The sequence below is a fragment of the Liolophura sinensis genome, chromosome 3, assembly GCF_032854445.1.
Source record: "Liolophura sinensis isolate JHLJ2023 chromosome 3, CUHK_Ljap_v2, whole genome shotgun sequence".
In the NCBI taxonomy this organism is placed as follows: Eukaryota; Metazoa; Mollusca; class Polyplacophora; order Chitonida; family Chitonidae; genus Liolophura; species Liolophura sinensis.
The window spans coordinates 3548779-3620867 of record NC_088297.1 but is presented as its reverse complement, the minus strand read 5'-3'; the positions used below and the strand labels follow the sequence as shown (position 1 = coordinate 3620867).

General features: G+C 40.3%; 4 protein-coding genes across 4 annotated transcripts in view; 1 reads left to right on the top strand and 3 right to left on the bottom strand.

Moving 5' to 3' along the window:
- Positions 1-23980: 23980 nt before the first annotated feature.
- Positions 23981-27922, bottom strand: LOC135463988 (uncharacterized). The gene is made up of 2 exons (XM_064741460.1): positions 27788-27922; positions 23981-25072 (listed from the first exon to the last, which is right to left on the bottom strand). Exons 1-2 carry the CDS (start codon positions 27920-27922, stop codon positions 23981-23983), a joined length of 1227 nt encoding a protein of 408 aa, XP_064597530.1.
- Positions 27923-38182: 10260 nt separating this feature from the next.
- Positions 38183-39239, bottom strand: LOC135463987 (collagen alpha chain-like). The gene is made up of 2 exons (XM_064741459.1): positions 39104-39239; positions 38183-38703 (listed from the first exon to the last, which is right to left on the bottom strand). Exons 1-2 carry the CDS (start codon positions 39237-39239, stop codon positions 38183-38185), a joined length of 657 nt encoding a protein of 218 aa, XP_064597529.1.
- Positions 39240-43084: 3845 nt separating this feature from the next.
- Positions 43085-51856, top strand: LOC135463986 (somatostatin receptor type 5-like). Its single transcript, XM_064741458.1, has 4 exons — positions 43085-43117; positions 44063-45229; positions 49127-49208; positions 51750-51856. The coding sequence occupies exons 1-3, from the start codon at positions 43085-43087 to the stop codon at positions 49196-49198; spliced, it is 1272 nt and encodes a 423-aa protein (XP_064597528.1). The 3' UTR covers positions 49199-49208; positions 51750-51856.
- Positions 51857-71063: 19207 nt separating this feature from the next.
- LOC135463985 (uncharacterized) overlaps positions 71064-72089 on the bottom strand; it is an 8268-nt gene continuing 7242 nt past the window's right edge. Inside the window, exons 5-6 of the mRNA XM_064741457.1 lie at positions 71628-71649; positions 71064-71162 (exon numbers count right to left, since the gene is read on the bottom strand). Of these exons, the coding sequence (XP_064597527.1) occupies positions 71091-71162; positions 71628-71649 (94 nt within the window). The 3' untranslated portion in view covers positions 71064-71090. The remainder of the gene's footprint in view (positions 71163-71627; positions 71650-72089) is intronic.

Below are 72089 nucleotides of genomic sequence, written 5' to 3'. Positions count from 1 at the left end.
ACTTCGTCGATAGTGGGATATATTTATTAATACCTGTTGACAACTGACATTGTTTCTAATATTGTCAATAGACAAACTGAATACTTTTTTCCAACGATTCCCATGGATTTATGTTCTTACCACTGTTGCATAATAGTTCACAGATTCGTTTAGTTCAATAATATCTTTTGCAAGAGCCATTTGTGGCAAAAAACAAACCGCGATCTGTTTCATTTCTGCGGCAAAAACGAGCTGCCGTTTTATGGAAATATTGCGTAATTTCTTTTGAATTTATTATCCATTTTCCGCAACAATAATGCCCTAGGCGAACTGAAACATCTTTAAAAAATGAAACTAATAGGTTTAGCAGTATGAGTAATGGCGTCATGTACCTTAATGACGGGAGGCAGGGCGACCTTGTAAAGTCTCTACAGACGCCTATCTGGTCGTCTTTGCCCGGTTATTGCGCACAAAAAGCCACCATTATCACAGATTTATAGTCGGAAAAGAGACACAGACAACGTTATCTCGGTAATGATGTTGCGGATTCTTTCTTTTCCGCGGATGAATTTGGCTTAGAGTGAAGCTGTTTATCGTATAACCATTTAACAATGAAGCCTCGTCGCAGGGCTTGGCGGGCAGAGTTTTGCTTGGAGTTCTAACCACAGCGGTTTTATACGTTTATACGACAACTGTTTGAGGATGACTACAGTGTGTTCTAACTGACGTATATATTTTTACTTTTCGTTTGACAACAATTTGTGTGTAAGCTGAACGATAACCGGGAGGGGCTGAAAAATAATTATCGTGATCGTCATCATCACCATCAAGATTAGCGTCATCACAATGAATATCATTGCCATTATCTTTACAGGACATATGTTCATAACCACTGTTATCACCAGTAGATCTGGACATTACCTGATTCGTTTGTGCTATCGTGCACATACCTGAAAACCTGCACTAAGCCTGGAAACTGTGTGTCCATTGTACGGGAATGGCTGGCTTTAAAGTGTGAATACAGTGTATGTGTTGTATAGCATTGACTGCTTATGTGAAGTCTGAATACTGTGTGTGCTTGGTATGGCATTGACTTGTTTTGTGACGTTTGGATACTGTGTGTGCATTGTACGGCATTGACTGCTTTTGTGAAGCCTGGGTTCGGCCTGCATAAGATGTGTCATTGACGGGTTTTGTGAAGTCTGGGTTCAGTGTGCAAAAGGTGCGTCATTGACTGGTTTTGTGAAGTCTGGGTTTAGAGTATGCAAAGCGAGGCTTCTGTAAAGTTTGATTTCTGCGTTTGCAAACTGCGACATTGACTGGATTCCCATTCTGTAACTACAGATGTATTTAGTGACTCGTGCCGAAAACACGATGATAACCACAGCCAAAAACGCCCTTCCAAATATCAATGTACTATGTAATAAACCTTTGGAAAGGACAGAAATCTAATCCCCTTCCGGCAATTGCCGATGTGAATCGCCTGAGTAAAGCGTTTTAAGTGCAATTAATATAACTGTTGTGCCGATCAAAGCACTTCATCAGCCAATCAGAGAAGGCCTTTTGTTGACGACAATTTCCGGTAAATGGAAAGGCTTGATGTTGGCATCGCTGGGACCCATGCCCAGTGCCACGTGCTGAAGGAATAGATGCGGGGTTTTACGTGTAAAGTGTTGAGTACAGACACTGTGGCTGTGTTTACTCATCTGAGAATCAATGATGCCAGAAACTGAGGTTTTATTTCGTGTCAATGTAGGGGCAAATGTTTACATAATCAAAACGATTAATGGGTCTCAGATGACAAGCACATTAGAGGACTTAAAAAGCAAATCCAGATTATCGCATTATTCAACGTTATCTTGAAAATCAACTGATTTGATAGCCGATTGCAGGAGAGGATTTGCAGCAGGTTTCTGTCTGATATTCATGAAGTCCTTTCCGTTTATTTGTGTGATTTTATTCTGCGTTTGTGGATGAAAACAACATGCTTAAAGCTTAGTGAAAAAAAATTACCAATTTATTCTGAATCCAGCCTTTAACGTTTAAAAAAGCAATTCAGTATGGGACAATGGTTCACACTTCACCTGTACATTGTTTACTTGCTGTTTATTTATTTATCTGTTTCCTTATTTATGGGCCTCGTGACCGAAGGGAGGAGGGGGTAGCACGCCAGCACAGCGCAATGAACCTTGAGCTTCCCACCAGTGCGGTCGGTGTTAGTTCAAGTCCAGTTTATGCTGAGCTAGACTTATTATATTAAATAAGAAAAGAAATAAATAAATAAATAAATAAGTAATAAATAAATAAATAAATAACCAGAGGATATACAATGAGTGACCCATTATATAAATAAACGAGTGGAATAATTTTTATTCTGGGGAGCTTCCGTGGCTCAGTTGATTAGCGCGCTAGCGCAGCGTTATGACCCAGGAGCCTCTTGCCAATGCGGTCGCTGTGAGTTCAAGCCCACCGCATGCTGGCTTCCTCTCCGGTCGTACGTGGGAAGGTCTGACATTAACCTCCGGACGGTCATGGGTTTTCTCTGGGCTCTGCCAGGTTTCCACTCGCCATAATACTGGCGTATAAATGAAATATTCTCGAGTACGGCGTAAAACACCAATCAAATAAATCAAATAATCAAATAAAAAAATAAAAAAGGGCTTGATTTAGCTTGTGTTTTTGGCTCTCCATATAATGAAAGATATGATATTGAATCAAGGGTCACAGTGAGACCAATTATCGTGTTCGATGTGACAAATAGAATGGACCAGATCTAAGAGTAATTCTGAGGTACATCACTTGCCCACCAGTTCATACACACGAAACAACTCTCTGGTGCTCTACAAAGTAGTAAGGTAATTTCGTAGGTTTTTGATTTCGTGAAAAGCTGATACCGAGGTATGCTGCTCTCGTTGATGGTTGAACATAAGTTTACTATTTGTGTGTACCTTGTTTAGGCTTACAGCGTCAAGCGCTTCATTTCCCTTCATCAGGCTATGGTATTTTTCACATTTCATGCAGATAAATTTTATGCCTATCCAGGGTTCACCGTTTGGTACCAAGAAACCGTTGTCCCGGTGGAGTAAGTGATCGCTAGCCTGTTTTTTTCCCCACGGCAACAAACAATAGAAGCAGTCCGGTATACATTTGTATTTGTTCCCTTGTCAATGAAAGCTCAGGTGAACAATCAACAGTTAGGGTTATTTATATGACGCATGGCGTATTGAAAATTTACATCACTGTTTTTATATCACTGACACGGGCAAATTATAGGATAAATAAATTTATTTATTGATTTATTGAAAGGCCAGTAGCTAGCTTGCAAAAGCGGCACACTTACGCTGGAACCTCTCACCAATATGGTTGCAGTGATTTAGTCCAGCTTGTGAGGTTCCCCCGGGCTAAGCCCGCTTTCTTTCCCTGATAATTCTATCCGCTGTCGTCATATAAAGTGAAATATTATTGAGTACGCGTAAAACAACAATCAATGTATGGATGAAGATTGATTTATTGACGTGAACATGCCACCTTATGAGATAACATAATCATGGAAACCATTTTCGTAAAAGGTAAGTGACCGGCATACATTTTAAGTTTTATTTGTTGTGATGGATAAAATTTAGGTGCAATTTATGTTAGAAGACATTTGGAGCTAACGTTTCGTCGAGTTCTGTGCCGTGTACCTCAGGTGGCTGTCTAACTTCGTGGATAACTCTTCCCAGTATCGTGGGTGTTGTGACTACGATGCTCAACGCTTACTCACTCAGAAATGTCAGGTGCTTTTACTTTCTCCACGACGCGTGGGAATAAAAAAAATGTCAAGTGTCGCTTTGTTCCAATTACTTTACGTAAAGACTAGACGATTCTTGCCAATCATAAGTCAAGGCTGCAGGGAAAGCGACATTAGACGTGGACGCAAATTCGGACAAGTAATGTCCCATTAAGTGAAAAGCCCTAGAAGATTTCTCCGTAAATGCGGACTGTGCCATTGCTCCACACAGTCGTCTCCGTCAATGACGACTGTTTTAACTACGTCTATACCTTTGCCCCACACACACGTCTCCGTCAACGACGACTACGTTAACCACGTCTATACCTTTGCCCCCCACACACGTCTCCGTCAACGACGACTACGTTAACCACGTCAATACATTTGCTCCACACACACGTCTCCGTAAATAATGAATGTGTTAACCACGTTTATACCTTTACTCCACACACACATCTCCGTCAACGACATCTATGTTAACCACGTCTATACCTTCGCTCCGCACACCCGTCTCCGTCACCGACGACTATGTTAACCACGTCTATGCTTTGCTCCACACACACGTCTCCGTCAACGACGACTATGCTAACCACGTCTATGCTTTGCTCCACACACACGTCTCCGTCAACGACGACTATGCTAACCACGTCTATACATCTGCTCCACACACACGTTTCCGTCAACGACAACTACGTTAACCACGTCTATGCTTTCCTCCACACACACGTCTCCGTCATTCAATGACGATGCTCTATAAACAATCGTTGGATATTGACGTTTACTTACGTCTTTATTGCCAGTTTCATTGGTGCCTTACAGACTATATGATTCAAAATATAGCAATATAGCGTAGAACACCGCACAATGAATATAACTGAAATTTGCTTAAAACAAAGTCTCTGGTAAATTCAGATCTTTTCGCGGACAATATTATATGTTCGTTTCGCTCAAAATCACCCCTCAATTACTGATAAAGTTTTAACCCGCGTTGAAGAGGGTAATTTAATCACTGGTGTATTTTATAACGCCTGAGGACACAATCTATTTAAAAATAACAGAGAGGCGCTACGCACTAGCTCGTCTTCTCCTGTAACAGGCAGTGCGAGTGAAGCCGGCCAAGATGGGAATAAATGCTTCTTAACATCGCTACAACCCACAATTCTTTACCGGCCTTGACCTTACTGTGTCGATGTTGACTTGCTAATGACACCCTCCCGCCTCGTTCAACTCGGTACTAATTACGAGCAGCAAGGGGACGGGACTTAATGGCTGAAGTTCCTTACCACGAGGAAGTCGACCCTTATATTACGGCCATTGTCCTAGGGAGGGAGCTTAGCTCGTATATGAAGTGTTACATGAACCAGAAATTACCAGCGGTGCGGTAATATGGTGATACGTCAAGTCCACAGTGGCACCCAGAGGACGATTTCAGAAATCTCGCCCTGTAGAGATCGATACATTCACCCCAATCAATCAATTTATTCGTAATTCGGTCATCCCTTCCTCCGTTCGTTCATTTATTCATTCTCTTATTCACTTATTCACTTATTCATTCATTCATTTGCTACCCCTTTGTTCACTCATTCATGCATTCATTCATTCATTTGCTACCCCTTTGTTCACTCATTCATTCATTCATTTGCTACCCCTTTGTTCACTCATTCATGCATTCATTCATTCATTTGCTACCCCTTTGTTCACTCATTCATGCATTCATTCATTCATTTGCTACCCCTTTGTTCACTCATTCATGCATTCATTCATTCATTTGCTACCCCTTTATTCACTCATTCCTCCATTCATTCATTCATTTGCTACCCCTTTGTTCACTCATTCATGCATGCATTCATTCATTTGCTACCCCTTTGTTCACTCATTCATGCATTCATTCATTCATTTGCTTCGTTCACTCATTACCCCATTTAAGCAGCCAGCCATTCAACTAGTTCCCCAATCACACAGTCGGGCAGTCAGTCAACTAGACAGCGTGTCAATAATTTAATCAACCATTCATTCATTCATTCACCCATTTATTCAGTCAACCACTTACAGTGAAATCAATCTATCATTTAAAAGCTTTTAAAGATATTTCTAAGACTTTTCAAACTTAATCTTTTACAGAATATAGGAAAAGGGATTCGATTGCAATTAACATTAGTTCATTTTTTCACCTAATTCTGTTTAAGCCATTGTGCTATGGAGGGCAGAAAATATTACTATTTTCTGAGCATATTCAGTGGGAATAAAGTCCTGAGTGAGGTAAACTGACAAGAGGCTGTATTTTCACCGGGTGAGAGTGTCTCTTTGTTCAATATTAAATTGGAACGTGTCAAACACGCAGCAGCAGGACCTTGACGTCATTTTGTTCACGTCATACGTTCGTTTCCTGGCTCATCATTATGACGTCACAATAAAGACAGTACGACGTTATAGTAGAAACTGATACATTGCAAATGTGCAACAGTCACAACAGTAGCAGTAACAGTAGATCAAGGTTCTGCTTGTCACTAGTGCCGACTTACGGTATTAAACATATGCTTTGGTTTACTCTCTATGCTGTAGTGTTGTATTTCCATATGCAGGAAGTTTTCTCGGTGTGAAATTCCAGACGACTGCCCTCGTGACTCATTATTTTATCCAAACTATGTGTGCTTGATTTTGCTGCCATAAGTACAAACGAATTTATCATAGAACTGGGTTATGATGACAGACCACGGAAAAGTCCTTTTGTTCTGGTAACCTTGACACCACAGGACAAGTTAACGTGGGCGATGGTAATAGTGTACATTTCATACACTTCATATAGTGGGTGGCGGGGAATTTGTTCTGACTATACGGTGGTGGAAGCGTGGACAAATTGCTAATTGCTACTTCCTATACGTTCTTCAGTACTAGCTGTGGTCTTCATCATACAGACTTGCACTATGTCGAAAAACCTTCAGCAAGTTGTTCAAAACCGCCAGATTTAATTTCAAACCAAGTCTTCAGTTTTGTACTTGGCTCAAAAATAATTGTACAAGAGTATGCTAAATATGAAGAAATTGTGCTTTTGTGCCATTTGATCTCAGTACACCCGTACTGGTTGCTGGGATTTGTTGAAATCGTAAATATATAATATATCTTAATACTGGTATCAGCGAATGAACTTTCGAAGGACTGAGTCTAGAGTTTACTCAGGTGATTGTTGTCCTGCTATGGTGGTATAATATCAGTTGCCATGGCAATGAGCAGTGATTTAATCTCTTCATTTCACTGCAAAAGCTTTCATATTTTTCAATGGACAACCCAAACAATCATCAAGAGGAAGAAAAATCTTAAAATAGCGGCCTTCATATTCTCGAATTTTTTACCAAATAAAATGCATTTATGATACATGAATTGGACACCCATTCTTGCTACTTCGGAATTCATCCTCTCCTCTCCGGGTCTACGTGGGAAGGTCTTTCAGCAACCTGCGGATGGCCGTGGGTTTCCCCCGGGCTCTGCCCGGTTTCCACCCACCATAATGCTGGCCGCCGTCGTATAAGTGAAATATTCTTGAGTACGGCGTAAAACACCAATCAAATAAATAAATAAATACCCGTTTTCCTCCCACCATAATGTACGGCGTAAAACATCAATCAAGTAAATAAATTAATAACTAAATTAATACATAAATAATTAAATAAATAAATAAATTGTGTGGGCACAGTTAACACTGGGTCAGGAGGACGTCAGTATGAAGACAAATAGGAGAAGGTGAACATATACGATTATGAATTAGTGTCTAACTGTCTATACTTCTGGCATCACTAAGACAACAGACTTTCCGTTAAAATAACAGATTAATTTTTTGAGTGTCTGTGTTTTTTTACACAACATTTGACAGTGTTAAGAACGATGACGTGATATAAAATTTTCGCCACCCCGCATAAAAATATACTTTGCTCCAAGACTTCTAAATCCATAGCTCACTCAGTCTTAAACCTGGAGTCCGTAGCTAGCTTTAGTCAACGAACAAAAATTCCACCGATCTTGAATTTAACAGACATTTTCTAATGCCGACGGCAATACGAGGAAACTTCGCCTATTTACTTGGGACCCTTTTTACCAAACCTCCATCTGCGAGGTACTTGGACGGAAAATTTGTTTGTTCAAGCGTCACACATCCCAGACGTCGTATCGGATTGACACAAAAGACGACTGACCCCAAGAAATTGGTCAGCATGCAAAGGTCATCTGTTTCTTTGTGGAAGGCATAACATTCAGCTGAATGTCAAACCTGGGGCCTTGTGCCATACTCCTAACAGCGAATACACCGCTCCCGATATTCGATTTACACAATTGCCACCACTAGCAAATACTGAACAGAAATCATAGGGCAGTGTGGTAACGGTGATGAGGCAGGAAGTGATGTTAGTCAAAAAAAAACACAAGAGAATAACCCTCTGTCTTAACCTGTGTTTGATTAAAAACAGGAGAGCCTTCGAGTTGGAGCTCTTTTATCGATGAAAAAGCCCAACTGTGTGATGCGGTCTGTCAGAAATGTTAGGAACTATTTTTGAGTCCATTCACTATAGCATGGGCGCCTGAAAAAAGTTCATAAAAGTATATAAGTAATTTAGAGTAGTCGAATGATGGAGAAAATTGAGAATCTGAAGGAAAGAGGTGCCATTTGAACCATTTGGAAAAGGGTAAGACAGGTGATCGGTGAAATAATGTCAATAAAGGTTGTCTAATATTTTTCACAAGTCACATGACAGAGTTGGACTGTTTTACCTTTGACGATAAAATGGCTCCAACTCAAAATTCCCCGGCTGGTAAACATGCATTTCCCTTTTCTTCTAAAGTATTCCATCGGACACCTGATTCATTTTTGTGGCATGAAGAACATAGATCACATACCTGTACATTAGTTATGACTCTGAGGGTAAACAAAGTTCCAAATTTCTTTGTTCTCTGCCGTGGAGTACAGAATTTAAGAAGGGGCACACACGCTGTGAGGTGTACCTTACAGGTTAAGTTAAAGGGATGCAAAATCGACGCTGATTGGCTGACAGTGGAGATAGGATTTCCTGGGTTAAGCCTTGAAGCCCTTTTCCTCCTCTTCAAATAATCTGCCCTCCAACGTAGAATAAACTAAATGTACTTGGTTTTTTTACGGAACACTTTTTTAATATTCTAAACGTGTACTTTTTGGTGCAGTTGAAATAGCTCATGCATAAGCTTTGGTACACATTGCACTAATTACATTCAAGAGAATGTTTTCCAAACTGAAATTGAAAGAAGAAAATATCGGTTTGACATCACTGAGATAAACCTTTATCACTATGGCTCGTAAGCCCATCACAGAAATCAATTTTTGTGACCTAAATTCATTCGCTCAATAAAGGTCTGAGTAGAAAGAAGAGTTACAGTAAACCACCTAGCTTACACTTTAATGAAATTTTTCACCATCTAATTTCTTTCTTTTATATTACTGTGACAGTTCGTACATGCGATTACTAATAATTTAATTTATACGTTAATTACTTTATTTGTCATTTTTCTTGTTGCTTTGCGCACTGGACGCCTAACTCCACTTTCTTCGTGTTTGGTTCTTTTCCTTTAGTTCTAGCTGTTGTTTACCATGGTGGTGATCGCACAATGTTCTGAATATCATACCCGTGTCTGTATATCTTGGCAGATATCGCTGGCGGGATCTCCGCACAAGTCAAACAGTTTCTGATCTATTCCAGTTCCCTATTTATTGCATTGATAACGCATCGCCCCAGACTCAACTATCGTTATCGAGTCTTTATATTATGATCAACAACATTACTGGGTAATAAAGCGGGTGATGTAAACCAGTGGAAATACTCTGTAACCATGGATATTGCTACGTATACAAATACCTTCCAAAGAAAAAAGTTCGGTTAAGGTTTCTCCATTTCACGTTTTACTCCCACTATCATAATTCAATCTCTTGGATGCATATCTCGCGTATTGCTCTCTCTGTTAACCGTATGAGCTGTGATTTGAAGACGCCATCTTCAACTGTTTGATATGCCATCTTGCGAAACACCTCTGATATTCCCTTATTCTCGTTTTCTTATGACTATTCCGGATGCTTATTTATTCCAATATTCCCCTTGGCGGCACGTACTGTACTGGGCACTAACTGTCTATTTCTGGACAGATAGCGTTTAGTGCCGTTTAGGCTGACATCCTATTTTCCGGTTCCTATTGTGTTGTGAGGGTTGGGCTGATAGCCTATTTTCCGGTTGCTAGTGTGTAGTGTGGGTTGGACTGACAGCCTATTTTCCAGCTTCCAGTGTGTAGTATGGGTTGAACTGACAGTTTATTTTCCGGTTGCTAGTGTGTAGTGTGGGTTGGACTGACAGCCTATTTTCCAGCTTTTAGTGTGTAGTATGGGTTGCACTGACAGCCTATTTTTCGGTTGTTAGCGTACAGTGTGGGTTGCACTGACGGCCTATTATCCGGTTGCTAGTGTGGAGTGTGGTTTGCACTGACATTCTATTTTTCGGTTGCTAGTGTGTAGTGTGGGTTAGACTGACAGCCTATTTTCCAGCTTTTAGTGTGTAGTATGGGTTGGACTGATAGCCTATTTTTCGGTTGTTAGTGTGTCGTATGGGTTGGACTGACAGCCTATTTTTCGTTTGTTAGTGTGTGGTGTGGGTTGCACTGACAGCCTATTTTTCGGTTGTTAGCGTGTAGTGTGGGTTGCACTGACAGCCTATTTTTCGGTTGTTAGCGTGTAGTGTGGGTTGCACTGACAGCCTATTTTTCGGTTGTTAGCGTGCAGTTTGGGTTGCACTGACGGCCTATTATCCGGTTGCTAGTGTGGAGTGTGGTTTGGACTGACAGCCTATTTTTCGGTTGTTAGCGTGTAGTGTGGGTTGGGGCTGACATTCTATTTTTCGGTTGTTAGCGTGTAGTATGGGTTGGACTGACAGCCTATTTTTCGGTTGTTAGCGTGCAGTGTGGGTTGCACTGACAGCCTATTATCCGGTTGCTAGTGTGGAGTGTGGTTTGGACTGACAGCCTATTTTTCGGTTGTTAGCGTGCAGTGTGGGTTGGACTGACAGCCTATTTTCTGGTTGTTAGCGTGTAGTGTGGGTTGCACTGACAGCTTGTTTTCTGGTTGTTAGCGTGTAGTGTGGGTTGCACTGACAGCCTATTTTCCGGTTGCTAGTGTGGAGTGTGGTTTGGACTGACAGCCTATTTTTCGGTTGTTAGTGTGTAGTGGGGGTTGGACTGACAGCCTATTTTTCGGTTGTTAGCGTGCAGTGTGGGTTGCACTGACGGCCTATTATCCGGTTGCTAGTGTGGAGTGTGGTTTACACTGACATTCTATTTTTCGGTTGTTAGCGTGCAGTGTGGGTTGCACTGACAGCCTATTTTCCGGTTGCTAGTGTGTAGTATGGGTTGGACTGACAGCCTATATTCCGGTTGTTAGCGTGTAGTGTGGGTTGCACTGACATTCTATTTTTCGGTTGTTAGCGTGCAGTGTGGGTTGCACTGACAGCCTATTTTCCGGTTGCTAGTGTGTAGTGTGGGTTGAACTGACAACTTATTTTCTGGTTGCTAGTGTGTAGTGTGGGTTGGACTGACAGCTTGTTTTCTGGTTGTTAGCGTGTAGTGTAGTTTGCATGGAAAGGTAGCTTATTTTCCGGTTGATAGCGTGTAATATAGTTTGAAGAGATGACCTGGCGGTTGATGGTAGGGCGCGTGAGGAGAAGCTGTCTATTTTCTTGTTGACCTCATATACTTTGAACATTTGGAGATGCACCCTTGGGTTTATACATGTCACCGAAAAGACGTGTGCTGCAGGCTGGTCGGATCTGAGCAGGTTGCCTTGGTTGATTCCTCGACTGTAACTCTTTCAGCTGTATATCCGAATGCCACTATAGGCTCAAAACGAGCAAGATAGAGATTGATGAGCTAGCCTCATCAGTTTACCTCTATCATCTTTCCCAGTGACACGCTGTCATTGCTTTAATTACGCGATGGAACAAGTTAAACAGCTCCCGGTCACGCCAGTATATGTAAACTGTCACTGGAGACGTAACACAGCGCGCCGTCACCAGAGGGCGCTTCGGGATTAAACAACGCCAACATCAGGAAGTTCCATGTAGACATCACTTTCCTCCGAATCTCGTAAAATAGACACTTAGACAATAAATTGCATGAGGACGCCGATTAGAAGCCAAATTTGACGTGAATAATAAATGTTCAGATCAAGTAAACAGCATTTTAATGACCACCACAAATGATTCTCTGGAGTGTTCTTATTTTTTGTTTACGATTTTAATGCATTGTGAGAGATAAAAACAAGGCGTATGGCGAACTGTTGGCGTCCTGCTTGTTACATTTGTACAGGGTACATTTGCCAAGCCACATGTGGTCAAATATCCAAGAGCCGTTCTTACAGAATTCATCGAAATCAAAGCTGTTTATAAGGTTTGGTGAAAAGGTTAATAAAAAATATCTAAAAACCCAACTTCTTATAAATTCTTATTAATTTTAAGGAGCTTAAAAGAAAGCAAATATTAAATGCATACGATGATAACAAATCATAATTTTTTGAGACATTATGCACAGTTTAAACAGAGCACACGGATTTTCTATTGCCATGGTAATAAAATGATTCCCCAAAACATCCTAAGTCACAAATCCTAGATAACAAGGCTGAAGTAGAGCTCAACAGCCACATTCAGTTGGCCGAAGTTTGGGGAAACGATTAGCCAAAACGAATACGTAAAATGCCGCGATATTACGTAACCCATTTTGAATGACAGTAACTTTGATGTAAGCTTGTATGGATGCTTGGGATTTAACGTCCTACTTGGCAATTTTTCAGTCATATGACGACGAAGAGTGATTAGGTCTGTATACATATACCGTGTCTCCCTGTGACAAGGTGCGTCCATTCCACCAAAGTGCTACCGCCACCGAAGTATTATGCCAAAGAAACCAGACATGACTCTCAAATCAATCACATTATACTGACATTCGGCCAACCAGTTCTGTTTTCTTTGCTCTAACCTCTTATTGCTGAGCGCCAAGAAAGGCAGCAGCTAGTACCATTTTTAAAGTCTTTCGTATGACGACCTGGCAGTAATTTTGAGATATTTAATTCAAACCTTATCTTTCCCCAGCATTTTCAAAATGTTCGTCGGCAAAAACTCAAATGTAATCTTTACCCTGACGACTAAAGTGCTTTCAACAGCCCAGCAGCCAGCTTTAGTCTTAGTTTTCGTCCTCACTCCGTCTCTGGGGCAACAATGCAGTCTTTGATCTTTTTATAGCCTAAGTACTTTTCCACAGCCATATTTACATGTTGAATAAATACTAAAAGTAAAAAATCGGGTTGTTGTTGTTGTTGCAGCTGATTTTTTGCTATTTTTTTTTATTCATTTAGTTTTTTTGTTTTTTGTTGTTATCAGAAATAGAGAGAAGGAGTGAGGGAGACATTACCCACTCTTTGGCACTCAGGTGTTAAGCCTTCATTTTTCGGATGCACCGCTATAACAAGAACCCAGTAGCCAGACTTTTTGGTAAACATACCCTCATGTTCACCTACACTGTGCACATCACTTTTATTCTCGATCCCTTGAAGAATAAACACAGCAGAAGTGATCCACTTCATTACAGCGCCATTCCTTGCTGGGCTTGTTCTCAGACAAGTCTTTACTGAGCGCGCAATGAAAGAAAACACGACCATGCAGTCTGCCGTTAAATGCCAGCTGCTTGGTACAACCGCTTAGAGTGGCTCATTGAGGAAGAAGCTTAAGAACACTTTCAGCATTACTGGCGGGACTAATAATGGCGAAGAACAGAAACTGTTCCCCGTACGTATTGATTTTAGTACATTGCCTAATGGAGCTGAGGTAAAGCATCTTTGGATATGCGAAAAACATCACGATTTGCTGAAGATATATGGGGACGCGTATAACGCGTAGTTATGCTGTTTTATCGTCTTTTCTACTATTAATCCACCATAACATTGTGTACTAATCCTTGATAATAGGCTGTCCTTTTATGATCAGTTTCATGAATATTTGTTTTTTTGTCCTTTTGTTGATTCTGTGAGATCTTCGATTTCCTACATGTATTGTCTTTTCGTGTGTTTCCAGCGTTGACTTTGAATCCAGGCTGACTCTAGGTTAACTCCAGAAACGCTCTATCTATGGCGAGTGGTTTACACCAACCTGAAGGCATCGCTCAAGCCGCGGAATGTGAAATCTACAAAACAATCCCAAATGGTTTCTTCTAATTTGAACTGTCAGTATATAGCACCCATCACCCAAGTTCCACCTAAATTTCACCCCTTAGCCATAACACTAGTCAGGCAGTATGTGGGCGTCCAATGTCAAAAAAATGCCACCTCGCCAGATGCCAGAACTTCACGTGTAGGATGCAATCTACGAAAACTGCTGAACTTGAATTCAAATCCGTGATGCAGAAAATAGAACTAAGGTTGCTGTCCGTTGTGACGTCTTCCGTGACGTCTGTTGTGACGTCACTTATCATTTAGGGACACACTCTGGCATGAGTCCCACTACTGAAAGGTTTAATGGGAAAGGTTTGTTTATTACACAGACTTAATCAGGCTCTGGCTTTTCCTTTGAATGTATAGCCATTTAATACGAGTCATAAACTGTTACAAATCTGGACGTAGGCATGTGATTGTCGTTATGCATGTTCCATAAACTGGTTTCTGAAAGATCCTAAATTTGAAACGCGCTTCATTACCCTCCCCTGTTAAACCCCAAGCATTCACTCACTCATTACTCTTTACCGTTCCCAGGTGTGGATTATACTCAGCATTTATTAAAATGCCTTGCGTATTTTCTTGATGAGACCTGAAACGTTCAATACAATGGTGTCAGTGTAGTCTAGTTACAGGCGGTGTCGTCTAGTAACAGGTGGTGTCGTCTTGTAAAAAAGGCGGTGTCTCCTTGTAACAGGCGGAAAATTGGATGCAGATGCAGTTATGATTTGTTTTTCTTGTGATAATTATAGGTTTAATATGTGGATTTATTTGCCCTTGGGGAAAGCTACAGTTGTGGTCAGAACCTGTATTGTTAATGATAATGGTGACGAAGATGATTTTTGTCGCCAGTTATACACGATTGTTCAGCCATACACTCAACCCTTTTACTATAGTCATCTTTAAACTAAATCTGTATATCGTACCCGATGTTAATCCTACGAAATCAAAACGATCTAATACAACTCTTGCCTCAAGCGAGTTCCTCTGCGGCTTTTCTAAAAATCCACCCAAGCCGTACTCAATAGGCCTACTCTAAAGCTAAGCTCATCAATCCCCTTTGACACACCAACTCAAAACACGCTTTATCGCCTTCTTCCAACGGGTTACACTCTGCTCCCCTCTACCACCCCACCCTCCAATCCCTCAGTTCAGTCATTCCCTTTCAAACCACTCCCTTTTTCTGTTCCCAGCCGCCACAGGTGGCCAGTTGCCCGTCCAATCATTGCCAAGGCTCTGTTCTTGCTTACACTCAGGTAATTTAGATGATAATTCAGCCCTGTAATTACGGATCCAGCAGAGTCTGTCGGCAATCCCAAGTTACCTAAATGTAACATACCTTCTTTATCATTATACCTCCCGAATATACCTCTTCCAATTTCACGCGGCTTTCAGGAATTTGCCAGATAAGACCGCAGACATTTTAAGCCATGTGTCCAACAGAGGGTTAATGGGAAAAATCGACAGGAAATATAACCCGAGCCATCCGCCCCTCGTCCCGACTCTGATGCTGGGTGAGGAGTTTTGAGAGAGCCCACCAAAAAGTGTGCGCGCGCGGCAACACGATGAACGGGAATACCAGTGAGAGAGCCCGGATTGGCCGCAACCAGATAAATCCACAGCGACGGCAGCAACGGCAGCAACCGAGTTGATTCATAATCCTCCGGTTTCCATGCGAGCAGCTTGCACATAGATTTTGCCCCAGTAACATCGAATGCTAGTTACGGCTGGAGGTTCGCATTTTCTTCCGTTGGAATCAGGTAGGCATGTTCTTATGAGATACTTTCATTTCACTTTCTTTTTTTTTTTTTGGAATGTAAGTCTAGACTATTGAATTTTGTTCCCTATACTCGACAATGTTAAACGCTTAACTTTGTAATTAAGGGAATACTGCAAAAGAGCTCTCAATATTGCTCAGTGCTTAATGCTCGTATTGAGATCAAACTTCTTCATCGGCGACTGCCAAGTAGGCCTATACCTTTACCCGGTAACAATGTTTAGGAGACAGTACATTTTCCCTCTTTTATTGATCAAAAGGTCGGAAATCATCCAGATTTGCGATGCCTATGGTTTCAGTTTTTGAGCAATCCTGTGGAAAGTTTTTTTTATTACGTTCCGCTTTAAGACTTTTTCGCTTTTCTCGACATTTTCAATTCATTATTACAGCAGACGTCGAGCAGGTTCACTTACGGCGCGTGTGATGCTTTTGATTTGACTTCTCAACTATAGCGTTCTTTTAGAAAATAAGAAAAATATCGCCCAAAGCCGAACTCGGGAAGCAACATCTATTTCCGCGACAAAAAAAAAATCGACGTTGTAATAATCGCTCCCTAGTGAAAATCGATATGGCTGCCATTTACTCTATCTCCCTTGTCGACATTAAACGGGCTTCTTAGCTGTATTAGCAGCAGTCACTTGTAGGACAGCCCCGTATAAGTACCTCCGATTTCACGGTATCATTTGTGATAAAAGGACATTTCATTTTCTGCCAGGTTCTGTTTGACACTACCCGGCATATCCGTTTAATTACTGTCTTTTTAAGTCCTGTCTATTAGTCTGTATTGAGCGATTCGGGCGTTCGCGTCAGTCTATTTGAGCTCGCGTCACCTTATCATGTTGAACGCTAACGTAATTCTGGAGAAGACCCTCTCTTGAACAGTCTCGGAAAGCGTGAACAAAACGGAGGGTAGTTACATACAGAGTTAATATGTTTGGTTAAGCAAATTGCGGATTGATTACGTCTCTAAGGGTAAATGTTGTTGCTGCAAATACGAGATGGTTAATTTTTTCTGAAATCCACTGCCATTGAACTCGGGATTATTAAATTGATTTACCAACTTCACAGAATTTTTTACTGAGTGTAGCATTGCAGAAATATTGTTAAAGAAAACGCGGTATTTCGAGTTTGATCAACATGAAGATGTCATCAATTTACATATATTTGAGGGAAGTTAGCGTATTTGACAGAATACGAAAGACTACAGCATACAGAGCAGCGACAATAGCTGGGCACAAATGGGCACACGTAACCAGTGAAATACGGCCTCTTGTAAATGTACCTCAGTTATTCTTTTATTCTAACTATTCGTGTAAATGCATAGACTGTCAAAAAATATAATATACAAACACAAAGAGTAATGAAATACACCATCTACGGTGTTCTTGCTTAGAGCAGCGTAATGGCCCAGGGAGCCTCTCACCAATGCGATCGCTGAGAGTTTAAGTCCAGCTCCTCTCCGCTGGCTTCCTCTCCGGTCGTACGTAGGAAGGGCTTGCAGCAACCTGCGGATGGTCGTGGGTTTTCCCTGGGCTCTGCCTGATTTCCACACACCATAATGGTGGCTGCCGTCGTATAAGTGAAATATTCTTGAGTACGGCGTAAAACATCAATCAAATAAATAAATTTAAAAAAAAACGCATTGCCGCAACCAAACCGTTTCATTATTGACTACATGTAGGTGGAAAATTTCTCAACCCCACTAAAATTACAGGTGGACGTCTAACAGGGTACTAACCCCTAATGTGCAATTTTCCACATCTTTCCGAACGTCTTCAGTGAGTGTAGTCTAGCAGAAAGACCTTAAGTCACTCAAGGGACATTATAGATGCGTTTTACATTATGTGCTCTTTCCTGATAGCCTTGTGTCCCACTGTGTATTTTTAGGCCAATATATGTACCACGCTTGTCTGTTCGTATGTCCGGCTGTAGGCGGCATAATGATTGTACCCTGGGGTTTAAAATTCGCTTACTCAGCCATTTATTGGTGGTGAACTTTGATATATAGTTGACATTTACCTCTGATGTCGCAATGAGCCAGAGGAGATGTCCACAAACAGCCACTTGGAGCTAAAGCAGTTGAGGTCACACCCGACCTCCGAGGTCATTTGCATTTTAACTGTTTTTTTCTGGTCATCGCTGGATGTCTCTTCTTGAGTTCACTTATCATGCATTAGCCATCTGAGTCAGCTTTTATGTGCCCTTCGATAATGACACATCTCATTAACAAAAGCCCGAGGGGCACGGACAAAGGAAAGCCTACAAACTTCAGATTACCTCCTCTGAGCGACCTTTCCGGATTGCTCCACAAGATACAAGGATGTTATAAGTCTTGTAAATAATATAAGGAGACAGCTTCGGTGGCCTAATGGTTACAACGTCCGCTCCCGAAGTCGGGAGACCCCGGGATCAAATCCTGGTCAGGAGGTCTTTAAAATGGTGCTTGTTGCTATTTCGCTTGGCGTTTAGCTATACGAGGTCAAAGCAGGGAAACAGGACTGGTTGGCCCCGTGTTAGTGTAATGTGACTGGGTGAGGTGTCATGTCTGGTGTCTTCTGCATGATACTTCAGTGGTGACATGGACTCGCCCTGGTGTCAAGAAGACACCATTTATGTATACCCCTAGGCTCCTGGTCGACGTAAAACCCCAAACATATATACATGTGCAGACCAGTAATACAACAATAATAAAAGCGTAATACAAGCTATCGTACTATAACATATTTCATACTTAAGAAGCTTTGGAAGTTGGTTGATCTGGTTGAGTTGGTTGAGTTTTTTCAACAGATGACTGCATGATGAACGTATATAACAGCCACTGGGCCAAGTTGATTGCAAATTTAAATAAAATCGTTTCTATATTGCACTAGCTAGTTATTTAGATAAATGGACTATAAGCAACAGAGTAAATATCATCTTAACTTTCTTTAAGAAACTTCTTAATCCGAGATGGGTAATAGAGATCTTAGTTTTAAATTTTTTTAAAATTAAATAGTCTTAAGGATTGGAATATAATAGTCCGTGTCGCTGGTTTCTGTTCTGATAAGTATATGCGAATGTCTGTTCACTTCGTTGTGGTTATGTTGTCGAAAAGGGTAGGTACCTTGCTTTGTTCAAAACGATACGCCGTCAGTTAAGTTATATATCGTGTGCTTTATCTCATTTCACTCTTCTTTTAAATTAAATTATTTCTTACAATTGCCAGAAATCACCACGGCCAGTGATGATATTCTCCTTCCCTTTTTCTGGTCTACACCCAGCAAAAAAGAAGTACTGTTGGTTTAATTCCCTTGTTAGGGCTCGCTCGCTCTTTCCTCCAGAAAACACTAATTTCCTTCAGATTAAAAAAAAGTGGATGATGGAATGGGAGCCAAATTCAATTAATTTTAGTCTTTTGTGGCAGCGGTCGGGATCAATTTCCTTATCGGTAAACGCGGAGGCTTTTACGGCGCAATCTGACAATAGCCAGGGCGAACCAGAGAGCGCTGTGGTGTGTACCCTAACGATCATGTCATAGATGGCTGTAATTTGCGGAGACGTTTGCCTAATGTATTAAAAATTATATGACAGCGGCGACTGCGTGATAATTTGTATGTCTGTGTTCATTAAGTCCTCGTGTGCGATTTGGAGAATTCCTCCGTTTAGCATTGCGATCGTGGCTTGGAATTCCAATGTTTGATGAGTTATCTATGAGAACAGATATAATGCGAATGCAGAAATGAACGGCAGGGAATCAGTTACTTATTTATTGACTTATTTATTTGTTTGTTTACAATACCTTCTATTCGCTAACACTGCGTTTGAATAAATCGCCAAATGAAGAACACAGGAAGCAATATCTATTTATTTATCGGATTGAGGTGTTACGCCACACACAAGAACATTCCATTTATATACGAAGGCAGCCAGCATTATGACGAGAGGAAACCAGGCAGAGTCCAGGGGAAACCCTCGACCATCCGCAGGTTTCTGCGAGGTTTTTTCACCTATGACCTGAGACGAAGTCTGCTTGGGTTGCACTTGAACTCACATTGTCTTTGTCCAAGTCATTGTCTTGATCTAGCTTGGAAGGGAATGATATGGAAAGGCGTGTGTTGTTTGGTCTGACAAGATTATAGGCCTACCAAAGTTAAATTTGTCTCGCTCTTTAAACTAGGCATGTATAAGGTTAAAATTGCAGACATGTTTCAAGTAAAAGTGAGAATCCTGGAGTTTTATGATATTCATGAAAAAAAATGACACATTTAGTGTATTATGAATCTAACGTTTCTTAAATGAGTTACACAGTTTAGCTGTTTCTGTTTTTTTCTCTATCTTACAAAGCTGTTTCCGGTCTGTTTGGAAGGTAAGGTGATATTCGGCTACATCTAGTTATTTGTAGGTTTCAGCACTATTAAGGTAACATTTATATGTCCTTTTTAATGCGTCTACAAATCCATAGTACAGAAAACAGTATTCTTATTATAGATATATATATATTTACGGAGTAAACTGCACGTTTTGAACTCAAAGCTTTTCCTGTTGCACTTAAACGATTGGAATATCTGGTGTAAGTTTCCTGCGGGCGTCAGGTTCCATCATGTGGCCAGGTTTGCTTCTTGGTGGACGTGCATGGAGTGGCCAGATACAAATGAGCAGAGCAACGGAATGATAATTACCGTACATTTCCTCTGGCGGTTCGTTAAAGAAAGTTGTGTCGATGAGGTTGAGCTTGTTTTATGGATAAATAGACTGGGTTCATGTTTTTTTCCTGTTTATTTTAGTCACCGCAGCTCTCCCGAAGTACAGTGCTGGCTAATTCCCTTTTCTCAGAAATTCCCACCGGCCTCTCTCTCACATCTGTCAATGACAAAGGACAAGTGAAGGTCTCAACAATTGCCTTCGTTACTGCTTCTGATGGCTGCATACCGCCTCCTGTAGGTAGTATAGACATAGAACTGTATACATCCGGGATCTGTTACAACGCCTTGCTAGGGGCCATTTCTTCGCTAAATTAGCTCGCATTCTCTAACATTTCATTTCTACACCCTCAGACAATTTGTGGCATTAAAATTTTCTGGCAGTGGGGGTTACAGTGCTTTTTTCTCTCGAGAAATAATTCTCTCCTGACTAAAATGATGGAACTAATTGCTAATATTCATACTTTAGAAGACCCGCGGATATTTGCAAGGATCAGGGGGTGAAAAATAACATGGGGCTAAATAGGCGAAACGTTTTTTTTTTTTTTTTATACTTTTAAAGGTCTATGAACTAAAGCACACTGAAACTATCATATTAGAAGGCCAGGCATATTCTGATTTCTTTCTAAACGCATTAATTTCATATTTTGTGCCAAACCCTTACTCCAAACCAATGTTAAATTCGCCTTTTTTCGCCTCCAGTGTATATTCTCCTCACGTGGTCAAAGTGAGTGCTGATGATTGGCTCAGATCAGCTGTGTCATCACATCATAGCTATGAATACTTACAAAAGCAATTTGCCGTAAAATAAAATACACCTCCTCGTGTTTTTGCAACCACTGTGCTGTCAACACTTTCAGTGATACAACCACTAATCAAATGTACACGAGAGTGATGCAAAGTAAGTCAACGGTCAGTCGGTGCTCTAGACCTACAGCTGTGCTTGTATTTGTAGAATAAATTTTATAGACATTTGAGATGTATTCCCACCACTTTTCTCTATCATAACATAAAGTAAAATATTCCGCTTGTATACATATACGAGTAACTCTAAACAGAGTAATTGTTGCCAACTTTTACTAAAATGCAATTACTGTAAAGTACAGTAAGTCTCGAAGCTTGCCGACATACAGCTCAAACCATTACACACTTTGTAGTTCCATAACTCCCCGCTGAAAGTTTCCAGTCGTTTTCATCACTTTTAGCTCTCAGTATTATACAAAATGAGATTATAATAAAACTTAATGTATTTCTGTGATTCCAGGTATATAGATTAGTCGCGGTTATACATTATGAAAACTTGATTGATCTGGACCGGGGCTGGATCGAACGTTTACACTGTCAGAAAAACGTGACGTAACTCAAGCTGGCGCCATTTAAAGCGACTTTCCTGCAAGTTTGGTGGCGTCAATTAGAACGGTTCAGCTTAGTTCACTGTGTTCGTCCTTGTAAGCGGAAGACGGCATTTGCCTGGTCAGAAACACGGGTAAGAGTTCGCGTCCCGTGTAGGTGAATCCGGCATAACACTAACAGCAATCTAATGGTGCACTGAACAAAGCCTTTTCCGAACCAGCCCTTTTCAGTACGGCACATCGGCGCTAGTGTAGCCGTGACTATCGAGTATCTTGTTCGACACCTGGTAGGAACTAAGGTATCTGGCGAAATTCTCAGCTCTTCAGGGCGTATCATTTCGTACACAAATAACACTCATTTTGAACCAAGATACTGAGCTGTCGCGCTCGTCCGCCGTACCCTATGTTTGTGGAAAACCTATCTTTGTGAAGAACCTATATGTGTGAAGAACCAGTATTTGAGAAGAACATATACTTGTGAAGAACCCATATCTATAAGGTACCGAGGACATCATACGTACGCTCACCGGAAGTGTCTGACAGGTTTACTAATTTTCAAATACATCAAATACAGTACCCATATTTGTTACGAACTTATAATAGTGAAGAACCCATATTTTGAGGAACCTATAATTGTAAAGAACCAAAACTGAACGGGTCCTATATTTGTGAATAATTTAACCTGAACATATACTTGAGTAAAACCTGAAATCCTAAAGGTATGCAAATTCCCTATATATGTTACGTCATCTGTAAAGGCTCGCGCCACCTGGTGGAGAAATATGTCTACCTCTGAAACTGTCAACTGAATCATGGGAAATCTAATTGTATACGGCTGCCACGAGTACTGGCCACACCCTGAAACTCCATATTTAAAAAGTACGATTTCGATAACCATTGTTGGTTTTGCAATTATAAACCCATTGACTACTTTTATATTTCCAAGTAACTCTAAAACAATTACCGCCAATTAAAACATTGCTGCCCTTTTACAAAATTCTCCGTTGTCGTAATTTTTAAAGCCTATTTGAAACCAACCGCGTTTGGATCAGCCGTTTCTCAAATGTTATCTGCGCAATAGAGAGAAAAATCTTTGTGGCTGCGCAGATATGTTTCATAATGTATTACAGATGAAAAAAAGTGTAAAGTGCCGTGGAGGCTAGCTATAGGGAAGTTGCATGCTTCTAGGTAATGGACTTCTGGTAAAACATATACTTGTGAGAAACGTTATGTTTGTAAAGATCCTATACTTGGGAATAACCAAAACTTGTGAAGAACCTATATTTGTGAAGAACCTGTATTTGTGAAGAACCTGTATTTTGTGAAGATCCTACACCTTGACTCTGACAGTATGAAGAAATCATACTTGCACGCTCACAGTAAATTTCGTCTTTCTTTTTTAGTTTAACAATTGAATTTGATGGAAATGAATGGAGTATTAGCAGTATTAAATGATGCTGTGATGTTTCACAAGTTAAGACTAGATAAGCGGGCTTTACCATTTTGACAAAACACGCGGTGCTTGAAAGACACTCGGAATTGTACTGTTTAAAGCAGGCAGTCAGCGGAAAAAAAAACGCTCATGGAAATAACATGGATTTTGGAACATATGTTTCGCTCATACATTATTCAAAGCTAAACATTTAAAAAACGGAGTCTTCTGCCATCACGAATTGAGTTACAATTATGTTTGGAAATAACAGATAACAAAAAACAAAACAAAGCAAAAAAAAACAAAGCTCTCTATAGGCGGCCATTTCTCTGTTGATTCAGGTTATATTTCTGAGCAGTCATGTTTACTCATTATCGAATCACCTGCTTCCTACGTTGAGACTGGGTTCCCATCTTTTTTTATTTACCTGGGTCATTATCAACGGCCATGTCACCTACTGACACCAAAGTGTTGTACTACATGCCGTTTTGATCGCTTTTATCTCACTTGTGATATGAGATAATTTGTGATTGAGAATATCTTACTCATCTTATCATTTTACTCGCGAAAACTGCGAAAGACAGAAGTGTAGTGCCTGCTTTTGTTTTCTTTCTTTTCTGTATTAAGCATGCTGCAAACGATACCATCAGACACCGCAACTATCAACTTTTCATTCGTGGCAATTTTGTCTCACTGACTGCAAAAACACTGGTCGGCAAATCTTTAGTACTGCGTGATCATTGTTTAATAAGGTGTGGAAACTGATTAATGCTGTTTGCGCAGTTGTACGAAGACACTGTGGGACATTGGGTGTGTATTAAGGTTTGATGTTGGGTAGCAGGTGTGTGGTAATGGGTGGTAGCTGCACACTGCTGGGTGGTAGCTGTACGCTGTGGGGTGGTAGCTGCACGCTTTTGGGTTGTAACTGCACACTGTTGGGTGTGTGGTAACTGCACACTTTTGGATGTGTGGTAACTGCACTGTGCTGGGAGGTAGCTGCACATTTTTTGGTGGTAACTGCACACCGTTTGGTAGTAAGTGCACACTCTTGGGTGTAGCTGCACACTCTTTGAGGTGACTGCACACTGTTGGGTAACAGCAAACTGTTGGGGTAACTGCACACTGATGGGTGGCAACTGCACACTTTTGGATGTGTGGTAGCTGCACACTTTTGGGTATGTGGTAACTTGGATGTGTGGTAGTTGCACAGTTTTGGGTGGTAACTGAACACTGTTGGGTTTTAAGTGCACACTCTTGAATGTAGCTGCACACTGCTGGGTGGTAACTGCACATTGTTGGGTAACAGCACACTGTTGGGGTAACTGCACACTGCTGGGTGGTAACTGCACACTTTTGGGTGGTAACTGTTCACTGTTGGGTGTTAACTGTACACTGCTGGGTGGTAGCTGCACACTGTTGTGTGGTAGCTGTACACTGATGGGTGGTAGCTGCACACTGTCGGATGGTAGCTTCACACGGTTGGGTGATAGCTGCACACTGTCGGGTGGTAGCTGCTCACTGTCGGATTGTATCTGCACATTGTTTGGTGGTAGCTGCACACTGTCGGGTGGTAGCTGCACACTGTCGGATGGTAGCTGCACATTGTTTGGTGGTAGCTGCACACTGTCGGGTGGTAGCTGCACACTGCTGGGTGGTACCTGTACACTTTTGGGTGGTAACTGTTCACTGTTGGGTGTTAACTGTACAGTGTTGGGTGGTGGTAACTGCACCCTGTTGGGTGGTAGCTGCACATTGTTTGGTGGTAGCTCCACACTGTTAGGTGGTAGCTGCACACTGTTGGGTGGTATCTGCACACGTTTGGGTGGTAACTATAGAATTGTTACGTTCACAAATGTATGATCATGATGGTACTGCGCTGTAACTGCTCATTATTTCCAACTCCTAATGGATACAAAGTTTTTATCGTACGTTACAGCTTGGCAACCGCGCGCTACCATGTGACAGCACATTGCCACAGTGTACCAGCGGGTGCGCTCTGTAACCGCCCTGCACCGCATGTGAATGGGGATAAAACACTGCAATAGACAGACTACGTAGGGCGCTATCTTGACCCCTCCCCCCCCAAAAAAAAATATGGCTACATAAATAAATATTTAGTGTCTGGTGTTGAAACAAATGAGCCGACACCAAGCCGACGCGAATGTTGCAAAAACACGAAAATTTGATTGTCCTCTTCAGGAGAAAAAATGTTTTCCGAAAGGGTTTTTTTTCGATTTATTTATAACCTGGAATTCGCCGACACGACAAGTTCTCGTTGAGGGAAATCTAGCCAGGTTGTAGTGTAATGAGATTTCGTGACACGTACAGAAGGCTGAGGATGCAAAATAAGCTTTCTGTTTAAGCGTATAAGATAACAGGTCTTAAAAAGACCTCCAGCTGAGACTCAGGTGGAGACGATTTGTTGATACATGTTTTTATGGATTTATTGGCTGATTGATTGTCAGGGGAATTCTTTTAAGTACATTGTTCGTTAAGGCACATAGAACACTATTGATTTATATTCTGTGTGTATATAGAAATGTAATTACGGATCATTGTAGCATTCGACACAATATGAGTGAATACATCAATAAATCAAGCAGTTAGAGAGTCAGTCAACCCACGCAGTCTTGTTACAGCAATCCCTTGTCACACTTGTAGTGAACGAGTAATTCACTTGTACAACGGCGACCAGTATTACGGTGGGAGTAAACCGGGTAGAACCCGGGGGGGGGGGGGGGGGGGAATTCACGACCCATCCACAGGTTGCTGTCAGACCTTCCCACGTACGGCCGGAGAACAAGCCAGCATGATATTAATTTGAATTAACAGGGATTACATTGCTGAGAACCTCCAGGGTATTGTACTGCGCTATCACTCTAACCACTAGGCCACGGAGGCCGACTACTAATACTGAGATAGTTACAAATGTCCTAGGATCAGACCCATGTCTGATTTGCTGACTGAATTGCTTGAATATGTGTACAACTGAAACGACTTAGTTCTTACTACATTGTTCACTCTACACATATAGTTTGGCTAACTTAACATTATTATTCTCTCTGTAAGTTTGGATATTGTTGTTGGATACTATACTATTTTATAGTATCACGTGACTCTCGCGAGATTTCCGCTCAACTCGAATAGGGCTTATTTGCAGCGAACTTTACTGTTAGATCTCTTTCACGTATCAGACTGATGTACATTCTCCTGTTGATGTCCCGTGACCAGGGAACAGTAACGGGTCTAGGGTGTGAAAGGTATGCATTTGGTAAGGGTATAACCAGCGAAAGGAGGCCATCGCTCTGGTTACGTCGGACTAAGTGTAGATTTCATTTTGACGAGGACACTGGGACTTCGCGTGTATGGCAGTGAGCCCGATATTTTCGCGGCGTGGCTGTGGATTAGAATTCCAGGGTTGGAGAATACCACAGGCTTATTATGGTCAGATTAATTATGCTGATCTAGAGAGGCTAGGCTACGGTGGCTAATTGTGTTTTCTTAATTTGGCAGCACCATAATACTGGCCGCCGTCATATTTAAGTGAAATATTCTTGAGTACGGTGTAAAACACCAGCCACATAAATAAATAAATTTGTCTGCGAAAACAGTTGCCCAAAATGAAATAAAGAAACTAAGAATACAGGGTAATAAGGAGCCATATATGTATATGCTGATATAAAAAAATTACGCAAACTATCACCATTAAAACAAGAAAACCCGCTTTTCATATTTTTGCGTTTCCATTTGTCTTCGCGGCGAAATTAAAAGAAAACACGAAATGGCTCAAAACATCCAACATACAAGGTGCCGGGTTTGAGTCTTTGCTCGGCAACTGTTTACAGGTGATCAGCGGGTCATCTGGGACAACGCATTGTACACAAACCACGGAAATATGGAAACTGGACGGGAAGATAGCCATTAATGTTTGACCAGTGTTGCTTTAGAGGCATGTTTCTTGCTGTCTAATACTTAGGAGGATATTAAAAAGCCATCACAGCCTGGCTATATACAGCACAGCGTTTGGCTATTATTCTGGCCAAGATCCAGAATCCTCCCATCAATGCGGTGGCTGTGAGTTCAAGTCCAGTTCATGATGGCTTCATCTCTGGTCGTTCATAGGAAGGTCTTGCAGCAACCTGAGGATGGTCGTGGGTTTCCCCAGGGCCGCCGTGGTATAAGGGAAATATTCTTGAGTACGGCGTAAAACAACAATGAAAAAAAATCAAATAAATAAAATATTATTTCCAAAAGTACATAATACGAAATCCGCAGTACGTGTTGTGTGTATGCATTTTGAAACACATCGTTCTGCACTACTAGTCAAACAATGGCCCTGGAAGTAAGAAGATGTCTGCATGAGTGATAATTGGAAAGACTCCGAGCAAAAGTCAGAACCTGTAGATCTGAACTCAGTATTCATGCACAGCTGGTGTAACCTTTTCTAACGGTGGTAGGCCTATAGCACGGTGTCTTTTGAAGTTGAAGTACATGTATCACCTCTGGGTCAAGGCGACCGCAGAGAATTTCACACAGAATATTACCACATCTAACTCGTCCCTGGTTACGGGGTGTGTAACGACGGCAGCTGTCAGCGGTAATTTTCGCGACGTAGTTGATGCCGTTCGTACTAGAGGCCAATTCCTTGATTTCTTCCGCCAACCAAGCAGGTCGTCCATCGTGCCTAATCCCCTCAGCTCACTGAGTTGTCTCCCGTTATTTCACTGTGGAGCAATCACACAGCCGCTGTGCGTAATCACAAGAGAGGGTGTCAGTGACCTATCCTAACAGCGGAAAGAAACGTGCTTCAGGCGTTAAAGGATTATTTGGAAAGAGCCCTGTTGACAAAGATGTGGAAAGAATCGTGAAAAACGAGCAGTAGGCTGAAAAAAAAGAGTATTGCACGTATTGGGGAAAAGGAGTTACTTATCGTTGATCGGGTAACGAACTGAAAAACCATACTTTCCTTAGGGTGCATTAAACCTATCAGGTTGTAAAATGTTAATTTTTTAAAAAGAACCCCGAATTTGAGTCACACTGTGCCTCCTGTCGGTGGTGTTAGTGAAAAATTCTTGAATAAGCCGTGGAAAAACGAGTTAACGGAAACGAAACACAAGTACATATGTCCACCAGGATGCCATTGCAGACCCACGTCATGTGGTTTTGCGACGTTGTCTGGTCGCATTTTCTTCAGTTACGCCCAGAAAAACAGGACTCAGATATTAGGAATCATTTAGCTGTGAACCATAAATAGACAAGGTTAAAACTGTGAAGGACAGGGCTCAGTTTCACAAAGATGTAGTACATGTGCGATAATTGCACTTATAGGATAGCGGTACGGTACAAAATATCGTACGACAAATGTACGATAGAAAATGTTGTACGCCGCTTTGTGATAGTGGCTTCAGGACACTTTTATACCTTATCTGTGAAGGGCAGGTGACAAGCCATGCGTTGTGACAAGTCACTTCTCTGTTTCTGTATCGTTTAGCAAACGAACAAATGTTGCGACTGCGCATATTGAACCGATAATGTATTTTACAGTGATTAAGCTTCAGTTAAACCCAGCAGACTTGCAGTCTTAGAATTACCTCTTCATGCGATAATATTATACAGAAATATGTGAAACTGTTGCAAAAATAAAAAAAAATACAGTTCCAAAACGATTGTCTGGCCATGTAGTAGGCATGTACTACAAAAGAACAATGGTGTCTCCAGCTCTGACCCGACTCGCCATTCCGAGGTGAAGTGCGTCCCACTATTTTGGCAGCATTGTAGCAATCCTTTACTCATTTGAGTGCTAAACAACAAGTCTGACTGGTTCTCTCTGAGGTCAAACTTTACCTCCTAGCAGGGGTTAAGGGGTGAATTGTTAACAGCTGTTACTTAAGATCTAGTAGACGAGATGTTAGTCCAGGGAGCATGCCAGATCTGTCCTAGAGATTGTGTTGCGTGGCAAAAGTCAGTTGTTACAACAGATAACAGTGTTTTTCTGACGTAGAGCAGCTAAGATGAGATCAAATAAAGAGAGATTTGCCTTTTCTTCTGTCTTTGCAAATATATTCCGGCTGCACTTTTGAAGCCTAGAGTTCGTTTGATTGGATGATACTGGATCCCCATGTTTATAGTGCTGTTCGTCTCCGCTATATATCAGCTGGATGCCTGGGCATATCTAGACCCTTGAGACATCCGGGAACTCTTGAGTATACGTTTATTATGCGCTTACGCAGTCTACATGTTAATCACACAATATTCTATCGCGGTCATATGCGACGAATTCTTCTAGTATTTGCCCAGACCTAACTAACTGAGTATACCGTCACTCACCATTACCATAAACAATGTTTTTTTTTATGAATGCGGGGGGCCTCCGTGGCTCAGTTGATTAGCGCGCTAGCGCAGCGTAATGACCCAGGAGTCTCTCCCCAATGCGGTAGCTGTGAGTTCAAGCCCAGCTCATGCTGGCTTCCTCTCCGGCCGTAAGTGGAAAGGTCTGTCAGCAACCTGCAATGGTCGTGGGTTTCCCCCGGGTTCTGCCCGGTTTCCACCCACCATAATGCTGACCGCCGAAATATTCTTGAGTACGGCGTAAAACACCAATCAAATAAATAAATAAATATTAATGCAGTACCATTTCGCAGTAAAACTGTTGTCCTCCAAAAAAACGAGTGCTATTATACAACTGCGTAGATTAAGGGCGAACTAGTTGTGAGAGACATTTTAAAGAGACCATAAAAATACAAACGCTCTTTGTATTTTGATATTCCGTTTAAAGAATACACCGTTTCCCTTTTTATTTTACAGGTTATATTGTGTTAAATTATTGCACACAAAAAACACCTGGTTGTTGTTGAACACAAACGTGTCATTTCTAACAAAAGTCTCGTGTCATATTTGAACAACTCTATTTAACTGTGGTAAATTAACACAAGGTCTTGTCTACTTCACATTTATTTAACACGTTTGTGTTGGGTTAACCCATTTCTGTGTTGAATAAAAAGAGCACATGTTGTTGTGTTAGATTGTTTTTTGTGCGTGTGTGTGTGGCTATATTCGTTTCTGTATATACCAGGTTTCGGCCCACAATTCTAAATCTGCCAGTTAATAGGACTATATTCAACGCAAATTATTGTCTGTGATCGTTTTCTTTTCCCCTGTAATTATGTCTTGAAATAAAGTTAACCTGTCAGAAAACGTTAGAAAATCTGCATACAATTAGATTACCAGTCCACAAATAAGTGATTATCTCCCATGAGTTCACCGCTCTTGTGCCTTTGAAGTCAAATTTAATCTTATTAACTCTTCAATGGCAGCCGTTTTCGGGTTCAGTGCAGGTCAACTCATTACCTCAAGTCTGTTGTGATATATTTACATCCCATCGCAGTTCAGTTTCAATTACTGTTAGGTTTTCTCCAGTTTGGTGATTTATCGATTTGTGCATACGAATTACCACTACTGCGATGTTGCCATAAATCAAACGCGCTGACCCGTTTCAGTGCTCTAAACGAGCTTCAGACATAACGTCATTAATGCACGTGTTTAACTTTGTTTTTGCCGATGAACATCTGAATAGGGGGTTTACATGCTAGGCTCTTGAAATAGTGACGTCATCTTTGCAGCTAACAGAAACGAAAGATTCCCAGAAATACACAGCATCACAGCAGTCAGCCACATAATTTTATCGCCGTGAACTGCTATATTTGTACCAAAGACTTTACCCTCTGTGCTGTATGTTTTTAATTATATTGTATTCCTGCATAAACCAGAATTCTGCTGGTGGACTAATCATCCTGGAGGCCTGGTCCCTTTTAATTGTTTTAATGTGATTGTATGTTAAATGTGATGACAACACAGCATTTTGAGTAATTCTACACCGGTGACGTGTAATATATTGCAGTTAACATCAGTGCAGTTTTTTTACCTCATTCTGCGTAAACCATGATGCAAGGAAGCGTGTAGATTGCTACCATTTATGCATTTACATGAACAGTTAGAATAAAACCCTGACTGAGGTAAATTAACAAGAGGCTGTATTTCACCGATTACGTGTGACCATTTGCCATGGCAGCTATCACACTGTCTTTTGGTTTTACTTTGTGCTGGACGTCTTTATGTTTTAAAATGGTGCTTGCTGCTGCTACCTTGCTTGGCGCTCAGCCCCAGGAGGCTAGAGCAATTAAATAGGACTGGTTGGCCCCATCTTAGTGTAATGTGACTGGCTGGGACTGGCTCTACCACAAGAAGACGCCATGCATACACACACCGAATGACTCCCCATTGTTATGTGTGACGTTAAACCCCAAGTATACATACAAATATTATATGTGTGAATGCGGTTTATTAGAGTATTATTAAATGTGATGACATCACAGTATATTGAGTATTCCTAGACCACTGATAATAAATTTTAATTAACAGCACTGTTTTTTTTTTTTTGACTGAATTCTGCTTCAGCTCCGGCAAAATACGAGATATCCCCCACTAACGTGTGACCATTTGTCAATTGTCACACCGTCGCAGTTGCTCTGGTTTTACTCTCCGTGCTGTAGTCATCAACGTGTATTTGGGTTTGTCATCTTTCGAAAATTTGGGTTATAACATTCTAAATTTTCTAGAATGTTGTGCAGCTAATATTTTTTTAAACTCTACGATATTTCTTCTATATTCCTTTTCATATTCTTTCTATTTTTATGCATACATCGACCACTTTTCTTTAACGGAAGTCTTTAACGGCATTCGTACCATTAAAGAACACGAGGTTCCTGAAAGCTTTTTATCGCAGCACATTCGCTGATTAACTTCTGAGCAATAGCTACAAAGAGAATGAAGCCTATCTAAAGGTTTACTTAGGACTTTGTTTCTAATGGTGGTTGAACACATTGTATTAAACATCAGATACCCTAGAATTAATGCGCAAGGTATAGAACACCTGTCAAAACATGGACGAAGGAAAAAGCCAAATAGAGGTAAGAAGATGGTTTCCATTTAAAAGGTGATGCAGTGAAGTTTTCGGTCCATATATTGGTTTTATTTCTGTAACGATCATCTGTGATTGATAACCGTTCTGTGGATTCGTCATTTGATACAAGAACCTGGGGTTTTCATAAACTGTCAACAATTAGTCTACAAATAATCTTACTTGTCATTAGAGAATGTCTGGACCTCATATGTTATAGTGCCAAGCAAACTTAAAAACGCCCATCGGTCGACATCATTCAGAGACTCTTGCTATTTCTTCCCGACTGGAAATGGCATGTCATCCGGACGATGTTCAGTAATTTGGTAAAGTTTCTGGATCAGATTCCCCCTGTATTCTATCACGATGTCTCCGTCTGGTGGTTCGGGTAAAGAGCAATGTGATTAACCCTGCTCATTTGCATTAGAAAATAGCTTCGTTACCGCTTTACAATTGCTGATCGGAAAGCCGGCGAACCAATGCAACCACATTCCACAGGCAGATGTCGGTTTGAATACGGGTGGTGTTGCTGCATACTTGTTTTATCACAGCTACCAGAGTTATAACGTTTATGGGCTCCTTTCGTAATTCCAGATTGCTTGTAGGGTTGTTTACGTTTTTTTTTTTCTTTATAAAGAAATCCGTTCTTAAAGCGACAGCATCCATAATGTACAGAATGTATTATAGCAATTAGTTTTAAATTATGTAGCGGTACGTGGGAAGGTCTGCAGCAACCTGCAGATGGTCGTGGGTTTTGCCCAGGCTTTGCCCGGTTTCCTCCCACCATAATGCTGGCCGCCGTCGTATAAGTGAAATATTCTTGAGTAGGGCGTAAAACACCAATGTAATAAATAAATAAATAAATAAATAAATAAATAAATAAATGAATAGATAAATTATGTAGCAATTTTATTTTAATGTGTGGTATAATTTCTTGCTTAATCAAACGGCTGTGACTTCGGCTTAAATTGAAACAATACATAGTGATTTTGTTATGAGGCAGACCACCGTTTCTTGACCCCTCAAGTTGATGTGGGTACACTGAGGCCATATTCGATCCCGGAGGTCACTGTTCTGTCACGTTTTTACCTTTCCTAGTGTTTACCAATCATGCATTGACTTGCCCGGCCGGAAATGAAAATGTTAACTCATTAATAACAGCCCGAAGAACAAATGTGTCCCACAATGATAACCGAAAACCTTCAGTTATTTTAATCATCTTCTGAGTGATATTCTATGGTAATTACACAAGAGGGAAAGCTGTTTTATCAAGTTTGCTTTCTCATTAAGCTATACAGTCAAATGCCTAGATCTGACAGACTACTAGTGTCATATATATTTGTAGCTGTCTTACTTGAGGAGCAGTGCTTTGGAATTTCTTGTTCGTATGTATAGAACATCATTTCAGTTCCTTCCCTGGCTTGGGATGGAGGTCGAGGGTGCCGAAGACTTGCAGGCAAAGGGCCAAAGTTCAAAAGCAGATTGGGAACGCTTCATGACATGGCGGCGTCATCAAAGCCGTTCTCTCGAGCCGCGCTAATGGAGATTAATGCCTAATTCGGACTGATGCCATCTTAACAGTGTGCTTAATTTACGTTCCGTCCCCAAGGTACAGCACGTGCATCAGTATCGTCATACAGCGACACTCATCCCAAACTTCATCGTCTCTATGCTTATCGCCAAACACGAGGCACCACTAATCGCCGTGGTTCAAATCCTCCGTTTTGATCAGCACCTTCCCTTGTGAATCCGTAAGCTGTTTAAACCCATACCTTTCCACAAGTCAATTTTTTTATCTCTTTCTCCGATTAGTTTTGCTTTCATCCACGACATTTCCAGCTTTTTAGGAAGGATTTATCCATGATTACCAGAGACTTGCTCCTAATCACTATCGAAACACGACGTTCTTCAAGTTATCTCGTATAAAAACAAATCCCGCGCGATGTGCTGTGGCCCGAGTAAGGCCCTCTGTTCGCCTGAATATCCCGTTATCCCCTGTTTGCTGTCAGTATCGACAGTTAGTGGAGATTAGAGCTAATCCCCAACTCTATCGACCTGCCACGTCTTGTTGGTTACCTCGGCTTCTCTGCCTTACAGATGATGACACAAGAACAATATCTCAAGTGGCATTCGCCTACACTGTGGGGTATTCAAGTGTGGCCAAAAACTGCCGACATTCAAACTTGCATTGTGACGAATATAAAAGCGCATGCGCCGCACTTCCACTACTAGCAAATTTTGTACAGAACTCTTCAACAACACCAAGGTCACTGGGTTCATGGCAATGTTGCAAGAAGTGACAATAACTCTGTCTCACCTTTTTTCTGGAAAAATGCACATTTGATACCTATTCATTCTGTTTATCTAAACCATGTACAACTAGATTTAGAAAGCAATTTTATTTGTGAATACTGATTATAGGTCCGCACGAGAAGATTAGGGGTCAAGATAAGCCTAGTCCTAAACGTGTCCTCGTGAATCGCACAGGCTTCAAAGATCAAGCTTGTCTGATGACGGAAATGGTCTACTACGTAGTGAGCGGAGCCAGTTCCACTTTTGTTTTTATCTCTTTCTGCCATAAGCTTCATTTTTTAACATGCTAACTCCAGCTTTTTGGGTGGGATATATCCATGATTATCCGGGGTAAATATCCCGAAGAAAAAGCAGTTGAAACAAAGGCGCGACATGTCGGGTCCTGGATTCGAACCCGCTACTGTTGTTCAGCACGACAGCCTTACTTTATAGTTGGACGCGCAGGTAAAGACGAATGTACTTGAGCACTTGGATGTACTTGGATTAAGTCAATTAGGACCTGCCTTACGCAGGAAACATCACGAACCTCCTAAAGCGAATTGCGCCTGACAAGGGCAAGAGAAACAACCGTATTCACCCGTGAAGATAAGAAGGCTGAAGCTGGGCATGAGAGATTGTGAATAACGACACATATCCGTATCACACTGACAGTGCAACTGATTCGTTTTCACTCCGCTACTTCAGGTTTTGCGATACCAGGTTATAGCACTGGTCTTATATTCGTGTGAATGGGCACGTGTTCAAAAATAAAGTTTGCTCTCTAGCTGACTGACCAATCTCACGCATTCAGAGCATTAAGCAATTCGAACTTGATTTTAAGAAACTTATTATTAAGATCATTAAAAAGTGGGTTTTGTATATGCAAGGCGAGACGTGCGCTTATCCTGCTTGCTTGGAAATTGAACATGTTATATCATTCACTTTTCTGGTAGAGACCCCCAAAGCTGTCCTGTGCAGTTTGTAATCTGATAGACAAATGTTTCCTGTGTAAGCGTTAGTCTCCAACCTGTGATGAAATGAGCTACAAAATGACTAGAAAACTTGTTTTTCATATCAATATGATATGTATGAAAAATGGTATCTTTAGGGCAATGACATTGATACGTGGCGTAAGTATAACTGAGCCCAATTCGTGCTGTATGTAAAACTGTACAGCCCTATTCGTGCTGTATGAAAAACTGTACAGCCCTATTCGTGCTGTATGTAAAACTGTACAGCCCTATTCGTGCTGTATGTAAAACTGTACAGCCCTATTCGTGCTGTATGTAAAACTGTACAGCCTTATTCGGTTTGTGCTTTCTATACGAAGAAAACTTTCTATACGAAGAAAACTTTCTATACGAAGAAAACGAAGTATGTAGAGTGCCGTTGCGGTGAAAACTCAAAACATGTTTAATATTCGAAGTCACCAAGATGAACGCTACTAAGGTGGGGTTACCGGGCACAGCCCGGGGGTTACCGAAAACCATCCACAGGTCGGAGAGGAAGCCAAAATGAGCTGGACTTGAACGAACTGCGATCACATTGTTGAAAGGCTCCTGAGTCAATGAATGCGCTGTACAAGCACGATATTACTACTCGCCCAAGGGTTACCCGATAAACAATAAACGTAAAAAGACATAAAGGGTAACTTATCACCAAACTTATAAAGTTTATGCTACAATGAATTATAGGAATGTGTTTTTACTTTAAGAAATACTCGAAAAAAAAAGACAAATATTGTCTGGAATGAGATTTCTTCTTTAAAGGGGTGTTTGTGACAGATTTGTTAAAGAGTCCGCCACATGGATATTAATTTCACAAATTTATTTGTGTACTTGGCGGTTTTAGTTTAAATGCATAAAATCTCTCTATAACTCCCTCAAAAAAAACACAGTTAATGATAAGAAATAGCTCTGTGTTTATAAGAAAATGTGATCAGATAAAAAAAACTTTTACATGACTGCAGCCGTAACTTAACACTTTGCCCAAGAGGGATTTCGTGTTCATGATCTACGTCCACTTATAAATGTTACAAACACTTAATAATGTATAGTTACGTGCAGAAATCGTTTACAGCGCTTTATTACACTTTTGATCAACATCCCTCCCCTGCCAACCCTCCAACCCTCGGGCGCACTGCGCAAAAATATATATTTGAAGTTCATGAAAGTAATCTTTTTTGAAGAGAGTTATTATTTATATGACGAGTATCATATTTTCTTACATCATTAGTCGACTTGAAGGGCCCTCCGTGGCCGAGCGGTTAGCGTGGTAGAGTAACACCATAGCTCAGGAACCTCTTACTAAAGCGGTCGCTATGCATTCAGCTCAGGCAGACTTCCTTTCCGCCTGCCTGCAACTTGCAGATGGTGGAAGTTTCCGAAGTGGTTCGGGCCTGTTTCATGACAGTGACATGAGACATAAATGATCAACTACTGTCTGGCTCATTGCCTTATCGTCTCGTCGGAAGAAGAGCCCTATAGCTTCTTGGGTATCGTGTCGATAGACAAACGAAGCCAGACGTTGTTTTTTTTTTCAAAGTTTAGAAGAACAGAAAATGTAACTGATTTGTGAATTCCTTTAAAACGTACAGTATATGACATCACAATGTCTTTGGTTAGATGAGTATCTTTGTGTCTGGTGGCCTGAGATTAGCAATCGACCCTCTTCTCGCGGAACACCACAAAGCCCGCGTGGTTTGCGTCCCGTTGTTTGTCTTCTCTTTATTGCCTTTCTCTTTTGTGGTGCCATGTTTGAAGAGCTCTCTGTGCCGTGTTCCTTGGTAGCTTGCAGCAACACTTCCGTCTGTTCATTGCGTCATCTCATGGTGTTTTAGACATTCTCTTTTATGAACTCCCCAAGTCGCCCAGGTAACTTAATGGCATGAGGAGCAATTTCGTCTCCGTAGCTCCTAAACTTATCATGGCTGGGTTTCTTGCGGTACCGGTGAGGCTTCTTTAGCCACCGAAAACAACCCGAGATCCGCCTAATGTAAGGTTTTGTTAGGCCAATGCCCCGAGGATGACGAAAGGCCAATAACTAACGGAAATTACCCTGGCAGAGACACAAGATAAGACTGTGTGGGACCGGTTCACTCCCTAACCTTTTACTAAACCCAGGTGCTTCTAGGTACATTTGGAGTAAATTGCGATCTTCTTTAAAATGGATAGCTCTTTCGCCGTGTACAGTTATCACATTTTCGGTTATCTCCGATTATCTCCGGTTAGCTCCGATTCTCCTTGGAGTAATCGTGATCTGTTTCCATAGCTCTATATCTCAGAGATTTACGAACGTGTCATCAAGGAAAGACAACTCCCCTGGGATACAGCTTTGACACTGAATTAAGCGAAACTCGTGGTTTACAGACCTGACCTCGATGTCAATCACCTTTGTATCGATTAACTGTTGTCTCGATCACCTTTCTCAATGTACTAGAGAGGTTATACCAGTAACACGTTGTTGCTTCTAATCTATATAGAAATGTTAAGGACTACGACTAAGTGTTCTCGCGTAACCTGTGAAATACGATCTCCTGTCAAATTATCTCAGTTAGGGTTTTATTCTAATTGTTCAAGCATTATGGCTTAATCAGACTTTGAGGGAAAACTCCAGTGATGTTAACAGCAATTATTGAACGTCACTGAATTGTTCAGAAGGAAAGAATAAGTATCGTTTTTTCCACGACCGCTCATCCAATGGCCTTCATTTTCTGGTTGTATTGCTGATTAACCCCTGTGGCCCCATCTTCCCCAGTGGCCCCATCTTCCCCAGTGGCCCCATCTTCCCCAGTGGTCCCATCAGCCCCAGTATTCCCATCTTCCCCAGTGGCCCCATCTTCCCCAGTGGTCCCATCTTCCCCAGTGGCCCCATCTTCCCCAGTGGCCCCATCTTCCCCAGTGGCCCCATCTTCTCCAGTGGTCCCATCAGCCCCAGTATTCCCATCTTCCCCAGTAGTCCCATCTTCCCCAGTGGTCCCATCTTCCCCAGTGGTCCCATCTTCCCCAGTGGTCCCATCTTCCCCAGTGGTCCCATCTTCTCCAGTGGTCCCATCAGCCCCAGTGGCCCCATCTCCTCCAGTGGTCCCATCAGCCTCAGTGGCCCCATCTTCTCCAGTGGTCCCATCAGCCCCAGTATTCCCATCTTCCCCAGTGGCCCCATCTTCCCCAGTGGTCCCATCTTCCCCAGTGGCCCCATCTTCCCCAGTGGCCCCTGTTATGTATTATGGATTATACCCCCATGCCTGTATTTACCCTGTGTTGTGCTCTGCGGGTGTGACGTCATTCAAAGGCTTGACTGTTCCAGTTCTATGTAACCTGTGTACTGTGTTCGTGTTCGCTAACCTGGCGAAGTACCTGTCTGGGACAATTTGTGACTAGTGTGAATTGTGTGTTTATCCCATGGTCTTTACGTTGGATCTCCTGGAATACGTTCCTTGGGATGCAAAGGTGAACTGGAAACTTTTAAAGACCGGTAATACTGATGTGTATGTTTTTTTATGTTGTTGTTGTTGAACTGTCTGTAAAACTGTACGGCTCATTTTATATATAAAGCATTGTTTACATTGTAATATTGAGTCACTGAGTCTGTTTTCTGTTGCTGTTTTCAATACCGTAACACCCCATCTTCTCCAGTGGTCCCATTAGCCCCAGTATTCCCATCTTCCCCAGTAGTCCCATCTTCCCCAGTGGCCCCAACTTCCCCAGTGGCCCCATCTTCCCCAGTGGCACCATCAGCCCTCGTCCCATCTAGCCCCTCGTCCCATCTAGCCCCTCGTCCCATCTAGCCCCTGGTTCGGGGTCATGGCCTCGCACTGTAACAAGAAGACACAGAATGTGTATACATACCTAATGAGCTCTCGTCGTCACATGAATGAAAAGTTGATAAAGGTTTTAGAGAACATAAAAAAATTACAATAAAAAATGTGAAAAATAAAAAAAGGTGAAAGAGTGCCAAAAGTCCGTCGTAAATGTGACCTTCAATATTTTTTTTCGATTTTTCTTTAAAGAGTAAGAACCACATGAAAAAAATGTTTGTACGATGGGTATTTGAGACCACCTGTTAGTATATATAGCATTTGTGTAATCATGTTATAAATGAGCATGTGACACGTGTTTAATAAATATATTTTTGGACAACATTTTATGTTTACTTCTCCTTTAAGCACGACGTAAAAACCCTAGCATACATACACACGTCTAACCCCGGTTTCCATCTAGGCCTTGCTTCCATTTGGTATGTTGCCCCGTATATTTGTTTGTCTGTTTATTTTGTACACTACACGGTTGATCTACACCTGATCAATAGATATGCCTACACTTTTATATCATTCGCTTTATCAGACTATAAAATTGACCTTGGTAAATAAATTACTGGCTTTTAAATTTACGTTCGTATGCCTATTGCCAGCTATACACTGTAGATTTAGTATAAAACAAATTATATTATTTCGGTGGCCTAATGGTTGGAGCACTCGCCTTGAAGTCGGGAGACCCCGGATCAAACCCGTTTTGGGTCATACCAAGCAAAGACAAAATGGTAAAAGAAAAAAACTTATTGCTGCCTTGCTTAATGCGCAACACTGACAGGTTAAAGCAAGGAAACTTGACTTGATGGCCCGTTGTCAGCATAATGTGACTGGGTGGAGTGTCTGGTGTCTTCGGCATGATACTTCAATGGCGGCAGCACTTTGGCGGCATAGAGTTGCCCTGCCACAAGAAGACAGAGAATATATACACACATCTGATGAATCCTCGTCGTCATATGAATGAAAAATTGTTAAGCACGGCGTAGAAACCTAACCATACATGCATCCAAAATAAATGATATGACAGAATGTGAAGCAACCTATAATAAGAAGATTAAATAAACCATCTACCAGAAGATGATGATCCAAAATCATGCAAGGGAGATAGATGAACATTGTGATTGATTGATCGATTGATTGCTGGATTGACTGAATGACTGACTGACTGACTGACTGGCTGGCTGACTGATTGATTGATCGATTGATCGATTGATTGCTGGATTGATTTATTGACCGACCGACCGACTGACTGACTGACTGACTGACTGACTGACTGACTGACTGGCTGACTGACTGACTGACTGACTGACTGACTGACTGACTGATTGATTGATTGATTGATTGATTTATCGATTGATTGATTTATATCACTCAAACATGTCGGAAAGATGGAAGACATCCAGTATAACCAGGTTTAGTCTAACGATTCTCGCCGTGTTCAAAATATCATATTATTTCATCACATTTAACGTTGACCCTAAAATAGGAATCCATGTGTTTTGTAGCCTGTGTCGTAAGTTTAAGCTCATTACCAAGGATAACGTATCGGAAATTGGGTTTGCCAGTGATGAAATGAACATGCCGTATACAAGAGAAAAGGTAATATTTTTTTCGTCTATTGCTGAGAGTGAAAAGTGTTGAAAAGACTGTGACAAATACATCTGTGATAGATTAAACCCTCGGGGTAATCAAAACTTTAAGGCTAATGTAATTAGTAATATGGAAATAGGCACATCTTTTTTTTTCTATGCGCGTAGACTAATGGATAAAACGTCACTGATCTTTTCGACTCTGAGAAACAAGAATGGATGAAATAAAAAGAGCTTCGACAAAACCCTCGCTGTTCTAGGATTTTCCTTTTTAAACATACACACATGTAGAACTGTTGCTGAGCGGATTAACGGATTTTCTGATATGAGGTTTAAGGACTTGATCAGTGACGTCCCGGGTTCGAATCCAACTACCGCGGAGAGTCAGTTGCAGCTTTAAGGCAGGATTTTTGTCAGGCACTCCACCTATAAATCTGGCTCTCACATATGTGGTCGCTGTGAGTTCATGCCGAGGTCAAAAATCAAATAAAATAATCTAACAAACTATACTTTTAAAAATTCCACCATCATGTCTGTTCTTGTGAAGTAAGATGGCTTTTGTAAACTCAAATAAATGAGCTGTTCAGAAAGTACATTGACTGGAAATCGATAAGGAGTGCGGGCCATTTCTGAATGCATTCCAACGACTTTGGTAAATATCTTATTAGATTTTATAGCCGAAGTCAGGAATGTCTTTGTTCTGGCCACATATACATGTATTAAGGATTAGACGATACTAGAATTGACGTTCAGTATTGTTGTATATGAAGAAAAAAAAACAAGAGAAAAAAAGACACTGAGGTAGAGATGTGTGGGAGAATTTAGGTCGTGGAAGACGACAATAAGGGGTGGATCAAGATGATTCTTTATCGGCCATGTGATTAAATTATTGACGTTTCTGCCGACCGTACAATAAAAACTATCAATAATATATAAAGGATATTAAAAGACCTCGCTGTCTAAAAAGGATCCGGTTTCCATACGCATTGAAAGGCTCATCCGACAATGTCTCTGTTGTACGCTTTCTGGTGATGGGCGTAATTACGGCATTTCCTGCAGCAAAATGGCCGCGGTAAGACGCATGAGACGGTTATTGGACTTTTTTTTTAGTCACAAAAGTAGGATTTTAAAATAACTTTTATTTTCGTAAGCCGTAGAATTTTTGGAGATGCTTGAAAGCACATTTGGATTTTACACTCATGTTTTGGGAATTGGCATGGAAACGCACTCCTTGGAATCCCGATAGTAATCGACATGCTTACTTTTAAATAGCTCAGTTGGTTAACGCGCTAGCGCAGCGCAATAACTCACGACCCCTTCACCATTGGGGTCGCCGTGAGTTCAAGTCCAGCTCATGCTGGTTTCCTCTCCGGCCGTAAGTGGGAAGGTCTCTCAGCAACCTGCGGATGGTCGTGGGTTCCCCCGGGCTGTGCCCGGTTTCCTCTCACCATAATGCTGGCCGCCTAAGTGAAATATTCTTGAATACGGCGTAAAACACCAATCAAATATATAAATGCGTGACATCATTAGTCTACAGCCTGATATTTCCAACCTTGCAGCAAACTGAGGATGGTCGTAGGTTCTCCCTGGCTCTGTGTGGTTTCCTCCCGCCGTCGTATAAATGAAATATTCTTGAGTACGGCGTAAAATGGCAATCAAGTATATGAATCAAATAAGTGATATGTGCCTGTTGCTTTCAACCATCTAAGTCATCGATGCATGGCAATTTTCTAAAGCTACATGTATATAAACACTGCTCTATTTTACCCTTGTTTTTGAAGTCACCTTCTTCAAGTTGCGGCGAATTTTCACTGTCGATATTTAACCTGTTTTGTGATATCAGAATTGTGATATCGGCATTTTTCAGCATGAATTCATTCGCTTGCTATTCTTGATTGGCTCTCTGTTCTTATTGCTATACATTGTTTAGATGTATATCTAATACAATGGTGACATTTGTATCGGGTGACTGATAAAGGTGTGTTTATCTGTAGGTCACTCGTGAAAAAGTTTGTTAATAACTTTCCAAATATCAGAGGTTTTTTTCCAGGAACTCCGGTTTCCACCACTATCAAAACTGACGGCCATGGTGTAAGTGGCAAATTCTTGCGTATAACGTTAAAGAAACCATGATAAAAAAATATTCTGCCGTTGTCCGAAAATATTAGACTGTTCCAAAATGGAATAGTTAAGCAATATGGGTATACGGGATAACTTCTCGACAAACACGGTAAGAATTTCGAACCGCAAAAAAAATCATCCGCTGTTTAAAAAATATATGTAACTCTCTTTCACAATCGTGGTGACCTTTCCATAGCCGTATTCTGGTGTCACTCATCACCTCAGAGGAAGCTTTAGAAAAAAATATGGAAGTTCTTTCTAATCAGCCAGTTCATGAGTTTAGACAGTCAGTTACTCAGTCAATTGATCTAAGGCTTTCCCTTTTTTAAGAGGGTTGTCTGTAACGTTTCCAGTCAGCCATTCAATAAATCAGTTTTATTTTATGTTCTTCCGAGGGTTTTCGGTAACATTTCCAGACACCCAATCAACAACTCAACAAATCAGTCATTTTATCTATGGTGTTCTATTCTTTCGCATAGTTTTCTGTAACATTTCCAGTCACCCAATCAATCAATCAATCGATAAATCAATAAATCAATCAGCGAATCAGTCATTTAATCTGTGGCATTCTATTGCTTCCCAGTGTTCTCTGTAACGGAATAAGGAGGCACATTACATGCACTCTAAGGATTCCTTCGTCGTCATATGACTGAAAAATTGTTAAGTGCGACGTTAAACCTCAAGCACTCACTAACTCACTCACTCTCTGTAACGGTTCCAGTCAGCTAATTAGTAAATCAGTTAATCAACATATGAACCCATACCTAGTTGATCTGTAAAATTCATATTCCATTTTTTCCCAGGTTTTTCAGCTAAGTTTGCAGTCAGCTAACGAGCAAATTAATTGATCACCCAGTAAATCAATCAGCCATTCAGTCTGTGACATTTATGTTTATTGTTTCCGAAGATTTTCAGTAATATTTCCAAAAATCGAACCCATTAATGAATGAATCAATCAATCCATCAATCAATTCATCAATCAATCACACAGTCCATCGATGAATGAACCCATCAATCAATACATCAAATATTAAAACGTTTTACTGTTTTCCAGGATTCTAACACCAGCCTTAACCTGATGGATCCCTGCTACCAAGAGTTCGATAGGATGGATTTCATCTCCGATGACTTCTTCGAGATGGACTTTACCTCGGTGCGCAACCGCACGAACTGTAGCGGTACCTTGCACACTTGGACGCACTCGGGCAAGCCTCTGTTCATCCAGGTGTTCGGGGAAACCATGTACGCCTGGCTCACCCCTGTTATCCTTATCATTGGTATCTTAGGTAACTCCCTGTCTCTCAGCGTCTTCACATCAAAGAACATGAGGTCACTGTCGGCGAGTAACTACCTCGCGGCTCTGTCACTATCGGATCTCATGACGCTTATATTCTTTGTCTTCATTCAGTGGTTGCAGAGAGGATTAAAACTGTTACCCGGGCATGTGAGGGTAGATTTTCTGGCCGTGACCGGCGTCTGTCATCTCCTCATGTATTTAGGCTACATCTTCCGCTTCCTGTCGGCGTGGTTGGTCGTCATCTTTACCGTGGAACGTTACATCGGCGTTTGCCATCCCCTCAGACGGCGGAGTATCTCCACGGCCAGTAGCCGGAAAATTATCCTGTGCCTAGTTTTGGTATCAGCCGTTCTTCTAATCTACAAGCCCATCCTGAGCGGTCCGATCGAGATGGTCGGCGAAAAGCATTGCGTGAGCTTACCCGAGCACAAAAAAGTCTCCGAGATTCTCGACAGCATCTATGGCGTCCTCATCACACTTGTGCCCTTCATCCTCATAACCGCCCTCAACCTGTTAATCATCCGCAAACTAGTGCAGCGGAACCGTCGCCAGAGGGAGTGCAGCGTGATGACAGAGGAGAGCATCATCCGCCTGGAGTTCACTCTCATCCTCCTTGCCATCTCCCTCTGCTTCATCGCCTTTAATCTGCCTTACTTCACGTTCTGGATTCAGACCGTCTTCGAAAGCAAGACTCAGAAAAGTGCCTACGACTTGACGAGCAAGTCTCACACCACGGGAGTGCTGTACATCGTCAGAGCTATCTTCTACATGAACTACTGTGTGAATTTCTTCCTGTACAGTATAACAGGAGCTTACTTCCGGCGCGAAGTGAAGATGATTTTCCGATACAAGATGGGTCAAGGTGGAGGGTATTCCAAGTGTTCCAAAGCCCATTACCAGAATTCCCAAACAAACCAAACATGGGTACGAAAACTTTACTCAGATCTGATTACATTTTGCAAATTTTCTAAATGTCGTACTCCCACAGGCCAAACCTGCTTTTCCTGTTTCTATTTGTTCACCTCGTTGATTAGATCTGTGTGTCCCAAACACCGAGAGCTTCCGGGAATTTCCTCGACAGGAAGTTTGCGTCTTCAGTCAAAGTTGATAACCTATTCTTAAACTTTTTTTTGTTATTCTGCTATGACGTAGAGCTGGTATTATGTATTACATCCCAGATAGCACCGTCCTTTTCCTACATTCCCTCAGTTTCTTTTGGACGCCATGAATAACGTATATTAAAGGCAATAAAAAAACTAATGTGAAGTATTTGTCATATAAAATATCATTAAACACTACCCATGAAAATACCTCAACCTGGTTAAATGCATTTGAAACTTTGGATTTTACGCTAGATTTTTGTGGCCATATCGAGACCACTGACGTCACATCAAGTTTTTGTCACGTAGCAAACACAGACTGCTAGGTTTCGTCACTGTAAAAGCGTATACGTATAGATCTACGAAGGCACCCACCGAATGGAACTTAAAACGAACTATTCCAGCAAAGCTACGGATGTGACGTCACCGATACTTCCTCTGGGTCACTGAAGACCACAACAGAATCTCTTTTTTCTTTTCTTAAAACCATTTTTCTCGGTTGGAAAACTTTTTTAAAAAGTATTTTCTTGGACAGTGCTTAATGGTGTTTGATCTGTATACACTTTGGTTTAGTGTCTACCTTGCCTTTAAATGTCTATTCCGTCGATAAATACTGGTTTCTAATGTAAATAAATTCGTTTATGAAAATAGCCAACAATAGTAGCTAAAATCCCAACGTGTACCTTAAATATTTTTCTTAATTAAGTTTTTTGCGATAAAGAATTTAAAAATGATTTAGACAAAAGTACTTACCCAAAAAAGACTTTCACAGACTTTAGTTGTCGTTTGTCTTTAAACAGCTTCTCGTAAATTTAAAATATATCTGATTAACCAGGGCTTTGCAAAAATCTCCGTTGCGTGATTTTCATCTTCCTTTGACTGCAGTCCCCAAAGCTGGCTATATGCTCGTGAATACACGATAGATAAGTTAAGTCAGTTTGGTTAGGTTATATTTTGATCTCCCTTTATGCCGTCAGAGTACCTATCAGTCGGTTATTTGAGATTGCTTTGAGATTTCGAGATAAAGGCAAAGCAAATATTAAAAATTTGATCATGAATATTTAAACGAAGTATATGTCAGATGAAAGGCCATGAAACATTGCCCAGGAAAATACTTGGATTTATTCTTTTAGTATTCCCTTTTAAGTGTCGAAGATAAACAATCCGTTCATATCAGTTCTAGAACTACATTTTCGCAAATGCATTCGCAATGATAAGCCGACTATTTATAAAACAACGCCAAATATTAATCCGCCAGGGTAAGCTTCTATGTATTCTTTGTTTACTGAAGCTCATGTGCTTATAGAAGCACCCAGCCATCAGTTGGTGACGAGCACTCTACGAAACGTTTTCTTTCAGTATTTAGATTTCTTAAATAATTTAACGTGGACACGCTGACAATTAGTGACCTGTCATGTACCATTGTGTAAGTCTGTCCTCGGTGTTGACATGTAGACAATAGCGGCATGGTAGCACTTCCTTCGTAGATAAGTCTGTCGTCCAGCTTTTACCCAGTACTCCCTACCTTATATTACACGTTTTTTTAATCTCGTTTTCTTACTTTAAAGCGCAAGTGTAAAGACAGACGGAAGACCCCATATTTCCATGGTAATACATGGTAATTTTTGTTGGTGTTGTTGTAATAACCAAATGTGCTTTATCTCCCCTTTTGAGATAGTATTCATTGATCACGTGACTTTGACGAGATTTGTAATTAGCGATGATAAAAGCTGAAATGTATCGATTGAAAATGTCAACATCAACAACTATATTTTTGCGGTTGATCCTTCCCGTCAAAATGGCGGTGGAAGGTTTGGTCACGTGATCGAGAAATGCTTCTCTTTGTTCTTTGACTGGTTACTGTCTTATGTGTTTTCCACGCGCGTGTTCTATAACCTTAAACGTATCTCCGTCTGTTTGTGTTTGAAGAGTTTTGACAGCAGTGTATATGTCAATGAATAATTTCGGAAAACAATTGATTCAATGCTAAGTTTTGGTACTGAGAGTTAAAATTTTGACGTCATTGTCTTCGAATAAAATATACGAGGAGGTCAAAATTGTCGTTTCAAGGGCATAAAAACACCCTCTTAGATCGCATTTCAAGTTTAGACGGAAGTCAGGAAATCCATTGCGGTTCCTCCTTGGAACTATTTAAAATAAAATGAGACACTATATCTTTGTATCCCTTTACATACCCTTTTTTTTACCTTGAACTATTCATCACTGTCTTGTCACTTAATGTCTTAAACTTATATTTAATTTCCTCACATTCTGAACATTTCATAACAAGCTTATCATATAATGTATAAAGATATACTTAAGCTTATCACATAATGTTTAGACATGTACATAAGCTTATGACATAACGTTTAGACATATACATAAGCTTATCACATAAAGTTTAGACGTATACATTAGGCTATCACATAATGTTTAGACGTATATTTAAGCTTTTCACATAATGTTTAGACATATACATAAGCTTATCACATAACGTTTAGACGTATACATTGGCTTATCACATAATGTTTAGACATATACATAAGCTTATCACATAACGTTTTACACCTCTGATTAACCCTGCCTTTGTCATTATATACTGGCACCACACCTTGACATTTATACAAAGACTAACAGGGATTAATTCTAAAGACGGACGTAAGCTGCTCTTTTCGGAAACAGTTTACCCAAGTACATGTGTTTCATCTGATGTGTTTGACATTACATTTGTGTTATCAATGTATTCGCTTCTCTTCAGAGGCTTTCCGGGCATTGGGATATTTGCAAATGTACCATTTGCGGCCGCGGTAGACATTTAAACATGTCCCTAGATTTCATCAGATCTGGCAAACATACATGTTTTATCCCAATCGGCAGTCATCTTGCTCAAAGAACCCTTAATTGGTTTATTCCCCCCGGCCATTCTGAATTACTCAAAAAGGTTTAGCAATAGCACATGGCGCAGATCGTCATTATCCGGCGTGTTCCGGGTGAATTACTGAACCCAAATGGCAACTCTCATTATCGGCAAAATATAAATCGGTACATTATTCCGGCTAGCTTTAATGACATTCAGCTGGTTTTTCGTAAGAAAAAGAAACTGTCCACTTACCATTAGCCCAATGGGTTGCGCAGAAACTATGGGAGCATTTCCTCGCTGAGATTAAACTAATTTGATACCACTCTCCGAACGCATGGAGATAATTTAGCTAAGAGTTTTCTTCACGGAAATCACTGTACTAAACCTCGTATTTTTTCTGTGATATAAATTAATTATTTATCATTGATATTCATGAAAGGGCTTTAAAATGACCGACACATTTCGTACACTCTTCTGAAAGGATTTCAGCAGAATACAGCGGATACGTTCTAGTACCATGGTCAAGAGCGTGTGTATAACTGGGTTGCGTCTTTTAAGTTATGCTTACAAGAGCTTTAACATCATTTCTGTTAAATGTAACATGGATGATTTGTCCACTGAACATAATTAGCTCTGCTTGAATGAAACAAGTTCTGTGGCAAAATAATGGAAAATGGGAACCGCTCGAATGCCCGTAAATATGACTACTGACAACATGTCAGCTGTCCTCAAACAGGACAAACTGATGTCTTTGATTATAACTGCTGACATCTCTTCGTCTCTCTCTCTCTCTCTTTTCTAACAGACTTTTCACTTATCCTTCAATGACTATTGACATATCTTCTGCCACACATATTTCAGACGTCTGATGCCCATCAACAGCCAGGTCGCACGTGCAATGATATACCACTGATGCAGCTAAGGAAAACGTAACTGACGTGAGGTGTGTGTCTGATAGATAGATAGATAGATCGATAGCTCAGTTATTGTCTCCACTTCTAGTCATTTAGACACTAACCCACTCACCAACCCATTAACCACCTGCATCGTATTTTTGTTTTCGTGTTCCCTTTTAAATATTACTTTATAAGCACGAAACGACGCTTGTATTAAAACGAGTTTTTGAATTTGAGCATTAAATTACCTATGATTTTATCGCTGTTAATTTGCACAGAGAATAACTGGATGGTAGCCAGTTGAAATTAGCGGCACACATTAATGCTTAAAGGGGAAAAAAGCTGAAATTTTCCCCTCACATTTTCCCTTTTTCGTAGCTTTAACAAATGCCATTTGCCATTGTACTGCATTTTGCCACAAAGCATGTGTATGTACTATCCTGAGTGACGTTTGTTCTACTGTTAAATTCCTGAAATGTTGTGATGGTAGTCAGCTTTTAAGTCCCTCGATTCCAGGAAACGAAAGTTTTCGTTTTGTACCGGTGGCATATCCTGTGTAGAAATTTGAACATCAAATATGACACTAATTGCATTCTAGCCGTTAGATAAAGAGACTGTTTTTTAAGGATACTCGCAAAACCCTCTTTCAGTGCAACATCGGTAAAACCTATAACATCATTCTAGACACGAATTCCTGATCACATCAAAACGTGTTTTAACGTTTTAAATTACCATTCAAGTATCTGAAGCAGTGTCTGTCCTGATCCCCGCCGTGTGTGGTTAAAAGATGAAGCATAAAAACCTTACAATGGAGGACGCTTCCCGACTTCAGTAATTGCAGGTCCAAGCTGTGTAGTCTATCGTTCTTTATTTCGTTTATCGTGACGTTTTCAGGGCAAACTGGTACACTCAAAAATTTAATCTGTTAAATTTAACGGAAAGTCTGTTGTCTGAGTGATTCTGGAATGTATTCTGTTATTGCAGCAGATTATTCTGTTAAATACACATATACTGTTAATTCAACACAACGATAGGCTGCCGTATTGTGTTACAATAACAGAATACTCCCTAGTATCACTCATGCAAAAGACTTTAAATTTAACGCATTAATTATTTGAGTGTAACACATTATTCATTGCTAGGGAACAATGGTCTGTTCACTTTGATGACTGACAAATTGTTGAGCACGACGTTAAATCCCAAGCACTCACTCACTCACTCAGTTCAGTTTGGAGCCGAGCTGCCATTGCGCAGGAAAACATTGTCTCATTCAGAATGCCAAAGACGTCAAACCAAGATTCCACTAAACGCAATTGTCATATCAATTAGCAGATCACGCTATTATTTGATACCACAGGGTGTCACAGAACAAAAGCTTTCGTTTCTCTGTTATCTATTTTGCCCTTTCCTTCCTTCCTTCCTTGTTAAAATCTTTCCTTGTACGTGTTGTTCTTGAACGTTTTGGGTGAACTTGAATATATAACATCTGTCAATTTCCGGATTTTTAAAGGTATTTTTAAAGGTATATTTGTTATATTACATGTACCTATTTCTATTGAATGAAATGTGCATGGAATTGCTGAGCGACCTAAGAAAATACGTCTTAATATGATACTGATACGTGTGTGGCTTGGCTTGTGGTTATCACTTTAAATTGTCAATTTATTTGGCTACATTTTAGACATATTTAGCAACTATTCATACAATGTGATTTTTTTATTTCTGTGAACTGTAAATGAAGAACTTGGCCCGCTTCTATGATATGTCGTACATGTTTACATTTACAGTGACGTCAAGGATTATGACCTATACGCTATTGAATACGTCACCACTTTGTGCGTCTTCCTAACGCGTTTGTCACACGATATCGTTTTCGCACATGATACCGACATATATAGGTCACACAATGTTTGTGTGGAATGGATACCTTACTAGCCGATTTTATTCTTTGTTAGTCGAAAAAAGTTTTCCTATACAATTGCAATAGCGAACTGTAATGATAATGAACTAAAGAAATGCTTATTAAATAAAGCTTATCCCGGATTTATCACAATTATTTTCACCAGAAATCGCCTGAGGTGCGTCTCCAGCAATATAAAGGGCGAGAGTTTCCGGGGCCTAGTTGGCCCTTGGATCCTCGCCTCATGGGCAAATATACTACTTCCGCTGCCTTAGCCCATCCAAATTTTATAACTATGCAGCCAGCGGGTCGGGTTCTCTATTACGAGGGCAGATTCATGTAGATACCCTTACATTTGTGATGTGCTAGGCTCGGGTTTAGAAGATATAATCAGAAAATTACTTTGCCCTAGGAATTAGAAGCTTATTTGAAAAAAATAGAGGCTTCATACAAATGGTGAACCAGAATCGTGTACGGAAGAGAATCCTGAATGAATTGCGAAAGTTTTTCTTAATTTAATTAGACATACAAATAGCCAAAACCGTCCTATAGAAATTGAAAAAAGCTTAAGGAAAGGCTAAGAGCTCTTTTCTCATTTGTTATGGGGTTTGGGTATTGTGAAGTACTGTATGATTTGTTCCCCCTTTTTGTGGACGTAAAGTAAATGATATTGGGTTCCTTTCAGAAGATGTCGCCGAAGCTTCTTCCACCATCCCCGAATCGATCTCCTGTCGAACTTTTATCACCACAGACGCCAATTAAGGTCATCCGTATCAGCACGGCCTTGTAATGTGTGGTACATCTGTATGGACAAGGACTTGTAATGTGTGGTACAACTGTATGGACAAGGAATTGTCATGTGTGGCACAGCTCTATGGACAAGGACTTGTAATGTGTGGTACAGCTGTTTGGACAAGGACTTGTAATGTGTGGTACAGCTCTATGGACAAGGACATATAATGTGTGGTGCAGCTTTATGGACAAGGGCTTGTAATATGTGGTACGACAGTGAGAACATGGACTTGTAATATGTGGTACAAGTGTTTGGCAAACTATTCGTGGTACAGCTGTATAGACAAGGACTTCTAATGTGGAGTACAACTGTATCGATACGGTAAGTGTTTGACAACGGAATTATGATTTGTGGTACAACGTGATGAATAAGGACGTGCAATGTGTTTATCTGCCTGTACGACGGTGTGCGCACTCCTACTTCGTGAACAGGGACTCGTACTGGACCCTGTGTCTGTGTGCTGTGTTTATCTGTCTGTACGATGGTGTGCGCACTCCTACTTCGTGAACAGGGACTCGTACTGGGCCTGTGTCCGTGTGCTGTGTTTATCTGCATGTTAGACAGTATGCGCACTCCTACTTCGTGAACAGGGACTCGTACTGGGCCTGTGTCTGTGTGCTGTGTTTATCTGCATGTTAGACAGTATGCGCACTCCTACTTCGTGAACAGGGACTCGTACTGGGTCTGTGTCTGTGTGCTGTGTTTATCTGCCTGTACGATGGTGTGCGCACTCCTACTTCGTGAACAAGGACTCGCACTGGGCCCGTGTCTGTGTGCTGTGTTTATCTGCCTGTTAGACAGTATGTGCACTCCTACTTCGTGAACAGAGACTCGTACTGGGTCTGTGTCTGTGTGCTGTGTTTATCTGCCTGTACGACAGTATGCGCACTCCTACTTCGTGAACAGGGACTCGTACTGGGCCTGTGTCTGTGTGCTGTGTTTATCTGCCTGTACGACAGTGTGCGCACTCCTACTTCGTGAACAGGGACTCGCACTGGGCCTGTGCCTGTGTGCTGTGTTTATCTGCCTGTTAGACAGTGTGGGCACTCCTACTTCGTGAACAGAGACTCGTACTAGGCCTGTGTTTGTGTGCTGTGTTTATCTGCCTGTACGACAGTATCCGCACTCCTACTTCGTGAACAGGGACTCGTCCGGGGCCAGTGTCTGTGTTTATCTGCCTGTACGACAGTGTGCCCACTCCAAGTTTGTAAACAGAGACTCGTACTGGGCTTGTTTGTGCGCTGTGTTAATCTCCCTGTACGACAATGTGAGCACTCCTACTTCGTGAACAGGGCCTCTATGTTTGCTGTGTTTATCTGCCTGTACGACAGTGTGCGCACTACAACTTCGTGAATTGGGACTCGTACTGGACCTGTGTGTGCGCTGTGTTCCTGTAACTGAATGAAGGGACTTCATCTTGGGAAACACGGACTATGCCCTGGGCTGATATGGTTACTCGTATAGGTGTCAATCGTGTTAATAGCTGTACGACAGTGTGACCACCTGCACACAGATATATGCTGGGTTTATGTGCTCATCCTGAGGATTACAACTTCTTGACCATACATCTATACAGAAGTGTTTAGTTTGCGTCTTGTGCGTGTTCGTATACATACTAAACAGTGTGAACACCTTCGTGCCATGTTTTCGGTATCCACACAGAACACCGTACATTATCCCCACATAGCTGTACAGAATCAACACAAAACTATACAGTATCAACGCAGAACTTACAATATCAACAGAGAACTGTATCTACACGGAATTGTACAGTATCCACGCAGAACTGCACATTATCCACACAGAATTGTACAGTATCCACACAGAACTGCACGGTATCCACACAGAATTGTACAGTAGTTCGCGTGATGCGTGCCGGCTTGTTGTGTGCGAGCGTGACGTGTGGGAGCGTGATGTGTGCGAGCGTTACGTGTTCGTGCGTGAAGTGTGCGTGTGTGACGTGTGCGAGGGTGACGTGTGCATCTGCTGTTCTGTGATGAAAGAATCTCCTTGAGTTCCATGAGTTAACAAAAACTAACTTTAATTTGGGTGACGACAGATCCACACCAGAAATACGCAGTTGCCGTACGATCAAGTTTAGCTGAAACGTGATGAAAACTTCAGAAACTCGCATGAACTGAAGTTCCGTGGCTTCCGAACTGTGTCCTGCTAGATATGTGTAAACTCTACTTGATGAAACTGGCTTCAGCTATAACTGTTTCCCTGCTGAATAGTACCAAAACTTGATAGTGAATCTGCTACCAGCTAGACCTGTCAGCATGTGTAATATCTGTATTGTGTTCAGATACACCTCTAACAACATATGAATATTGCTCTTCCTTCAAGTCAGATTTTGATCTGATGATACAATTTCCTGACTAGATGTATAGCGCTATATAAAACCATTGTTCCCAATACAGCTAGATCTTGTGCAGCAACGGCATTGTATCAGAACCACTGCAGCATTTGATTGTTTCCAGGTAGATCTGCTGTAATATGTTTTCATGATAGGATTTTGTCCAGGCTAGATCTACTGAGCAGTTGATGACGGCGTTGTTTCCAGCTACACACGTGTATATCTGCTGCTACACTTAATGACGAAATTGTTTCCAGCTAGATCTACTGAGCACTTGGTGACGGCATTATTTCCAGCCACACAATGTCTATCTGCTGCTACACTTAATGACGAAATTGTTTCCAGCTGCATCTACTGAGCACTTGGTGACGACATTATTTCCAGCCACACAATGTATATCTGCTGCTACACTTAATGACGAAATTGTTTCCAGCTAGACCTGCTACTACACTTGATGACGGCACTGTTTCTGGCTACATCGGCAACACTTGATGGGGAAATTTGTTCCCAGCTAGACCTGCTACAACACTTGATGACGGCACTGTTTCTGGCTACATCGGCAACACTTGATGGCGAAATTGTTCCCAGCCAGACCTGCTACTACACTTGATGACGGCACTGTTTCTGGCTACATCGGCAACACTTGATGGCGAAATTGTTCCCAGCCAGACCTGCTACTACACTTGATGACGGCACTGTTTCTGGCTACATCGGCAACACTTGATGGCGAAATTGTTCCCAGCTAGATCTGTTACTACACTTGATGACGGCACTGTTTCTGGCTACATCGGCAACACTTGATGGCGAAATTGTTCCCAGCTAGATCTGTTACTACACTTGATGACGGCATTGTTTCCAGCTTAATTTTCTTCATCAATTAATGACTCTGTTGTGTCCATTTACATCCAGACCTGCATAGACACTTACACACTGATTCATTCCCTGTTACCATTACGACCATTTAAAATAAAACTGTAAATAAAAAACAAACAAAAAAAATACTTGAGAACTCCAATCTATATCTTTTCGATGCTCGTTCATGTGATTATATAAAATCGCCTTTTTGTGGAACTGCTAGCTTTATTAGTACAAGGGTTATTTCTGACGAGATGACGTTATTTATTTAATGAGCTATTTAGTTTCACGTCGTATTCAAGGATGTTTCACCTGTACGACGGCGGGCAGCTTTATGGTGGGAAGAATTATGGTAAAATTGTCTTTAAGCTCTTTAAAAGTGTGAAGGAAAGGCAATATTGAAATCCACACAAATTGCAAAGTATATTTGCGATGACGGTAATGTCCGCGAGGAATAATACGTGTATTGACGTTATAAAGCTATGTATTTGAACTATTTTAGCTAATCTCTATGAACTGGAGCTGGAAACAAGAGATGTATATATATATATGTATATATCATTTGTAAATATATATTGGCTGTGAAACAGACAGTTGGTACATTGTTAAGTGAAGGACAATGTTGATATAGGCCTTAAAAATAGGATTCTGGTGTTGTTGTTATTGAATACAGTAATTTCTGTCCGTGGTGGTCACAAGCTGTTGTTGTTGTTGTGGCCATAAACATTTTTACTCGAGTGTTTCGATCCGTCCTCTGGTAAAACCAGCCATATTCAACCATTGGAGATCCCGCAGATCCACGCACTGCTACACAGTTACACTGTTACACAGTTACACTGCTACACAGTTACACTGTTACACAGCTTTGCGCATGTTCATGTAACGGGAAAATTTTCCGAGACTGCAACAACAACGTAAATATAAATGAATTCTGATTAGCTCCCCGTCATTTCACTTGCCCTGAGAAGTCTTTTTCATCCGTATATGTAAACAATACGGACAAAAAACTAGGTGTAGGCCTGTTTAATTATTGTATTCGGAATTTAATAACAGCTCTGCTACCTATGTCGGTAACGCCAGAGGAACGAGATTCTACGAGATTACACCCCTATCGGACATTGCTAATGTTGTGATCATTTATAGACGCAGGCGTTGCTTTACGATGGATATCAGTACGCCATTCTTCACAGCATTTAGTTCACCTTTGATTAAAGGAGAAGAAAACATAAAAAAAACATCTGATGCTAAAATCAGATGAAAGAGCGTCAAAACTTATTTGCAGATATCTTTAATATTTTTTTGTTTTTCTAGTTTTTTTTTTCAGGAGAAAAGGGTATTTGAAAATATTTTGGTATGGTGGGTATTTGGGACCAACTTTTGGTATTTATCGTTGTTGCATAATAATGTTCTGAATAAGGATTTGATGCTTGTCTAATAAATATATTTGAATATAAATTTGTTGTTTATATCAAAACAGATGCATTTAAACTAAATTGTGATAATATTTATGAACATATTAAAAATATACATATGATCCAAATTGAGGTTTAATACATTTGTTAGCTGAAAAGAACAAATTGTAGTGCAAAAATACTTATTAAACCTGTGTTACATCCTCGTTTATGATATTATTAAACAAAGACTATAAATACCAAAAAATGGTCCCAAATACCCGCCATACAAAAATTATTTCAAGTGTCTTTTTCTGCTTAAGGAAAAATCGGGAAAAAATATTGAAAACCACATTTGGGAATAACTTTTCGCACTCTTTCATATGAACTTTATGTCATTTTTACGTTTTCTCCATCTTTAAAGGGCGGAGCCCTTTTATACCGGACACTTGGAGTTGTGGACGGATAGTCACAGCGCCATCTGGATGTAGTCTAAAGAAAGATAACTGAGTGATATAGCATTGTAGATGTATACCTGTGTCATTCTAAAACATAGATGTACCTACTGCCTCCGTTTGAGATTACATCTCTAATAGACTTGGGTGCCATACGTTTTACAACAGCGATGACGAAAACGAGACGTGCATTACGTCACCTGATCTGAGATTATTACTTTCGCCTTAAGTGAACAACTGCACGCGATGGCGAATGTACCGAATTGTTGAGCAGTGCGCTTTTTACAGGCTTCGTGGGCATTATTATCATCTCCGTCCGTGCTCAAGCTGAACCATGGAAATTTAAATATATTTACACACTAACCACTTGATTTTGCATAACAGAATTCACAATAGTTATCGTGATTTCTTCACGGTGTTGATCTGATATACAAGACTTTAACCATACCTAGTCGACTAAACTGCAATGACACTTCTTTTCTCACATGCTGCATGAAGAGTGGTGACCTGCTTTGCCTCCAACTGTACAGAAACGCCACCGCTGGTCTTGGCATACGCGATTACTTTTTCGAACTCTCTTTTCATGCAGTCTTTCGTGGGCGCCGCCATGCTGAATAACTTAATATTCATTAGCTAATACGTAAGTAAATAGTTCAATTTTATTTTGGATGTTTTTGATTATTTAGATGCAGGTATTTGCTTGATTTTATATCATTAACATTGATTTAGACCCTTGTCTCGGTACCGTAGGATCACGTAGAAAGGCGCGTTATCTTGAATGTACGTGTATCACTGAGTTATCTTCCTTTAGACAATATCCAGATGGCGTTCTGCATATCTTTGTCCTTCGGTCAAAACTTATTGTTTTTTTGTTTGTTTTGTTTTTCATTATATCGGGGGCATTTGTGCGCTTCACCGAACAAGTTTCGTTATCTAAGTATCTAAGTCTAATTATTCCTTTGAAATAAATGTTTACAAACATGCACTTAAATAAGTAAATAATGTGGCATCGGTGAACCAGATCCATAGAGAAGAACACATATCCCATGGTACAAATGGCAGTGACAGAGAAATAAGGTATACAAAACCTTTAATCAAGCCCTTAGGAACTATATATTAAGCTATTATTACTGGCGAAATTGTCAGCTACAATTATTGTATATGTCAAAGTGATAACTTTGCTCTAGCATTCTTGTATGCCTGAATTTTTCTCTGCAAATCGTCACTTATCCCAGGATGGCAATTTTACAGTGCTGGTCCCGCTTGCACAAAGAGATTGAAACTGCAATCGATTGTAGATCGATTATATGGATAAGTTGCTCCGCTAGCACAAAGGAATTGTAAGGCGATTGTAAATTTTTGACGTTAAAATCGCGATCGTAGGCCAAATTTGACTCGAACATAAAAGTGGCCTGTGTAAATGGACAATGTACTGGTCAATAACTTTTTTACCTTCATTTTCCAAAGAGTTCTGCATCATAATGATTCAGCAGTAAACAACGACAGGTGAAGAAATACTTGTAGCATCCTTTTGAAACAGTTGCATTGCGCATCTTTGCAAACCGGGTCGAAAAGTTCAAACAGTCTACCTAAAGCAAGATTGTAAATACGTCCAACAGGGTGGATCCGATCGTAATTTCTGATTGTAAGTTTTGTCAGCTTGTTATCTAAAACTACGATTGAGAACTTAGTAATTTACAATCATTTTAGGCTTACAAGTCTCACATGCAACTGCCATTTATCACAGAATATCAACTAAATAGTACTGACATTGCCCTCGCACTATGTTGGCCACTATATAGCGTTGGATCTCCTTAGTTTCTATTTATCACGGAATGGCCAATATGTGGTGTTGAGACCGTCTTAGTTTCCATTCATCACAGGATGCCCATTATGTGGTGTTGAGACTGTCTTATTTTCCTTTCATCACAGGGTGCCCACTATGTAGTGTTGAGACCGTCTTATTTTCCATGCATCACAGGATGCCCACTATGTAGTGTTGAGACCGTCTTATTTTCCATTCATCACAGGGTGGCCACTATGTAGTGTTGAGACCGTCTTATTTTCCATTCATCACAGGATGCCCATTATGTGGTGTTGAGACCGTCTTATTTTCCATTTATCTCTGGGTGATCATTATGTAGTTTTGAGACCGATTTTCCATTTATCTCAGGGTGATCACTATGTGGTGTTGAGACCGTCTTATTTTCCATTCATCACAGGGTGCTCACTAAGTAGTGTTGAGACCGACTAATTTTCCATTTATCACAGGGTGTATTTATTTATTTATTTATTTATTTGATTGGTGTTTTACGCCGTATCCAAGAATATTTCACTTATACGACGGCGGCCAGCATTATGGTGGGTGGATACCCACGACCATCCGCAGGTTGCTGGCATACCTTCCCACATACGGCCGGAGAGGAAGCCAGCATGAGCTGGACTTGAACTCACGGCGACCGCATTGGTGAGAGACTCCATTCTTATTTTCCATTCATCACAGGGTGCCCACTATGTAGTGCTGAGACCGTCTTATTTTCCATTCATCACAGTGGGGCCACCATGTAGTGTTGAGACCGTCTTTTTTTCCATTTATCTCTGGGTGCCCATTATGTAGTGTTGAGACCGTCTTATTTTCCATTCATCTCTGGGTGCCCATTATGTAGTGTTGAGATCGTCTTATTTTCCATTCATTACAGGGTGCCCACTATATACTGTTGGGATCGTCTTATTTTCCATTCATCACAGGGTGGGCAATATGTAGTGTTGAGACCGTCTTATTTTCCATTCATCTCTGGGTGCCCATTATGTAGTGTTGAGACCGTCTTATTTTCCATTCATCACAGGGTGGCCACTATGTAGTGTTGAGACCGTCTTATTTTCCATCATTACAGGGTGCCCACTATATATGCCCACGATCGTTTTATTTTCCATTCATTACAGGGTGCCCACTATATACTGTTGGGATCGTCTTATTTTCCATTTATCACAGGGTGATCACTATGTAATGTTGAGACCGTCTTATTTTCCATTCATCTCTGGGTGCCCATTATGTGGTGTTAAGACCGTCTTATTTTCCATTTATCACAGGGTGATCACTATGTAGTTTTGAGACCGTCTTATTTTCCATTCATCTCTGGGTGCCCATTATGTGGTGTTGAGACCGTCTTATTTTCCATTCATCTCTGGGTGCCCATTATGTGGTGTTGAGACCGTCTTATTTTCCATTCATCACAGTGTGGCCGCTATGTAGTGTTGAGACCATCTTTTTTTCCGTTCATCACAGAGTATGTAGAGTCGAGATCCTCTTATTTTCCTTTCATCACAGAGTGCCCACTATGTAGTGTTGAGACAGAATGGTCACTATTTAGTGTTGAGACAGTCTTATTTTCCATTCGTCACATGGTGGTCTCTACATAGTGTCGAGATCCTTTTATTTTCCAGGATGATCAGTGTATGAGAGGGCACCAGTTACTATTTGATCCAGAATGATTAGTGTATGAGAGGGTACCAGTTACTATTTGATCCAGGATGATCACTGTATGAGAGGGCACCAGTTACTATCTGATCCAGAATGATCACTGTATGAGAGGGCACCAGTTACTATTTGATCCAGGATGATCAATGTTTGAGAGGGCACCTGTTACTATATATTTTTTTTTGATTGGTGTTTTACGCCGTACTCAAGAATATTTCACTTATACGACGGCGGCCAGCATTATGGTGGGTGGAAACCGGGCAGAACCCGGGGGAAACCCACGGCCATCCGCAGGTTGCTGACAGACCTTCCCACATACGGCCGGAGAGGAAGCCAGCATGAGCTGGACTTGAACTCACAGCGACCGCATTGGTAACAGACTCCAGGGTCATTACGCAGCGCTAGCGCGCTAACCAACTGAGCCACGGAGGCCCCACAGTTACTATTTGATCCAAGATGACCATTATACAGTGATATCAGCCTAGCTGCCATTTATACTACATGTAACTTTATTCACCTTTGTAAAGAATCTTAGAAATAGATTTGGTTCATTTTATCAAATAAAAATATAATATATTAAATAGCAATTGTTAACATGTATAAAATTATTGATTGTATATTTATTTGTATTGTGTTTCTCAAAGTACTAAGTTTGGTTTACTGCTTTTGTGTATTTATATAGAAATATTTGTAAAAATTAATGTCTGCTACACTCTTCTTGGGAGTTAGCACGCCAGAGGGACACAATGACCCAGGAGCCTGTCACCATTGCGATCGCTGTGAGTTCAAGTCCAGCTCATGCTGGCTTCCTCTCTGGCCGTTAGTGAGAAGGACTTCCAGAAATCTGCTTATGGTCGTGGGTTTCCACCGGGCTCAACCCGGTAAAAATGAGACTTCTTTCACTTTGGGGACATGTTCAGTCAGTGCTATTTTTCTTGACATTCCCAGGCAAAATTGTAGACCGCACCTTTTTATATATGATAAACTAGCTTAAAACAATGTCTTGCAACGCGCATGCGTCCTACATATGGATGCCATCAACTGTAGAAAACTAACGTCTCTGATTTCACAGAGTAATATTAAGATACACTGACTGTAAATTCCATAGCAACATAAACTTTATAGCCTGCAGTCGCTTTTGGGAAGCTGTTTTGCTTCAAAACATAGCTAATTTAATATAGCTAATATATATATAGCTAATTAAGTATTTCTTGGACTGTTACTGTAAAATGAAATAACTATGTAAGTGTTTCTTGGGCTGTTACCGTAAAATGGAATAACCATGTAAGTGTTTCTTGGGCTGTTACCGTAAAATGAAATAACTATGTAAGTGTTTCTTGGGCCGTTACCCTAAAATGGAATAACTATGTAAGTGTTTCTTGGGCTGTTACCGTAAAATGAAATAACTATGTAAGTGTTTCTTGGGCTGTTACCGTAAAAATGGAATAACTATGTAAGTATTTCTTGGGCTGTTACCGTAAAATGGAATAACTATGTAAGTGTTTCTTGGGCTGTTACCGTAAAATGGAATAACTATGTAAGTGTTTCTTGGGCTGTTACCGTAAAATGAAATAACTATGTAAGTGTTTCTTGGGCTGTTACTGTAAAATGGAATAACTATGTAAGTGTTTCTTGGGCTGTTACCGTAAAATGAAATAACTATGTAAGTGTTTCTTGGGCTGTTACCGTAAAATGGAATAACTATGTAAGTATTTCTTGGGCTGTTACCGTAAAATGGAATAACTATGTAAGTATTTCTTGGGCTGTTACCGTAAAATGGAATAACTATGTAAGTGTTCTTGGGCTGTTACCGTAAAATGGAATAACTATGTAAGTATTTCTTGGGCTGTTACTGTAAAATGAAATAACTATGTAAGTATTTCTTGGGCTGTTACCGTAAAATGGAATAACTATGTAAGTATTTCTTGGGCTGTTACTGTAAAATGGAATAGCTCTGTAAGTATATCTTCGACTGTTACTGCAAAATGGGCTACTTACCGGTTATAAGTATTTCTTGGACTCCTGCTTTGGAATGGAACAGTTATGTAAGCATTTCTTAGACTTTTACTGTAAAATGGAATAAGTCTGTACTTTTTCGACTACAATAACGAAGAATTTATACTTTTGTTGATCTTGTGCATGGCTCTCTGATAATATAATGACCGTATATACAACCTTTATACTAGGCGCTAACTAAATATTTCAAAAGGACCCTTAAGATAACAGAGGTGTTTTTCCTTCCGCCATAATGTTGGCCGCCGTCGTATAAGTGAAATATTCTTGAGTACAGTGTAAAACATCAATGAATTAAATATAGGACGTTTGTTTAAGTTTCTGGGCCCGGTTGTTCAAAACTGTGTTAAGACTTAATACCAGATTTAACTTCAAGCCAAGTCTTCAATTTAGTAATTAGTCCAAAAATAATTCCGTAATAGTACATTAAATATGAACTAAGTCTGCTGCTTTGGACAATTACATTGGCTGCTGAATTTGGCTAAAATATAAATAGAAAAAGTGGCCCAATACCAGTATTAGCTAATACACTTTCGAACAACTGGGTTCACCCTTCAGTGACAAAGGACTGTGGCTCTATTTGATCTTTAACTCCCTCTGAATATAGTCATCGTAACTACCATGGTGTTGACGTTAGAGCATTCGAATAATGGATGATTTTTAATCGTGATCTGTTTCACAGGCTGATCTTTGGCTTGGATTTTTATAAATCTCATTAAAGCCAACCCAGACATTGTGTTACAAATTGCCTCCGTCATATTATACCCTCTGTTTAATGATCGTTACATGTTATTCGGTCACAAATATCCATGGACTTTATACCACATAAATTGCAGTCATCAAAAAGTTCACAGGGGTAAAGTTACACCCCATTCTGGTTCCAGGCCCAGTGGATTGTATAACTCACCAAAGTGTGTTACCCTTCCGCCCGGTCCGGGCGTGGAGAGGGGAGGGTGAGGAGGGCTGAATGACCAGACGTGACAGTGACACACTGTGTATTTCTAACATAACTGACGGGTATTTCCTGTTGTCTGTGTATAAAACCAAAAGATATGTATACTTGTAACAGTGTAAATGTATTCCAAATATATTGAATGACGTATTTCTGAATGACCTGGCTCCGCCTTCCCATGCTGTTGTGAAGTAGAGTTGATATTTTCTTTATACTTATTTATTTAGTTAGTTTTATTTGGAGATGAACAGCGTTCTTGAGAATATTTCTCTAATTCGACAGTTTGCGTGGGAAATAAACTGTACCATTGCGCATACGGGTAGCGTGAGACACACGAGATTCTACGAAGAAAAGCTCATATCTGCACGCAAAGAAGTAATATAAAGTTCCTGTATGTTACATACAGAAAACGCGGTAACACCTTTCGTCGGACTCGTCACAAAATACCACAACTGCCATGGCATCTTAAGCCACCTGATCTATCTTTGTCATGGAGTTTTTTTGTTGGACTCTGGGATGTATCTGTGGATACTTTCCTCAGTTTCTCATTGTTTACGCGAGGTCTGTCTCTTGAACAGCCAGCTCAGATAATCCTTCAAACGGTCTTGATTGTTGTTGTCAAGGGAAACACAGGTCTGTCAGCATCCTGCGAATCGTCGTTGATTTTCCCCGGGTGTTGCCAGGTTTTCTCCCATCATAAGTGAAATATTCTTGAGTACGGCATTAGACTCCAATCAAATATATGAATAAAAGTTTTGGTGATTTCACGATGGTATCTCCGCGAAGTGGTAAGCTACAACACGTTAAAGACAACAGACATGACGCCTCATGGGGACAGGCCATAGAGGTTTTTAGATGATATTTCTTCGTGTGGGACACCTCGCAATGTACAGATTTCGTACCTAACCAGGAATATAGAATTTTGTCGTCTGAAAAAAGTCAAAGAAAGTTAAAAGATGAAATATATTTCATCAGACAAACACCTCAAACCTATACACGTAAAACACCAATTAAATGAACAAATAAATATTTACTTTAAAATCGTGATTATTTTAGATATTTTGAAAAGTTAAAAGGCAGCGCCTTTCGCATAAAGGTTAAATACAGCTATTATATTGTCTGACATGACCATGTACTCGTGCAAGCTATCAGATTATAAATTCTGGATTTATCACCGTTTTATAATCTACTACAATGTCAAGGTAACTGATAACCTAGAAATCAGCATAGATCGTCTTTTTCTGTGTCAAGCTGAACGTGAATATCTTAACACAAGTTTTTGTTGTCATTCATTCATTCTTTCTTTATTTCACTTTATTTCAGAGGTAAACCTGTAAATTTACATTGATACATAATAAATATTACTTCATAAATTCATTCATAAATAAGCCTATATACATTATATATTTTTTTAATATCCTTAGACTGGAATGACTGTTGCACTTACTATACCCCTGACCTCTGTCTGATATTTTTGGGTATGTATTTCTTGCCAAAGTTATGTAGTTTGGGCAAATCATTATAAAGTGGTATTCATCACCAATGCTGTTATTTAGATAAATATTTATGTACTTTTGAGCCAAAATGCGAAAAATAGAACTCAAATTCAAAATTTGTTTTTAAATATTTTGTATGTAACACTTGATGATAAGGATATATCGGCGTGCCAATTTTGTAGAAACTGATCTTTTATGCGTTGTTCAAAGTAGGATAAGAAACTTACAGCATTGGGAACAAATTGATTGTTCCAAATATAGCCATAGCCAGCGTTATTGAAAATATTTTTAATTGGAAATTTGCCAACGTTATTTATAACAAATGAAAATTCTACATATAATTATCTATATTATAGATAATTATCTATCTATATTAATAACACAGCTTTGTGTCACTTCCATTAATTATTCCTAACAATTATGATATAGTACGCTTATAAACATGAACATACAAAGGAAAACGCGCACCTCGCGAGTGAGTGAGTGAGTGCTTGGGGTTTAACGTCGTGCCCACCAATTTTTCAGTTATATGACGACGAAGGAATCATTAGGGTGCATGTATGTGTAATGTGCCTCCTCGTAGCAGGACGGATTTCCACCGCTCTTTTATCTAGTGTTGCTTCACTGAGACGACTTACCGAAGGTATGTAAGCCGCCCTGACCGAGCCATTATACTGATACAGGTCAACCAGTCGTTCCACTGTCCCCTTCATGCCGAACGCCAAGCGAGGAAGTTACAACTTCCTCTTTTAAAGTCTTAGGTGTGATTCCACCCAGGATTGATCCTGTATTTACCGCTCCAGAAGCGGACGTTCTACCAACTGTGCTATCCGGGCCGCTCTCACCTCGTCATAAACTACAAACTTCGCTGTACTCGATTTCAAGCCTAGCAGATTTTTCAAAAATCTACAAAAGATTTTTTAACATAATTGTAATTTTTCAAAACCCCAAATCTCACAGAAACACAAACAAAATTGGGCGAAATTCGAACAAAACGTTTAATGGTACAGTTTACAGGTAGCGATAAATTTGTAGCTTGCTAACTATGCTTTACTAGACTGATTAATCAAGAGCTTTCTAGCATTCCAAAACTAGCTTAAACTTCATTGCAACACCCAAATAACGATATGTATCCACAATTTCAATTTCCGAGCCTCCAACTTTAAAAACAGGTACTCGTCCTCTACGTTTACTAAATATAATAACTTTGACCTTATCCAGATTTACTTTGAGAGACCGTTACAATATTCTTCAAATGCACTTAAAGCATGAGAGAGATTATTTCCAGTTTCATCTACATGTAGAATAGTTGTATTGTCAGCATATAGCATTATAAAGATGATTATATGTATATGTAAGTTCTTTTCAATTTCTTCAGGAATGTAGATATGTCCAGTTGCATTATTCGTCAGTAAACAATCTCGAAATCGTTCAAGAAGAATGAAAATAAAAGGAAGGATAAGTTTCCCCCTTGTCTCACGCCTGACCGTCACATAAAATGTTCACCATACGGTATTTCATTTGAAATACATGACTTACAAGGGTTATAATGATATAACGCTTTACCCTGTACAGGATGTCACGGGGTACGTGTCACCCTGTACAGGGTGTCACGGGGTACGTGTCACCCTGTACAGGGTGTCACGGGGTACGTGTCACGAACACCTTTGTACATGACACCTTACCAGTTCACAATATACCGCATGACACTAAGACAAACAGCGTTCCCCTCGAGGCGAGGACCAAACAAGGAATTACCAGGATTTTTTGGATCATTTATTTAGTTAGTTTATTTGATTGTTGATTAATACCATTGTCAAGAATTGTTCATTTCTGCGATAGCCCAGTTTTGGGGGTGGAGAAAACTGGGGTGTTCGGGGTAAACCACCGAAATTTGGCGAGTTGCTGGAGAACTTTCCGTCATTGTAGAGTATTGTGGGAACTCCAACAAAACACACAAAGCGATGCATAATTCAATATTTCTGTTTAATTTAAACCATTTTCTAGCTTGAAATCTTTTGTTGGAATTACCACAATACTCTACTTTGTGACGCTTATCCGTGGAAATGGAAATACTCCGAATTGTATATAACAAATGTTATAAATGTTTGGAGGAAACTTCGTGTAAGAGAACGCCAAAGATCATTAATTATCACAACGGGCCCGACAACAATGGAAGCAGGGTAATCTAAACCAACACCTAGTGAAAATCGGGTCGCCATCCACGACCCGATTCATTTCGAAATTTTAAATTCTACAAGCTCCAATCTCCACGTTCAACGCTCTCGAGGTTTAGGTCTTCAGCCATTGACAGTTGTTTCTGACTTTGTATCTTATTTTATCAGAATTACTGTCGTCTACAAAGATTTAAATCATATCGATTAACAATTTATCCCTGTCAGGTGCCTCAGTTAACTCCCTTAGTCGTTGGCACGTCAGATTTCCCCGTTCGAATTACCTGCTGTTTGTGACACAATTTTGGGACAGAGTTAATCAGATACTGTTGCAGCATTATGGCTTACAAAAGTCTCTTCCTAAGTCAATGATCTCTGTCTTAAACATGTTCTCGGGGCCTCCGTGGCTCAGTCGGTTAGCGCGCTAGCGCAGCGTAATGACTCAGGGGCCTCTCACCAATGCTGTCGCTGTGAGTTCAAGTCCAGCTCATGCTGGCTTCCTCTCCGGCCGTAAGTGGGGAGGTCTGACAGCAACCTGCGGATGGTCGTGGGTTTCCCCCGGGCTGTGACCGGTTTCCACCCACCATAATGCTGTCTGCCGTCGTATAAGTGAAATATTCTTGAGTACGGCGTAAAACATCAATCCAATAAATAAATAAATAAACATGTTCTCAGCAGGACATGGTTGCAATATTACCGTACTGGCCTTAAACCTTAATGATTCATTAATTCCTCATTTAATAAAACCGATAACTGTACAATTTTATTTATTTATTTCCGCCGAATTTCCCTGGACTTCTTTGGCTTAGATCAGCTGAAGAGAGATTAATATGGCTTAATATGTTGAATGTTTTTCTATTGTAACACGAGTCACATAAAGCAGTCTGCAAAAAGCGTTGAAAGACGAGTAAACTTAAACAGTCAAAAGTAGTAACTCGCTAGCCAAGTGAGTATTCCAAGTGGAACAATCTGGACTACATTTTACCTAGGTGTAATAAATTCAGGCAGTTTCGTTTGAAAGTTTGAAGCTACAACAGTGGGTAGCCTGGCTTGAGGTTAAGCATCTTACAATGCACGGTTTGCTTGTTTTAGAGAAGAAATTCTCCAGGCAGTTTCAAAGTTTGATGTGTCCTCCAGAAGATTTTAGTTTTTTTTTCTTTTTTTTTTCGTGTAATTTTAGATACACAATAACCTGAAATATACAGATTGGGTTGACGCTCATACTGTCTCGGTTGTAAGCCAGTCCCGTAAAGGGATTGGCATACGCCAATATCCAAACACCAACCAACCACGTGAATATTCTTTGGAGATTACCAGCCTCTCACCAATATATAATCGTGCACAACCCAGTCTGATACGCTGCGGTTTTACATCAAGAAACTTGTCCGGTACCCGGTGAGATGTGAGGTTTTCCTAGACTTAAAGTGAAGAAAAAAAAATTACATGAAGTTTAGATGAAGATGTTGAAACGTTAGTCATATGTATATGGCCTTAAAGGACAACACAGCACCTGGCTAAAACATATTTCAATCGAAAGCAGGATATTTAAGCTTTCTAAAAAGTACCACACGTTGTTATTTGAACGAGATTTCACCGAATGTCAAGTAAAACAAAATGATAGTACTGCACAAATAGTTGGTGTGAATCAAGACAGACATCTTGATATTTTTATCCAACCAAACAAGTTGCCGTCAGGTAGCGCAGGCCTAAGCTGTGACGTAGCCTTGAACATTCACTCCATGAAGTGACATATGATAACACAAAGCTACTGTATAGGACATCAATCTGAGATCGTTCACAAGGGTTTAGTTAGGTACAGCCGAACCGCCATGTCACACAATATTGTGGGGCAGGTCTGCGTCATTTACAGGCCACCACAGATCAAAAATCAGTTGATTTACAAGCCATCTAATATGCAACGATGGTATCACAAATTATGTCAGACAGTCGCATACCGTCTCGGCCCAAACCGCATTTATATCCCCAAATACATTTTTTTCGCGTTCATTTTAGCGTTTAGTCAGAAGTTTCTAAATAACAAATATCAGTCATTGCAGCAAAATTCATTAGGGATGCCGAAGGTTAATGGGAATGAAAAGACTTAAAATTAATTAAAAATCTTATGGTATAATCATATAGTTTTTCTCTGAATTTACAACGTCCATCTGCATCTAGGCCATTGAAACAGTGTCGATAGAGTTCCTTGTTAATGATATAGCAGACCTGCTGTATCAGCAGTTCGAGAAGTGGAAGAAATATTCTTCCAGTATGTCCAGTTTCGAGAAAACTATATTTATCACTTGGGCCTTCATGGGAGAGGTCCACAACCTTTATCTGCCATAGGCTACTGCTTAGACTGTTATAAGGAAAATATCTTCGTCATTAGAGAGCTAGAGTAAACGTTACGTTACCTTGCCCTCAGTAATGAAGACGTGCTGAAGCTGTCAAGACGGAATTTCATTAAACTTTTACTAGGTTGAAAAAGTCTAAAAAAATATTTAATTGCGGTTTAAGATACTTTGAATGGTAGTTTTTCAGTAGACATTAACATTAATCAGATGTTGTCTTTCACTTTAAATACTTTTTTTGATTTTTCTTTAATGAGAAAAAGACATTTGAAAACAATGTTTTATGGTGGCTTTTTGGGACCACGTATATTTTCTCTGCACAATAATGTGGCGGGCCAAATTAACATTTAATCGAGAATTATCGATATCACTAATTCATTTATTGATATCGACAAAAGAATTACTGATATCGATAAATATTTATCGATACCAATAAATATTTATCGATATCGATAAATAAATTATCGCTGATTCATTTATCGATATCGATAATTCATTTATTGATACCGATAAATATGGCTATTTATCGATATTGTTAAATAAATTAGCGATATCTATAATTTATTTATCGATATCGATAATTCTCGATTAAATGTTAATTTGGCCCCTCATACAATAATGTTCTAAATGAGGATGTAATGCATGTTTAATAAATATATATGTGTGTGCTACAATTTGGTCATTTCATCTAACAAATGAGCTCAACCTGAATTTTAATCATATTTATATTAATATGTTCATAAAAATTATAATAATTCAGATTAAATGCATGTCTGTGGATATAAACAACAAATTTAGATTGAAATAAATGTATTACACATGCAACATATCCTTATTTAGAACATATAACAGGTGGTCCTAAGTACCCACCATACAAAAATATTTTTCGAATACCCTTTTCTCCTGAAAGAAAAAAGTATGAAAGGCTATATTTGTAAATGACTTGTCAAGCCCCTTCAACTGATATTAGCATCACTTTTATGTTTTTTTCTCCTTTGAATGTTAATCGATCGCTATTGAACGCTATACACAAGAAGTTTTCACTTATACGATGACGGTCACTTTTATGGAAGGCATCTACCCTATCAACTGTTACAAGACACATAAAAACTATGTCTGTGTTGTTATCGCAGATAGCGATTTATTTATTCATTCATTTATTTATTTATTGTTGTTTTACACCTTGTCAAGGAAGTTTTCACTTATACAATGACGGTTAGTGCTATGGGAGGCATCTACCTGTCAGCCATTACTGGACACAATTATCCTATGTGCTGTTATCGGAGACTGCGATTTATTTATTTATTTATTTATTCATGGTTGCTTTCTACCATGCCCAAGAGCTGCTTTATTATAGAAAGGCGGTCAGTTTTATGTGTTGAGGATGTCGTAGTGACTGAGTTAAACACCGACCTTCGGCGTGTTACTGATGAACTTTATCTCAGGTGGTGCTGAATTACACACACCATACTGGTGGAAGTCCGCAAATGGTCTCACGAGCGTTCTCACGCTTGTTGTCACAAAAGCCGATGAAACAGAAATACCATCTTTAGTTTGTTAAGGCAGACTGGGCAAGAGAGCTCACACAAATTAAATTTGATAGGCTATTCTGAATAAGATGTCGGTAAAATATAACAAAATTAAAAACGGTTTACATACAATATGAAACTTTATTGTGCTAAATGAAAATATGTAACATGTGACCCATGACGTCATGGTTAGTTGATGTTCACGTCAGAGCACTGGTAAAAGATGGCGGGCGCATTCGGGTTCTTGGTGACGTACTGAGCCTAGGAACGAAACAGATAGTGATTCGTAATAGCCGGTAATCAATGATCTATTTAAAAAAAAAACAGCCTCTTCTATTCTTTCACGTTTTTCAAGCCCTATCACCCAAAACAAATAAAAGAAAAATCTAAGATAAACGGTAAAAGATTGCAAGTATTCCGTTTGATCGCGTGGTAAGATACGAAGGTAAATGTTACTTGTTTTACATAATATGCTGTTATTTTCCTGTACACAAAAATGTATTTATTAATTTATTTTTGTTTAATACCTTGTGTACACATGTGTACAATGTTGTAAACATTTCAAAATCTCACATATTATAAAGGACACTGTCATTTTTTGTATATAAATGCCGTAAAAATATAAAAAGTGGCCGTCAAATTTTGACAATCGACGAAACAATAATATCGCCTGCGTCTGCGGTATGTGTGACATTTTTACCAGAATTTGACTAGTACATTGCTCACCTGAATAATAGCTTGTCCCTGCCTGAAAGAAACAATGATAGACGTCAGCAGGTGTGTATACCAACATACCTAGAGGTCTAGAATTGCCTTATCTTTTCTGTACAAATGTGCGGAATCTAAACAAACGTGGGGAATCTGTACAAATGTGAAAAATTTGTACATATGTGGTGAATCTGTACAAATGTGCGGAATCTGTAGAAATGTGAGGAATCTGTACAAATGTGGGGATTATGTACAGATGTAGGGAATGTGTACAAATGTGCAGAATCCGTACAAACGTGGGGATTCTGTACAGATGTGAGGAATCTGTACAAACGTGCAGAATTTGTACAAATGTGCAGAATCTGTACAAATGTGGGGATTCTGTACAGATGTGAGGAATCTGTACAAATGTGCAGAATCTGTACAAATGTGGGGATTCTGTACAGATGTGAGGAATCTGTACAAACGTGCAGAATCTGT

Coding starts and splice junctions, on each gene's coding strand:
- LOC135463986 (XM_064741458.1), top strand. CDS start 43,085: ATGGGTATACGGGATAACTTCTCGACAAACACG. Junction 43,118..44,062: donor ATAACTTCTCGACAAACACG/GTAAGAATTTCG, acceptor ACTGTTTTCCAG/GATTCTAACACCAGCCTTAA. Junction 45,230..49,126: donor CCCAAACAAACCAAACATGG/GTACGAAAACTT, acceptor CACATATTTCAG/ACGTCTGATGCCCATCAACA.
- LOC135463988 (XM_064741460.1), bottom strand. CDS start 27,922: ATGGACGACCTGCTTGGTTGGCGGAAGAAATCAAGGAATTGGCCTCTA. Junction 25,073..27,787: donor CCAGGGACGAGTTAGATGTG/GTAATATTCTGT, acceptor ACAATTCTATAG/TTACCACCCAAACGTGTGCA.
- LOC135463987 (XM_064741459.1), bottom strand. CDS start 39,239: ATGGGACGAGGGCTGATGGTGCCACTGGGGAAGATGGGGCCACTGGGG. Junction 38,704..39,103: donor GGAGAAGATGGGGTGTTACG/GTATTGAAAACA, acceptor AATACATAACAG/GGGCCACTGGGGAAGATGGG.